The sequence below is a fragment of the Diuraphis noxia genome, unplaced genomic scaffold (genome assembly GCF_037042655.1).
Source record: "Diuraphis noxia isolate RWA-SAM2 unplaced genomic scaffold, SU_Dnox_SAM2 contig0002, whole genome shotgun sequence".
NCBI classification, from domain to species: domain Eukaryota; kingdom Metazoa; phylum Arthropoda; class Insecta; order Hemiptera; family Aphididae; genus Diuraphis; species Diuraphis noxia.
Window position 1 is genome coordinate 59,092,138 of NW_028301712.1, and position 72,089 is coordinate 59,164,226.

General features: G+C 27.3%; 4 protein-coding genes across 9 annotated transcripts; 3 read left to right on the plus strand and 1 right to left on the minus strand.

Annotated features, from left to right (window-relative positions):
• Positions 1 to 11,045: 11,045 nt before the first annotated feature.
• On the minus strand, positions 11,046 to 20,568 carry step (cytohesin steppke). 2 transcript variants are annotated; one of them, XM_015520101.2, is made up of 12 exons: positions 20,382 to 20,568; positions 20,206 to 20,322; positions 18,483 to 18,556; positions 17,257 to 17,321; positions 16,902 to 17,168; positions 16,103 to 16,215; positions 15,899 to 16,047; positions 15,709 to 15,820; positions 15,413 to 15,646; positions 14,581 to 14,650; positions 12,802 to 12,922; positions 11,046 to 11,499 (listed from the first exon to the last, which is right to left on the minus strand). In XM_015520101.2, exons 2-11 carry the CDS (start codon positions 20,243 to 20,245, stop codon positions 12,835 to 12,837), a joined length of 1,212 nt encoding a protein of 403 aa, XP_015375587.1. In that variant the 5' UTR covers positions 20,246 to 20,322; positions 20,382 to 20,568; the 3' UTR covers positions 11,046 to 11,499; positions 12,802 to 12,834. The 2 variants fall into 2 exon arrangements, with proteins under 2 accessions (XP_015375587.1, XP_089074698.1); XM_089218572.1 differs by having other exon boundaries at positions 20,206 to 20,568.
• A 135-nt stretch (positions 20,569 to 20,703) lies between these two features.
• LOC107170084 (uncharacterized) lies at positions 20,704 to 40,506 on the plus strand. Of its 4 annotated transcripts, XM_089218574.1 has the most exons (5): positions 20,704 to 20,878; positions 21,468 to 21,551; positions 34,333 to 34,577; positions 36,057 to 36,318; positions 37,206 to 40,506. In XM_089218574.1, exons 1-4 carry the CDS (start codon positions 20,836 to 20,838, stop codon positions 36,303 to 36,305), a joined length of 621 nt encoding a protein of 206 aa, XP_089074700.1. In that variant the 5' UTR covers positions 20,704 to 20,835; the 3' UTR covers positions 36,306 to 36,318; positions 37,206 to 40,506. The 4 variants fall into 4 exon arrangements, with proteins under 4 accessions (XP_089074700.1, XP_089074699.1, XP_089074701.1 ...); XM_089218573.1 differs by having other exon boundaries at positions 36,057 to 40,506; XM_089218575.1 differs by having other exon boundaries at positions 20,727 to 20,862; positions 36,057 to 40,506.
• On the plus strand, positions 28,330 to 30,842 carry LOC107170083 (uncharacterized). Its single transcript, XM_015520102.2, has 2 exons — positions 28,330 to 28,772; positions 28,864 to 30,842. The coding sequence occupies exon 2, from the start codon at positions 28,865 to 28,867 to the stop codon at positions 29,615 to 29,617; it is 753 nt and encodes a 250-aa protein (XP_015375588.1). The 5' UTR covers positions 28,330 to 28,772; position 28,864; the 3' UTR covers positions 29,618 to 30,842.
• Positions 40,507 to 43,555: 3,049 nt separating the features above from the next.
• LOC107170078 (ribosomal L1 domain-containing protein CG13096) lies at positions 43,556 to 49,300 on the plus strand. 2 transcript variants are annotated; one of them, XM_089220636.1, is made up of 12 exons: positions 43,558 to 44,096; positions 44,173 to 44,318; positions 44,391 to 44,538; positions 44,995 to 45,143; positions 45,226 to 45,337; positions 45,517 to 45,673; positions 45,731 to 45,858; positions 45,922 to 46,038; positions 48,288 to 48,395; positions 48,862 to 48,939; positions 49,009 to 49,113; positions 49,192 to 49,300. In XM_089220636.1, exons 1-12 carry the CDS (start codon positions 43,668 to 43,670, stop codon positions 49,222 to 49,224), a joined length of 1,710 nt encoding a protein of 569 aa, XP_089076762.1. In that variant the 5' UTR covers positions 43,558 to 43,667; the 3' UTR covers positions 49,225 to 49,300. The 2 variants fall into 2 exon arrangements, with proteins under 2 accessions (XP_089076763.1, XP_089076762.1); XM_089220637.1 differs by lacking the exon at positions 48,288 to 48,395 and having other exon boundaries at positions 43,556 to 44,096.
• Positions 49,301 to 72,089: the final 22,789 nt, after the last annotated feature.

Here is a 72,089-nt window from a genome sequence, read left to right on the forward strand (position 1 = left end):
ATAGAACTACTAAGCATCGAGAAGAAATGAGAAACCTTAAAAAAGTTATAACAACGTAGAGGTATCAGATAATGGTAAGCAGAACATAATCATTAAACATATTAAAGGTATTCCGAGAATTATACACACTACAAAAACTGATAAGCACACCACCCACTTGTTTAAATTTGTATTACCAAAATGTCCATCGTTTAAGTAATAAACTGTCATGTTTAAAATCTCAAGCTCCTTGTAATATATGATATATTTATATTCACAGAAACTTGGTTAAAGAAAACGTCATGTCAACTGAATAGGTTTTTATAATCACAATATTTTTAGACATGACAAAACAAATGAATCAAGCTCATTATCTAGAGGTGGTGCCGGTGGTGGTGTACTTATCGCTATTCGTTATTTTCAAAAAATGTCGACTTAAGTTGAACTATTTATAGGCATATGCAATTTTCGATCATTATTAGTTTTTTTTTAAATTAATATCCATAAAAATGTATTTGTTCGTTAGAAAAGCTTGAAAATGTAATACAAGGGTCCTAACATATTGATAGTAGATTTCAATAGCAGTTGAAAAATATTAAAAATACATCTACACGATTTTTTTATATGCTTTTAAAGTTCAAATTTTTACTAAATATGTGAAAATTACGACAATATTCAAATTATCTTAGATAGAAATTCAAAAATTTTTTTATTTTTTAATCTATGATTTGAAAATTTAATTCAAGATTCCTTATAAGTTAGTCTACCTTTATCAAAAAAAAAAAATCCACCGGAAAGTCAAGTATTTTAATAATATAATAAAATAAAATAATAATATATCCTAGACCAGCGGTTCTCAAACTTGTTTTTTCGCGTATATATTATCAATCAGTCGCGTACCACTGATGATTAAAAATAGCGAAAATATCAACGATTACACCTATACGATATCTTATTTATTGACGTATTTTCCGTGAAATCTAACCTTTATTATCTGAATATTAAAAAAAACACATGACAATGTAAAATCATCGCTACGCTAATAATCTAATATTTGATTTTAATATTCCAGCCTATCACCATACGGCCTTCGAAGGCCTTCCGCGTACTACAGTTTGAGAACCGCTGTCCTAGACAGATAAAACGTCTCCGCTTAGAATCGTTTTTCGTATACAATGATATAATATCATTGGATTCAAATTTAATTCAAATTTAATTCCATCCATTACAGTAACCCACTTGTAACCTACTGTACAACAGAGCAACATCCACTTTCCTGCTTTTTTTTGCGATTTATTTTTTACGATTTAAATTTAAATTAATTTTAGTTTAGGTTTTAATTTCGAACGCGGCTACCTTGATAATATCCGACGACACTCCTGGGAGCCGTGACGCACAGGTTGAAAACCACTGTTATTGGATGTTATATTCTAACTCTATATGTAGGTATAGGACATAGGTACAAACAATAGTCAATAACACTTCATAATCATTGTTATCACAACTAGGAAGTTGTTTCATTCTTTCTTAAAAAAGCTGTTTAAAAATTAATTACCTAAGTCAAATTCATTAACTTGCCTATATAGTATATACCTAATAGATTTGACATTCTTAATGGATTTAATAGGCTCTAAAGTCTAAATCGTTTATACGATATACCGACCTACTCTGTACTCATCAACTCATCTCGTCAAACTCATTTCAAGTCTCTAGACCCAGCAATTTGGTCTGGGCGTTGATGAGTGAATCGGGGCGGACTCCTATATGTTTATAGATTAAATTGATATAGTGTTCTTATAACTAGAAAGAAGCGTTAATAGGTACCTAATATATAGGTGATCCCTGGGGGGGGGGGATTTGGGGCATTTCCCCTTGGATTTTCGTGGAAAATTCATTATTATAAAAATCCTATTAAACAAAAATAATAAAATTAAAAATTAAATACATTATATTTTATGTATTATTTGTATAAACAAGCTATTGTCTACTTCCCTAGAAAAATTTATTCGGACTTCTATGGAAAAAAGGCATTGTTACTCAGTTAACTATACTACGCAGATCAAATATCTGAACAATTTAAAATAATTTATTCATTTATGCGAAGATTAGAACAAGATCTAGTGTCACTAAAATTAGCTTTATCTAAAATGTATAAATAATAGTTGTTGTGGTATACATGTTTCAATGAATAATAATTATTAATTTTTAAATGGTAATCACACTATAGACATTTTAAATTAATTGATTCATTATTTATAAAATATTAATTACAATATAATAGTAGTGATAATTAGTTTGTTATGTTTGTGAAATAATAATAGGTATGAAATTTATTAATTTATTGTCCTCTCGAAATACTCAGAAACGCGCTTATATTATTGGCTTCAGCGTTATTCAGTTATCGCCGGAAGTTACATGAATAATTATAATCTAACCAGCGGCACAATTAGTGGAGCACCCAGTATTATGAGATGGGAGGATGTGGGATTATTAGGGGGAAATTACAATTGTGAGGGGGATAAACACTAAACCCCCAAACCCAAAACCCCGCTTGGCTAAGGCACTGGACACGATTATATATACTATATTCTACTCTATCTGTTTTAGGTAATAGGTAGGTCGCATGTTGTAGTTTGTAGGTTTATACTATAATATAGATTATAGAGTAAGTAATAAGTACATATTTAAATATAATAACGATGTAGCTACATGTGACGTGTCTACATAATATATATTGGGACACTAGGTATTGATATGTATTATATCCAGGACCGGGTGGCAGTATTGTGCTAAACATTTCCCACACGTTACTGGTTTTTTGAACGGAAAAAAAAAGGTATTATATCCAGTGATGTTCACATCATTTTTTATGAGACTATACTATGCTGAAGAACGCTTAAATATAGGTATTTATTTTTTATTTTGTTTAATGATAAAAGTGGCAGCGAGAGGTTTAATTGACAATATTGAAAAAAATTACTACTACATTTTTAATATATAAAAATTAGATTAAATTAATTAATTACTTAAATAAATTGACAAAAAATTGTTTTCTTGACTCATCTTCTTGGTCGACGATTTTTTTCTTTTCTTTGCCACGTGGGGCTGAATTTGCTGATCTGTGGTCTCGCATCCAAATTTTCACATATGGTTGTGGATTGAAGTCTACAACTGGGGGGGGGGGGGCATTGATGGTGATAAACATTAAATCTGACACATTTTCAATCGTTAAACGAGTTCTGAGATCAGTTATGGTGAGATTCATATCAGAAAATCCTCGTTCACATTCGGAAGCGGTTGTTGGAAGTATGTTTAGTGTTTTTATAAGATCAGAAGATGCATTTCGTGTACGAAAGCTTACTAAACTTTTAAATTAGATAATCCATTTAAATTAGATAATCCAAATCTGCGTGACACTTGTTTAACTTTTTTCTCCTCTATTGTCATCGGTTTCTATTTTAAATACTTCTTCAATAACCTACGTCCTACAGGATAAAAAAAAAATAAAAATTAAATTTAGATGTTTGTGTACAGTAATTAATATTTAAAAATTATATTATTTATATCATATATTTTTATGATAAATAGGCGACCAGAACTTTTTACTAATAATTATTAATATCTATAAGGATTAATTGACATAATTATTTATCCCATACAATATTATTTAATCTGTTATTATTTTATATGACATATTTTACTACATTTGTTATCTATCTTATTAATCATAATAATAAAATTAAAAACCTTTTCTTCCAATTCTTGCCTCTTGGCTCTAAATTTTTCATTTTAATATCTACTTATTGTACGGCTCACTGCTTTCATATCTCTGCAGGCCACCAACCACCCCTAAAATAATATGTTTTATATAATCTATTTAGTATTTTTGCATTTTTGTATTTACTATTTAGTTATTATCATTTATTACGGAAACAGAAATATTATATATATTATATCGTTTGACATCATCACTATAAAACGCGTCTACGTATCACGTAACGAATATAAAAATAGTTAAAGTATGAATACCTAACCAGTGGTGCAACTAGAAAATAATTTTGAGGGAGAATTTACATTGTTTAAATATACGTTTATATACATATTATACATTACACATAAGAGATAACATACTGGCAGAGTTTATAACCCCCAGCACCGCTTCTGCTGATTGAGGCTCTGTGAATAATTTTAAGTACCTTATCTAAACCTAAATACCTAATACATAACTATTTATCATTTATTCTTGATATCCATTCTCATATTATGATAAAAATGATAAAATAGAGTCAATACCTTAGGCTATATACATGAATCGCGGAAAAAAAGTCCCACATTAGGGAAAAAAATGTCCCGAGTCCCGACGTAAAACCTCCCACCTTTAATAATATAGACTTGATTTTAATCGATACCTTAATTTATTTGTGTACCTAATGATTGGCAGCTGAACACATATACTGATAATCGTATCGATATAATGATAAAATGTTATAATAATTATAATGAAATAACATATATAATAGTTAAATAGTCAATAATACATAAATAAATATAAAATATAAAATACATAAATATAAAATTATTATAATAATACAATAGGTATATACAATATACTAATCGTACCTCTTTCTTATATTGTGATTTACGGCTGTTAAAAAATCTAACACACTGATTTTGTCCGCTTGTATTTGTATTATACATACATTTTTTAGACATGTTTCTATTGTATACCAGTATTTCCTAGTTTTTTAACAGTTCTTGAATCTCTTACAGCATCTAGAGCTAATTTTTCATCATCTGCAGAAATTTGCTTTTTTATTTTTCGAATTAATTTCCATATCGTCGGATGCTTATGTCCAGAGAGTTTTTCAAAACGGTTATTCCATCCTTCAGTCATAACTCATATTATTTGTTCGATGTCCGCTTATTAATGTCGTATTATGTACATTTCACGATGAAGGAGAAAATATATAGGTGGAATTTTATATATATATGTTTTTGATAAAATAATCACCTAAAGAGCACCTTGTAGTGGCGCAAATAGAGAGGAGGCTTAGCCACCCCAAAATCACAATAAACAATATTACTTATAATAGACTATATTACTATATAGACAGTAGTTCTAAATAATTGTATAGTTATAATTTAACTACAAATTATTTTTAATGAAATAAATAGGTTTTCTTCTAAATTTGTAATACTATAATATTAATAGGTACTTAGGTATGTTATTTATGATGTACACGAAATAAAACACGGACACTTCATAGATCTATTTTTCGAACACCTCCAACGAATAAAAGCAGAACGTTCTTTGTGGAAATTAAATAAAAATCCAAAGTAAACTAAACCAAATATAGGATTAAAAGATATGGGTAATGATAGCTTTTATTAGGGCAGAAATTTTAATTACCTAAAAAATCTTAAAAATTCCCTTAGAAAAATGCAAAAATAACTTAAAAATCTCAAAAAATGCATTTAAATTATATTTATTAATTTATTAATATATTTATATTATAAATAAATAAATAAATAATAAATATATATTATATATTAATATATTTATTTTATATATTTATAATTATTTATATATTTATTAAAGTTGGAAAAAAATTACATAATTATTTATTACTAATTCAGTAATTATACTTATCGAGGCCTAGCTACATAATATGTATGTATGTGTGGTATAATAAAATTAATAATACATTATAGCCAATAGGTATATAACGGCGATAATTTGAGGGGAAAGGCCTATCTATGATAAAATGGTTCGACTACTATTATATTTATTATTATTACCTATATCAATTATATCGATACGATTATCAGTATGTGTTGGACTACCAATTATTAGGAACACACAAATAAAAGGTATCAATTAAAATCAAGTCTATATTATTTGGGACGTTTTACGTCGAGACATTTTTTTCCTAGTGTGGGACTTTTTTCCGCGAACCATATACATATATAGTATATTGTCACTAAACATAATATACAAGTTATGGAATATTATTAAAATGTATAATAAAATATAATGTATATGTATTATTTTATTATAAAAATATATAAATGTAACAATATATTAATATGATGGTAGTGGACTACCCGACCGAGGACGTATCGTCTCGTCAGTCGTAAATCGTCACGCGCAGATACTATTATTGGAGGATGTTGATATAATAATATATTAACATCATCGCCAATAGTTAGCGGTGGCGGCGGCCGGGTGGTTGACCACTTTATTGATTTTTCTATTCCGAAAAGGGCGTGTCGTTGTTGATCTGGCTATACTTACACTACACACTCGGTGTTCACAGCTCACACACACACGACACACACACACGCATGAACATCGAAGCGTCAGACCTCACGCACGATATGTGTGTGTTAGACTGTTGGTCATCAAATATGAAATTGAAAAGCGCGATATCTTTGGCAAAAAACATTGTCACCGCTGCGCAATCTACTATTATCGTTAGACGGTGCCAATCGCTAACATATAAGTTATAACTGTTATAAGACTTATCATATTACTAGGTGATCTTTAGTTATGAGTTTCAATTTTAAAATACCAATGCGTTTTCCGTTTGGCAATTATTATGGAGTATAAGGTCTATGACGAAAACACATCATAAACGTTTCAATAGCCACATAGCCCACCATATAAATCCTTTAATCTCTGACCTATCATCTGTTTCTATATCCCAGGTAACCCAACTAAAAGATTAAAAAGACAGTGGTGTCGCGACTTCCTAGCCTAACTGCTTGAATATAATATTTACAATAATAACCTAGTCTAAGAAAATCTTACTCATGTCGTAGTACCTCCACTGGGAGGCCTCTAAAATCTGTCAAATCTGCCATTTTATATATTATTATTATTATTTTTTTTTATCTTAGCTTTTATCATAAATTATTCGTATTGTTCTCCTTTGAAACAGATTGAATAAAACATAATAATAAACACACAAAAAAAAAAACTATAGGTACAAACTAACGAGTTTAACAAATTATATAGTTAGCTAACTTGCTCTTTTGGTTTTTGCACTAGTATATTATATCACTTATTCATATGTAATTACATCTATACATTAAATAGTTAATATCTACTCATTTGTATTGAATTAGTAACAAATAAAAAAGAAATTCGTTGTTTGCAAAATCAATAATATTTTTGGTAAAAATTCTTCAGTCATTTGCATGTCGTTTATTCACGAGTTTTTTTATAATTTAACGCAGTAGTATTATAGTTTTAAGGCCTTGACAAAAGTACATATCGCATATGAATGTGATACAGTCATACACTAATATCACCAATACAATACAAGTATTGAAGTATACTTGTATTATCTTTAGATCATATTATGATCTAAAGTATTGTCTCAGTTTAAAAAACATTTTTATTTAAAATTCAAAAAATGTTGTGAATGGCTAGGTAATTGACGAATCTAGTCAAACTAAAATACCTAATTACATATTATTATTTTTATAATTTTGTAATTTTGTTGTGAATGTATTCAATGCAATTATTGAACAACTAAGGAATCTTTATAGGTATATTGTATATAACCAAACTATTAGATAATCGTACATTTTTTTGTTTATTACAATAGTTTTGTGTATAAACAGCCTACGGCCTTTTCAAAAAAAATTCATTCGTAACAGTAGCTATGATCGATAACGCCCTACGTCAAAAAAACGACCGTGTTATCATTGAACACAAATAATAGTATGTAGGTGTATCTATGTATAGTAAATTTAAGTATAGGCAAGTTCAGTCTTAAGGTGGCAGGTGGTTCGTTCGAGCCACAGCCCACAGGCCATACGCAACTCTGCATGATGTGCTCACGCGTTATTGTTACACAGCACGCGAATAGTTCATGATTTATAAGTGAGTTTTTCGATTTATATTGTTAAAGTCTGTAGACACCGAATGCACGATGGCACATATGGGTTCAAGCTATCAGCGCGCACTTAACTCAAATAACGCGTACCTACCTACTAAATGTACTTAAATCGAAAAATTCGCGTATGTTACATGATACACTATATCTATATGTGTATTTACCGTACACACGACGGTATTATATGGGCCTTGCATTACTTCAGTAGAATATACTGGCAAATGGCAATAGTGCAATATGCATAGGAATAGGCGAATCTACAGGTGTGCCAGGGCACACCCTGCGACTCTTATAAACCTATGTAGGCCCCATAATACTAATTTCAGTTACAATGGGATTGAGTAATGAGTCTAAACATTAAACAATTTGTGTTTTAATTTTAATACATTTTTATGGGTCAATTAATATTGTCAATAAATATTATAGTGATAAGCATAGTTGATAAAAGATCAGGATACTTTCAAGAAAAGAGAAAACATGCCTGTTTATTTATAGCACGGCTATAGTCGTAATTTATAGCTATAATCATAGTTATTTTATGTCATTTAATTTTACCAGTAATTATCATTTTTATAGTTATTGACAAAATGAAAAATACTTTATTTCATATTAAGTATTAACATTTAACATTTAACACAGAAGTATTACGTATAATATCATGTCGCCTAGCTATTACTAGGTACCAGTTATATTATATATTTCACACAATTCTTTGTTATTAATAATAATATTATAAAATGTTATATTAAACTTCCAAGAATCTTAAAAAAAAGAATTGATTAACAATTTAATTGTTGGTTGTAAGTATGTCCAAAAAAAATAATTGAGTGACATATATTGAACTTTGCAATAGTTGTAGTTTATTAAATTGAATAATTTTGTATGTTACAGATGAAAAATAGCATCTAAATTAGGTAATGAAAATTAATCTTAATAATATTATTTAATATTATTAATGTTATTTCAAATGAGAAACATAGTTTAAACGTGTGATAACTGAGAGGTATTTTGAACTACAGAGGGCCTTTTTGAGGTAAAGGTACACCCTGCTATGAATTCCTAGATTCGCCTATGCGCATAGGTAATATTATTCCATTGATATCTGTACCTATTGGCTATTATATATTTACATACATTTTAGCAATTGTAATAGCAGACCGGCCTGTATCAACGGTAATTGGTAGGTATTTACCATGTATAAGTATATAATATAGACACCTCACACCTATGCGTCGCCGGTCGCTTTATGTTCAAATGTTTGCTTTTTCTGAGAAAAAACTTGACATTTTAATACTAGTTATTTATAAATTGCTCTTACCCTAGATATAAAAACCTCCAAAATAATAAATATACATATATATAATATATATATATTTATATATTTATTTATTCATAACTTTTAATTAAATATTAGTTAAATTGTTCTTGTTTTTTTAAATGCTTTCACAATAGTATCTACCTATTGCGCTCCGAGGCCCGAAGTCTTTCACACATACAGTATTTAAGTTTTGTAATTTTGTATACATTTATATATTTTTACTCTCCTTCAATTATTTTAGCATTATTACTTGATTAATTTTTATTATTTCTTAAAATTCATATTTTGTTTTATTGATTATGAGATCATTGAGATCCTATGTTTTTAATTTTTAATTGTGTACAATATATTAATTACTAGGGCTGAGATTTCTATGCACATTGCATTGTTTTCTAAAGCTTATACTGTACGATGCTCGTCTGCTCGCAAATTTGTATTATGTACTTATGAATGAGAATAAGAAAGTTTATTTTATATTTTTTGGGATTTCTTAGTTTTAAGACTTTTTCTTAATTTTTAAGGGCATTTTAGAGTTTTTGGAGCATTTTTCAATTTTTAGAAAACAAGTATGAATTTGAAATTTTATTTCAAGATTTTCACACCAACATGGTTTTTATATAATTATAACAGATTATAAGTAGGTTTAGGTACTCATAATTCGTATTATATTATCGGACAAGGTTTGAGTAACCACTAACCGCATTTCCTGTTAAATAATCTTAAATCGGTAAAATCGACGTCCGATTATATCGTTCGACGTTCAGTACATTAGTTTTTAGGCCATAAATGCATTTTTTGGGTTTTTTTAGGGCATTAAAATCGTAGCCCTAAATATTACAAATATATTCAAGTTTCAAAATTATTTAACCAATATAAGTATTATTTAAGTATACAATTGATAAAAGGAAGTTAATATTTAAAATCACAAAAAGCAAAAGAAGGGAGGTTAATGTAAAATGAGTGGTTTATGATTAATACATTCTTTTTTCAAATCCATAATAGGTACCAACATATTATGTAAATTTATCAACAGTTAAATATTTTTAACATTTATAATTGCTTACGTTTATGATTATTTACTTTGATGTGTGAAATACCTCATATTGTTTATGTGCAATCAATAACTATAATAGTATTAACTAATACTAAAATAGAAAGACTATGAAGATAAATCCTAAAGATGAAGGATGTAAAACTTTATTTTTTGTTGTACTGGAAGCAGAGTAGCGAGTTTTTTAATGAAAGACAGAGATGATAATATAGCATAGTTTTGTAATACATTTTTAAGAGCAAACTACTAAGAATATTAAAAAAAAATCAGGAATCATTATATTTATACATGTTTAGTCAAATTGTGCCTGTAGATGATAAACATTAAGCACGACTAAAAATGTCTTTATATTATGCAGGTGTACCGTATTTTTTGCCCATCAGTCATTCTTTTTAGGCTAATACATATTGGCATACATTATTACTTACACATGTAAAATGTTAGTTGTCTTGTTATGTACATTACTTGCCTTTGTTAATAGTAAAAATATTATTTGTAGGGATTTGAGTACTTGATACTTTTCACTATTACGTATCTATATTAATAACATGGTAGTAGATGTCTATATAGGTATTCAGTAACACATTATTTTCAATACATTAGGGCTACCTACCAGAATTGTTTTCAAACACATTCATTACATAGTGATCTACTTAAAGACAAAATATACATAATACAATAATAAACAAATAATGCTTATGTTATAAAAATAAAATATTTTTTTTGTCCTGTTACTATTCACTTTTTTTTTGTCAGTTACATTTTTAGATAAACTACAATAAAATAAACAAAATTGAATAATTATTTTTAATTTTATGAACAAATATACTTATTTTAAAATTATTTACATAAACTCCACCAAAACAATGCATAAAGTAAGTTTTAAAACAATAATTATGTAAAATGTTGGGACTAGATTGTATATTATAAAAATAGCTATAAAATTCTGGTAATAAACAGAAAATATAATAATAAAATAAATTTGAACTGATTTGTGAAAATGATAACTATTAAAGTTTTATGGTGATGCCAGGAGGTATATTAAAAAATTATATTCATAATAAAATAATGTGCTAATCAATAAAAAATATTGATTATTGTTCAATCAGACTAATTTCATTTTGATACAAATGATATAAAAAACAAATTGGTTAGGTATCATTATTTTATTTGAAAGTTCTGTTTAATTGATCTTCTTTGTTAGATTTCCAGTATCTTGAGTGTCCATATGAATACACCAGTGTACACTAAAAATAAAAATATATTTAAAAAATTAAATAATTTTTTATCATTAATATTTATAATTAAAACCATTAAGTATACAAAACCTACTTTCAAAGTTATTATTAATAGTAAATTATTTTAAAAACTGTTTCAACATTGCAGAAAAAAAAAATATTGAAATTGTGTATTATCTATTATATAATAATTTATAAAATATACATTGTAAATTACTGTTTTAAGATTAATATAATTTTTAATAAAATTAATAGTATTTTGTTCACTTAGGTCAATATATCTTAAATTTTATTTGGCTAGTTTCAAGTTTTTTCTTTCTTATGAATAACTATAAAATAAGTACTGGTAGGCACTGTCACTAAATTTATGACGCAAAAAGCTATTAAATATTCGGCTTACACTTTTTAAATACATAAAATATCAACCATTTTGAATAAGTTTTTGAATATACTAGCAATGTATATTGCACATGGTTGTCTCAACTGTTTGTAAATAGATCAAGGTTTTAGATAGTACACACATAATATTAAATAAATGTAATTTACTTGTTTTTTATAAATAAAATAATAATAATTTATTATTATTGAATTTAATAGAACATTTTAATTTTTTTACTATGATTTATAATATGTATTTCATATTAATATAAGAGTCCACTAAGGTTTTGAACCCAAATGGTAGAATTGGAGTACTCGGATTCTTAACATTAATTTGAATATTGATACCCTTATATAAATGTGTGGTGTTAAGGATTGAAATTTAGGTAATGAGAATTTTAGTGATTAATATTATCTGGTATTAATAAATATTATAATTGAGGCTCTTTACAAATACCTCGCTATACTACAATGTTAAATAATAATTTAATTTTTAGTTATAGAGTCTTTTGTCACAATTTCTGGTGTTTTTATTATATTGACTAATGGACATAACCACATAACCAATAATTTTGGATCAAAGTTCTGTTATGTTTAAATCAGTGTTTGTATATTGGTTGTTATACAATATTAAAATTTATCTATGTTATATAAGCAATTTTAATTAGCAATATTATACAAAATTATAATTTCCTTAAAATTTGAGATAACATACAGAAACAGATAATGTTTATAACTTTAAGTTTATTAATAAGACAATTTATTTTAATATTAACCGATCAACAAAAGATTGACTCTCTTAAACTCTAATTTGTAGTGTTATGTGTGGGCCAAAGGGGAAATAAATAGTGCACTTACATCATCTTAATAATAACAATTTTTTAGTTAAAAAAAATAAAAAATAAATTTAATAATTGAACAATTATAAATTACCAAATACTGTTTTAGACAGTAGAGTAAATGACGCTAGCTTCGACCATGAACATTGTTTTTTTGTGCTTTCTTTTTACGTGCTGCTAACATGTCATAAAAAGGATTATGACTAATACTTTGTCTGAAAATGGTAATAATGAGTTATTAAAAATAATCACATATACATATTGATATAGTGATGGTTTTGGCTATCAATTGATAAATCAAAATTAATTTTTATGCAATAAGCCAATAAGCAATTAAAAAAATGTATCATATTCAGTATACTTGTTGGAGGTGTAAAAATACCAATATTTTGAGTTCAATTCAAAACATTTAAAAGTTCATTAATTTATATTAAATGCACGTCTATAGTGAAAAAAATATTATGCAATTAGAAAATTCATTAAAATTAAGTTATAAAGTGATAACTGGCGTAGGACAATAACGAGGATAAACTAGATCAACCTGAGCCAACCCTGTCTCCACGCCCCTTAGAATACAAATGTAGTAAAGTATTAAAAAGAAACAACAATTAGGAGTTGGGTGATAGCAAAAGTTGGTCATATAGCCTACTAATAATACAATTTTTTTTCGACTCATTGTTGACCCAGTCCCAGTGTTCAAATAAATGTATAAATTGGCCTACCAACAACAGCAGATCGAACTATCCTGAACTAGACTAAAGGCTTTATACTACACTATGTCATAGAGATTTATATATATTCAACTTGTAGGTTCAGTAGAACCTTGTTTATCCAAACTAATAGGGACTGCGACTAATTTGGAAACAAAAGTTCAGATATATGGAATTTTGTTGATAATAACTAATAAGTAATAATATGTACATATATATTTATTTAATACGATTAGTTCATACATATCACAAAAAAACGTTCAATATATTCTATGATATATAAGCATTTATTATTCACATTATTATTATTTGGAATATTAAATTGTTACAGAGTGCCCATGAGAATATACCTATTAGCCGTTGAGGGAGATTCGACGCCCGGATAAAAACCAGTTTTTTACCGTTTTATTTATAAATAAAAAAATTATTAATAATCATGTGACTTTATGAAAATAAAATATTGAAATGTCCAAATTTTCAGCAAAATAAACTCTATAAAATATAGCTATTTTTATTTTTATTAACTTTATTACAAAAAAATAAAAATAAAATACATGTAACTTTATAAAGATATATCTATTAATATAGATATAATTTTTTTTGTTTGCATTAATATTAGAATTAATTAATCGATCAAGCCAAAAAGTAAGAATATTATCTAATGCACCTCATGGACTTTCGTTGAGTTTTTAATTTTAAAATTAATTATGAGCATTTTAAATTTGTAATTTTTTTCTATAGTTCAGAGAGAGAAAACAAACAAATAGTGCGCATATATCTTCTTAAGATTATATCTAAGTACATAGTATAAATTAATTGCCCTGTCGAAGATGTGAGTAATTATTAAGATGATACTGATTATTGTTACTATTGAGAAAGCTATAGGAATACACTATTTAGAAGTCTGAGTATGTATATTTTCTTTAGCGGAATTCATAGATTGCATAGAATTATTTTAGAAACAATTAATGATTTTCAAATGTTGAAAAGTTGTAGGATAAAATAAATGATGATTTACAGATATATTTGTATATACATTTCTATAAAAAATAATGAGTAAATAGTACAATTTAGTATAAACTAATTGTCTCCAGATATAAGATAATGCAAGCCTAACTTGCTTTACCTCAATTGTCACTAAAAATTATTTTCTTACAACTTACTTAAGGCATTTTGTCCATTCATCTTTTTCTTCTGCTGTAGCTGCTGACATTCTATAAACAGTATGCTTACCTACAATATAATCAATCAATTAAATTATATAATTAATTAATATAATTAAAAATATTTTAAAGATTATAAAAATATTTGATTTGTAAAATAATCAATGAAAAGATTGTTACTATTTTAATTAAAATAGCATTATTCATTTAATATTAATTAATTTAAATTTGTTCATCAGAACTAAAAATATCATTCATTAGATGTCATTAATGATCGAACATTTCTTTCAATTGTCTCCCATAGTAATAAATAATGATGTTTCAATACTAGTTAATTATATATTTGTTTGTGCCTTAACTATTTTAATTTTGAGTTTGGTTTACAAATCATATCAAAAACCCAGAGTAGGATTTTATTTAGTTAGAAAACTGAACAGTTATTAAGAGGACGCCACACATGCATGTGTTGTCTCCGTCTTACAAACATACAACTTATCGAAAACCATTTTTGGCAGGACAACTTTACTCCCTTTGTCTGTGTTGAACCGTTTTAATTTTTAAGATAGCCAATAATTTTAAATAATCAATTAAAAACAAACAAATATCTAATTTTCTTAAACTGATAACTTAAATTTTATTTATGTTATCCAAATAATAAAAACGTTACATTACAGATAACATTTTGATAATTCTGTAATAAATACAGAAGGTGTAAAAATGTCCCGCACAAAACAGATTTTGCTAAGTTATATGTCTGTAAAACGGAGACAACACATGCATGTCATCTTAACAGGGCAATAATAATCATTCATTATTTTATCTTTATTCTCACCTTCTACTACTTTTCCTTCACTATCTGTTTTACATGCTTTAATAAAGTCTGTAGTTCCAGGAGCTGCATACAACTCAAAACAATGAGGTTTATGGCGATCAGATACTTCTCGTACTTCAATATTTTCTAGTGGAATTATACCTCGAGGTTCCTTGTCTGTTGTATATTCAAAATAATACAAACAATTGTCATTTAAAATAAACCAACGGCGCTTCCAACTTTTATAACGGCCACCTAAAAATTTTACAATTTAACGAAAGTATAAAATATTACTTAATATAATATAAGTATTATACCTTGTTTCCACAACCATCCTTCTTTGTCTGGGTTGAAGAATGTATGCATTAAATCATTACCATCATCTTCAGGAATTTTAAAAGGTTCTGTTTTTATACTATCATACAAACTCTTTATGAAAACAAAATTTAAGAATTAAAAAAAAAAAATCATATCTTTAAAAAATATCTACTAAATTCTTTAACTAACAATTAAAAGTTCTCTAGGTAAATCTCCACCATTGTTGATACCACGATTCATTTGTATAAATTGTTCAACTGATGGTTTATCTTTGACACTAGGGTTATGAAGACTTGTGTTTAACATTATAATAGCAAATGACAGAACATAACAAGTATCTATAAAAATATTCAATAAAGTAATATTATCAAGAATATTTTTTAAGCATATTACCTGTATTGGTAAAAATATTTGGGTTTAATTGACAATATCTTTCTGCAAAACACTCCATCATTCTATCAATTTTTTGTGCTTCGCCGGGAAGTCGAAAACTCCATAGAAATTGTCTAAAAATGTATAACATTGTTTATTAAATAGTTAGTAGAGTATATTTAAATTATTAAAATTTACAATAGAATTTATGATTTATTAATGGTTAAACTCTTAGTCTTATAATCAACTACAAATGTATTTGATTCTAAACAATATTTGTTACAATTAAATATTATTTAGTGAAGTGTATATCTAAAAGTTAAAGTTAATAGTTAGCAATAAATGTTTTTTATGTTTAACATTAAGTTAATTATTTATATGTTTTAAATTATATCATATATATATATATATATATATTTGGACGGGTAATTAAATCAGCTACCTTTGATATAATTATTAAATTATATTAATATAAAAATAGAAGAAAAGTAATTACAAAAAAGTAACATTGTTATTTTACCAAATAAAAGAAAGAACCACTAGATTATTACATTTAATACAATTTGGAATTACCCTACATTAAGTATATTTTCACGTTATTTCAAATACTTAGTTAACACATTTACAATACAAAACAACATTAATCAGGGCTGTCTTATAATAAACAAATGTAACTCTTTTTATAATCATATAATACCTAACCTAACCTTATAGGAGTGTAAACAAATATTGGTTTGTATAACTCATTTTAATTTCACATAAAAATTAAATACTAGGCCCTTAATTATTGTTGATTTTTAAGTTTCTAATTTAGTTTTACCTTAGAGCTTGAACCAGTATGAGATCAGTAAAATCATGCAGAGAAACAAACTCTCTTAAAACTCTTTCATTAAAATCATTTCGTTCTCCCAAATAATCGCCAATTGCAGTTTTATTTAATCCTTCTCCTTTATATAGAAAAGCAGCAACATCAGCTTCATTGTGATTTAGTAGACCATGTTCAACAAGAAATTCAATTCCTTTCTTTGGGTCCATATTGAATTTTTTTCGACCAATTGATATTTGTTTTGCTTTGGTTTGATTTTTACTAAAAAAAAAATGAAAAATAATATTCATCATAAATTAATTTAATAGTCACAGATTTTAAATAAATGGATATAATAAATAACAACTACCTATCGTCATTGGAATCCATATTTTCCATTTCACTAACAACTTCGGATAACTCATCTTTCAATTGCTAAAAATAAAATATAACATAATAAATAAACAAAATGTTATACAATTTATACTAAACATTTATAACTGTATTAATAAATTCATGCTAAAAATTAATAACAAAAAATATGTAATATTAATAAAATAAAAGAACTTCTTTTGTTTTTAATGTGGATGTAGTATGTCTGAAACCGTCAAAATTAAGTAGGAAATGTTTTTTTTTTTAAAGAATGTTTAATAAATGAATAACTAATAGTGTCGTTGGATATAATACATCAATAAAGTATACACAACATATCAAGTTTAGAATATAATCTAAATGAATAATGTACACTATCAATAACAACATTTTTTACAAATTTATCTATCTGTTTTAAGTACTAATATAATATTAGATAAATACAGGTGATACAATGTGTAATTATTTCATTAATTTAAAGTGTGAGTATATATTAAAGATTACTAGGTACTTATACCTAATTAAATGATAATTATTTAAAATTAAAATTATTATTTAATTTAAAAAAGTACTAAAATTTATCTGAGATATAAGTATTTGTATTTGTGTTTAGTTTTTAATTTTGTAAATTAAGTACTTATAAATTGTTAGAATTTTTCCTTAATAGTATTCATATTAAATAAAATATTTTTTATTTTGAGATAATTCTAAAATGGTTTTCTATTCTATATATAATATATTAAGTAAGTAAATATAGGATACATACAAAATAAATAATTATTCTTTTATTTTTTTAACTAGTTATTTATTAATGAATTTAATAAAAGGAAAGCAAAATAGCAATATTCTTGAAACCTAATTGTTAAATAAAAATGAAAGTAATAGGAATATTGTTTTTATACTAGGTACACTAAGGAAAAAATATAATAAGTGTGCTAGATGATTGATAAACATTAAATTCTATAGGAACTCAATTGACAATCAATGAAATAATAGAATTAAACTAATTAAATATAAATCTTATCAATTAGGAATAGTTGTTTTATTCTAAACAATTTAAATATCTAAATTGATTTCAGTATCATTTTCATAGTTAACTAAATTATACCAACTTAATAGACTGTTTAAGATACATTTATGTTTAATGGATCTTTTACAAGGTTAAACTAATGCATCAAAGTGATATATGGGAAACATGTAGGTAACATACAATTTTTTACTAACCTGTATTTCTAGTAATAATTCTGCCTTGCGACGTCTAATTTCGATTAACAATTTTTGTTGATCTGTTGAAAGTTCTAAAATAAAAATAATAAATGATTATTATTTTTCATTCAAGTATAATGAAAATATTAATTTATAGTTGTTAATGTAATGTAATGACAATGTAAACACATTTTTTCTTAATTTATAATCATATTTTCCTTTAAAGCTTATGTATAAATTGTTGGAGTTTTAACTTTAATACATATTAGTTGTATAACAGTTTCACAGATAATATTCCTTTTTTATAATATTCCATTATTTGACAATTTATAAAAAACTAGGTTTTATTTTAAAATATAACAGAAAAATATCATTGAGTATAATTAAAACTTTATTTTTATTTATTAATTTAATTGTGTAAATACACCAAGTATTTTTACAATGTTTTATATAAGAAAATATATAAATATAAATTACAGAATGCCATGATAAAGGCAATTAAAACTTAAAACAACTTTTGAATAGTAGTTTAAAACAAATGCATTTGAATAGTAGTAAAAATTATTTGACATAAATTAACCTAACCACACTTATACAGTTATATTTAGCACTGTACTAAAAGTTCAGTTATGGTATGAATAATTTTAATTGTATGGAGGTATGGTGTTGTATTTAAAATAGACTAGCACCATATCCTAGATCATATTTGTATGTATATCATGAAGATGTATAAAATCCTTGCATTTCAAATTTCTATTGTTTGACTGATTTAATTATGAATTAACATAAATATGTGTCATGGGTTTCAAATTAATTAAAGTGTATGATTTTAGAAAACTATGGAACTATGACCAACTTATTAATACAATTGAAGTTGGTTAACTCAAACTTCTTTAACTCAAAACCATTGATATCTCAAACTTTTAACCGGTCCCTAGCTCTAATTTTGTATGTTTGGTTTTTGGATTACTCAAATTTTTTTATGGTCCCTTCAACTGCGAGTTACACAAGTTTAACAGTATTATTTTTGGTAGATTTAAAATGTTAATGTTAATTTGTAACCATATTTTTTATATTTTGTCAGGGATAATATCTGTACAATATATGTAAAACATATGTCATATGTTAGCATAATCGTAGTAGATCACATTGGTGGATCTAGCCCTTCAAGATTCATACTGTACTTATTATGTTCATAGAAAATACATTTATAATTGTTCATAAAACATATGAGCTACCTCACATAGATATACATGAAAATATATTCAAAACAGTTAATTCTATTTTTTCGATTATGTATGAGTTATATTTTATTAGTGTATATTTATTTCTACTGTATGATAGACAATGGAACAGCACTTCAAACAGAACAATAGTGTCATGGCACCCTGGGCATCATTAGAATTTGAGGCCTTGGACTCACAATATTATATTATGTTAAAATGTTTGAAAATATTTTATTCACACAATATATTACATTATTGTATATATGTGAGGCACCGGGCGTGTGCCCCATTTGCACAGGGATTTGCTTTGGGATAGCACTGGGCAAACGCTAGTGAAATATTGGATTAGTATGAAACAACATGAATATGATTTAAATTTTAAAAGTATAAGGCATTAATTGGATAGTATTTAATGTTAATAACTAATTATCAGCAAACATTTCGACAACCCAATTACCAGGGTTACAGTGTTATTTCCTGTTATAATGTTTTGCAAGCTTAAAAAGTACACCTACCATTAATGTTAAAAGTGTCATTGATGTATGGAACGTTCATTTTAGATCCTCTCAGTGTACTTCATACTAGCAGCATTGGAAACATGGATTAGATCATGGTCGTTACTTAACTCACGACTGCAATAGGAGAAAATTAAATATTTTGTTGACAAATCTCGTTTAGTTACTGATGATACCGATCGCTATGACACGTTTTCAGGATGAGACCTAAATTGACAAAGTTATTCTCGCACCGCACTTGGTTTATTCGTGAAGAGAAGTTTGAAAAACTGATCGTCGCAGTCGAGCCTTGATTCTAAATTTATTCAGAAAAATATCCTATTCGCGAGCGAAAAAATATATTTCTTAACTTCTTGTAAAATGTACATACGATATTGATATATTGTTATTATAATAATATCAAAACATGATAACGCGTCTTTTGTGAGATTTGAAAAACAAAAGATTTCCTTGGTCTGTGATAACGGCGCATTGGCGTGGATGACTGACGGGTGTACGGGAAGTTTTGATGTTGGGAAGGACGGGACTGGTTGACGTATCTCCGGACCAGCTTGCTGCTGCAGAACAGATAATCCCAGAGCGCGCACACCCACCCAAGAAACACAAGCGAGCGTGAGCAGCCACTTCCGTATGACGTCACACGGGAAAACTGCTACGGTAGTTTTTGTATACGGTAGTTATCGCGTTGAGAATATCATAGATCGATAATTATTTTGATTACCGCATACAAGACAATATTATCGTTGTGATAGTAATAAAATATAATGTTATATAAATAATATAATAATAATAATACAACTATACGACTATTTTGTTCTTAATTGAGACTCGAGACTTCGAGAGCCTGCTTAGGTAGTTAGAATAGCTTACTAGCAGACAGTAATATTCTTCTAAGAAATCTACTAATGCGAGTTTACGATGCATTTATTTCGACTCTCGAGGATTTGCATAGATTTTAGCCTTAGATATCTAGCATAATTGTTGTTGTTAATGTTGTTGAATCGATCGCGTCTGGGGCTTCTTGAGATTATTGTTTGAATATCATGACAACTTTTAAATGGTTTATGGTATCCGGCAGCACGCGTTCCAGCTAATAGAAAGACATTGTAACTTTATCACTTTTACGCCAGATTGAAGGAAACGGTCAGCATTTCTCACGATCACAGTTTTCCATTTCAGGAAAACTACATTAAATTAAAATAATAATAATGATACAAATGTCTTGAGACTATTGACTTACAATGTTTCTTTCTCTGATCTAGCGTGTATGAATACTGTTAAACACAAGCCGGGATTGCAACTTCAGTACCTGTTGCAAGGAGGCTCATACCGAAACACCAAACTACGTAAGTGAAATATTTGAGTAATGCCACTTTGGCTTCTGTAATAAATTTAAGAATTTCAACTATCATCCTGTTAATAGCATTTATTTTGAAGTCTAGATTTTGAAATGTAGTTCCATATATTATGACGTTGGTACGTCTGCACTAGGTAGTGTATTTACTATTTTTTGGGTTTATATAAAGCCCATAGTCCAAACATTAGATTTTGGATTAGGTACCTAGATATTTTTGATTTTTGTATTTTAAATTTTATTACTGCAATTTGCAACTGTATAGTATATAGTATAGTGTTTATCTTTTGGAAACAGTTAAAATTAACTAGGTAGTGAGTAGTGAACGCTCTAGTTAATTTATCAATTATAGTTTTAAAGAAAATGCACTAGGTATTTTATGAACATAGTAATGCAACTAGAGCTGTACAGTGTTTAATAAGTACACATTCCATGATAACTATTATTAAAGATTATTTATGATTGAAAGATATAAAAATAAAAATATAAAATAAAAATTCAATCAAATATAAACCATATACCTGTATAAGCAATATAACCAAATATTTAGGAAGCTAATAATTATTTTTGTAAATGTTTGTATGTTATATTACCTATTATAAAACAACTAGGCACATTTTAATTATTCGTAAATCAAATTGGTATAGCCTAATGAACTACTACTTAATAGGTATTATATTATTATATTATAGGTACTATATTATTATTATACATTAACTAATAGTAAGAAATTGAAATGTTGAATGTTTGCATTAAACATGAATATTTTACTTTAAGTTTTCACATTTTACAAAGGTATATTTTGAGTAATAGCAATATCATATTCATTAAAAATAGTTTTACTAATAATAATTTATATAGGAATTAAAGTATAAAATTTGGGATCTGCTAGAAACAATTTAAACATACCTTGTTCTTCAGCACTATTATTTTCTGTGTTTTAACTTATGCATTTAAAAATTATAGAACCTAATTAGTTTAAAACACTATAAATATGCATTTTTTTTTGTTCTTATCTAGAAATTAGAATTAATTACTTAACTTGCAAAATTAATTTAATTTAGGTATGGAATATATAGTTAGCTTATAGTTTACATTTTTCATGATAGATGTTATCTGTTTTATATGATCTTATTACAAATGTATTACTGATGGTCAATGGTGCTGCAGTGAAACCTATGATTATTATTAATTATGATAAAAGCCAAAAATTTCCTTTATAAAAATGTATTCATTTTTATTTTTTCTGCTAGTTTTGGAATTTAAATTGAATCCTAAAACAAACATAAATTTTTTGTAATTGTCTTTTTTATTATTATCTTTGTTATTGTTATTCAGTCAGTACAATTTGTATATAAAATATGGTTCAATAGTTTTTTATGTATTGTTGCGTGGTCGTATGATCAACTGCGGAAATGCTCTGAGTGTATGTACCTGGCTGGTGTTGCTAGTTCCCAGATAGATGATCATCTTGGTTTTTTGCAACAAATCCACGTAAAAAATTTTTATATTTTTTTTTTTATACATAATAAATGGACAAAATGTTTAAATAAAATAATACCAATGAGTTGATAAGACTCTTAACTATTAAGAAGTTTTTATTAAAAAAAATTTCTGGACCAGTTTAAATGTAATATCCTTACTAGATTTTTTGTAGAGTTCTGTGATTTCGTTTAGTGGGGTTTGTATAAAATCAATTTGCTGTTTTAGGAATTATATTAAGTTTGATGTCAGACTGCAGTGATAAATTTATGATTTATGAGGATGCCATACAAATGTTTGTTTTCTCCATCTTACTAACGTACAACATAAAAAATTTTATGTTCACAATAATTCATTTTACTCTGTAATTTCTAAAATTTAAGTGAATTTGCCTCTCACTTAATTTAAAGGCAAGAATTATCATGAACATTTCGGAGGATTTTGTTGAAATTATTTTTAAGTAATAATTTAAGATCGTTTAAAATAATAATATCAATAGAATCCTCGGAAATTTCCTAGATAATTTTTTTGCCTTTAAATTTAACGTCATTACTGTAACATGGTTAAATTTTTCAGTAACATTATAGAAAATTTAGTAACTAACAAGTAATTTAGTTACCTATTTTATTTTGTAACTTGTAACGTAACTTAGTTACTTTTAAAAAGTAATTTATCCAACACTTATAAAATGTATTATTGTGATGTGATTGTAAAATTTGTCGTGTTGTATGTTTGTAAGACATAGACAACAAATGCCCGTGTGGCTGTGGTGTCCTCTTAACAGCCTTTATGTATGTAACTATAGTAGGCTTGCCATTCATCCCGTTTTTTAATAGCGTGTTCCAGTCAGTCGTTAATTTTATCCCGTTTATGGAAGCCGAGAAAAAATAACTTAAATATTGTAATATTTAAATATAAAACATAGAATAATATTGTACAAAGTATTTGGGTTTGACTTGTATTGAATTTTATTTAAAAATTAAGATGAAAAATATAGCTGTATTGAAAAAAATTAATTCAACGGAAAAGTATCAATATTAGCTTATTACTAATAATTAGGGCTGGGCCGATATACAAACCGATATAGATTATCGGCCGATATTGGCAATATCGGTTTTTTTTTAAAACCGATATGAAAAAAAAAAACAATTTATCATACCTAGATAAAATATTTGATTGTATTAAAAATTAAAAACTTTAATTGTTATAAAAAGACTTAAACAAGGAATGTTTAATAACTGAAAAAGGGAAAATTATTATTTTTTAAATATTATGTGATTTGTTTTTATTATAATTTTTATTTGTTTTATTAAAAAGTTAAAATTATACTTATAGACTATAGTTAAAACTTATAAATGTATAACTTAAATTAATAAGTTATAATTTATTATCAACTAACAAGAAAGAAAAGTATTCATTTTAAATTTTTAACTTTGTTATTTAATATTTAATATTTATTATTTATGTACAACTGTGTTAACTCTATTTGTATTAAATATTAATTGTATAATATAATTAAATAATTAATTATTATTTAATATTTAATATTTATTAATTATTTAATTTAATCATTATATAATATATTAATATATAATAATATTGATTATTACAGTATTACTAGTTATTACTTAGTACTTATCGATAAGTATTATCGGTTATCGGTAAATATTATCGGGTATTTTATAATATCGGTTCATGCTTTTGGATAGAAATTCAAAGTTTTGAATACATCGGTTATCGGATTTAAATCTGCATAACATATCGGTTGAAAGTGATATCGGCCCATCCCTACTAATAATTAATAAATGTAAATGTAGTAAATGTAGTTAATGTAAAAAAATTGTATTGGTTAATACATTTTTCTATAAATAGCGGATATTATTAATTTTCATATAACAATAATAAAAAAAGGTTATTCAATATAATGTCCCGGTTTGATGATTTTAAAATCGAGCAACCATTAACTATAGGCGACTATATGAATAGTCAATAAGAATAATTGTATAACTTTAATGTAAGAAAGCTTTGCTGATTCTTATATGACAATAGCATAGGTCCATAAAAGTTTTATTAGAGTCTTGGGTATGTGAAATTTAATATTTAATGACACATTTAAGTAAAAGAGAGATGTAGGATGCAAAGTTATTTCTATAATTTTCTAATCCTGCTGACACCTTACAAACACATTTAGGGTAACTGAATTACAGATTAAAGAAAAAAGAGCAAAGTGATGTGAAATGTAGATAACTGACTCATTAGTCATTGTTTCCCAATTTATCGTTAAACAAATTTGAAAGTTAGTTTAGAAGTTTTATGTGTTTTTGGACATGATGTATGCCTAAAGTAACTAATTCTACATTTTTTCCAAGGTAGTATTAGCTATTAGGGTTAGGTTTTATAATAATAATTTATAATATGTAGTTATTTACTTGTATAAGTACTTTTTAATATGTTAGATATTGTAACGTATACTATACTATTGCTAACTTTGTACTACCAAAGTACCAAATAATAAATACAACTTAATAGTTCTTAGTACATTTATTATATCGAGAGCTCTCCACAGCACGAACTGCGATAAACAACTGAACATTAGATAATACATATTATTAAATAACCTTACAATATTTACTTATTATATTTTTATAAGTTATAGCATATATAGTAGGGGCCGCTAAACAGTCAATTACTTGTAATTTGAAAGTGTATGACGTTAAAAGTGTTTTATATCTCTTTTAGGTTAAAAAAATGTAGGTATTATCATAGGCCTTGCATACAGCAAACAATGTGCAGTTTTTGCACTTGCATACTCTGTGAGCTGGGGCCTGTGGTCATACTAACAAAATGCCAAAATAACACTATTTAAATAAAATAGCATATTTTCTATACTCTGTTCAAGTTAATAAACACAATCAATTGCGAGTGCCGAGTGGCGAACAGTTTTCTTCGGGCCGCTGTCAAGCCGCAACACCATTGATAATATATATTATATATTATGTATTAATGACATTATGCCATTATAGTGTCTTTATTACTCATCATACACCCATTTGTCACCCCACCCAGTGAAATATCACTTATCAGTATACCTGTCGTGTATTATCGTGGCGCCCCTGCGCGGAAGTTGACATCCGAGGCGCCGAATACGTTTCTCAACTTGAACTGACTGAGTATTACGATCAATGTTTACGACTTAATAATTATGTGACAATTATTTAGTTTTATAATCCTTTTCATCAATTTACAGTAAACATGTCTTTATAGAAATATGTTTTTACTTATAAACCTATTACTTTTTAATAGATGTAGAAGTAAGATAGACTGTACAACACAATATATTCCGGGCAGGGACGGCACGAGGGGGGGGGGCAATCGGGACAGTTGCCCCAGACCCCGCGATTTTAAAATTATAATCAAGGCCCCGCAGTTCTTAATGATATTTCATACCGTTCAGAGATTAGTTATAGTTTGGATAAATATGTAATGTGACTGTTATTTATTTTGCCCGGGGCCTCGCAATTCCTAGCGCCGTCCCTGATTCCGGGGCTGTCGCAGGGGGGAGTTTGTAATCTGTAATAGAATATTGGTAATGGCATTCGTAAGCGATATAGGTACACGTAGTGTTGTAATGTACTTCAATGAATAGTTATTGATTTAAGCAATCTCCAAAAACACACGTATACTTGATTCATTCAAATGTCTAAAGTGAACTTTATGTCTTTAAAAACCATGATGTTGTATAAAATATAATTATTAAAAAGAAAACGACATTAAACGAACAAATCAAATTTTAAATAAGTTTGGAAAGCTCATTTTACGACTTGCGTATGTGTTAAATTCCAGGTTTCGAAACGTATTAAAATTAACGCAATGAATTACATTTCCATACGCAATATATAATATAAACAAATATATTTTAAAAACAAATAATATAATAATAACAATCGTAATTCATAACTATGCACTGTTAACTAACCGGCGACACAATGGGGTCATGGGGATAGAAATGTTCGTATCCGAATATTAAATTTTTTTATTGATTCGGATATAAGTAGAACGGGTATGCTCAACATTTTTTTTTAAACAGAATGGGGTTCTTCGTCTGCCTGCGATCATTAACCATTCGATTTCAAGCACTGAAATTTAAGGTGTTCTAAATTCATATTTATAAATCTAACACGTATTAAAAAAAATAGTTATATAAAACCATTATTAGTTATTAGCATTACTATGTTAATTACAACTTTAAATTGTAAGCTGCAACGTATGAATACGACTGTCTATAAAAAAACCAAAATTCTTCTAATAAAGGTATCATACAAAATATGCTTTTGATGTTTTTATTCAACTATTTTTTGGCATTATTACCAAAAATAATATCTATTTCTAGAATTTACTATACTTTTCACGGTTTTTATTATTAAAGTTAAAAATTACGTCTATAAGATGAATTATTATTTTTAACAATACTAATTAATTATATTATGTTTTGTTATGTTTTTATTCGGAGTAAAATAATTGGAGGAATCTTGGGTAAACAAACGAATTGTATGAAATTCGTGTACTTCTGACTTCGATAAAATGTTACTGTGTTTATCTTATGTAATATATAATATACATAATATATTTATTTATAAACTTGCTTGGTATTAAATTTATAAGGTTGATTTGCGTACAAATATTAATAAATGGCATTTATCGAGCCCCTCTATATAAAACTTGTATTTTTTATTTTAACTTGTAAGTCATACTTAGGAAATCTTTTTCGTTTGCATTAGGATTTTGTCAAACATTGTATTTCAACTACAAAAGTCAATAATTTAAATACAAATAATATGTAGTTATGTGTATTAATATTGTATATAAATATATAATAACAAAGTATGTTTATACATTATATGGATCTTAAACAGTTATAAAATCGGTGATTCGATACACAGATTAACAACTAATTGGTTAGTGGAGCTTGGGAACTTTTTTTTTTGAATAAAATGAGAAGCTAGGTTAGATTTATAAATTATCTGTTTGATTTTTCTCTCTTTCTCACATCATCTAAAAGAGTATTGCGTTATAATTATAAAATCAATATTTCAATATTTCATTCGCTGTATTAATATTGAATTCCGATAAGGGCTATCCATATTATATATTTATAGAGTTCATATTCTGTTCGTTAACTATCATTATTCTTTATTACTATCTATAAAATGAATAACTAATGCATTAATTGTTTGAATATAGACAACCTTAATGCTGTCTTTATCGTAATAGATATTTTTTTTCCAAATTCGTACCATTTCGCGAGACAATAATGTATTTGATTATAGAAAAATATATAAAATTTGCTATTGGTATAATATGGAATAAATCGCGAGCCTTACGCGGCTACTCTCGCAGTTGCTATAGTAACTTACGGTTTTTACCGTCACTACTGTAGATCAATACTATATTCTCCACTCTACCTACCTACCCTTGATTATTCCATGCAGGTCTTTCGTTGTTTACTATATTTACGCACTATCTCGATGTCTGTTGAACACATTGGTTCGATACTACCTATATTATTGCGTTTTGTTTTTTTCGCGAATTGTGTGTTCAGTGTTAAACGGTACGTCTTTTATAACATAAACGAATAGATGTTACTAAATATCGTGTTACACGTAATATTTACAAACTTAAAATCCAGTTTTTTAAATTTTAATTAAGCTCGAAAGTCGCGTTCATAGATCAGGTAAGAAAATTTGTAATCTCAAAATTTAATTTAATTCTCGTCAATTTCCAATAATTAATTAATTCGTTTGTGTTATATATTTATTTTTTAGAATGCATAGTTTTGGTTTACAGTCAGCTTTGGCGATTCGTCGTCAACGTAAGAGACGAGCTGAACTTAAACGTCATATGGAAAGACGTCGCTCAAGTTCTCAATCGATCGAAAGTGGTATTCATGGTTCTAAATCTACTGTGACAAGCCCAACAGAATACCATGGATCAGTGGGTAGTTTATCACAAAGGCCAAGGAGGAGAAAGAGACAACCTAAAATGCTCGATACTAAGGTTGCTTCTACCATTGGCATGTTTCATGTTGGTGTGGTGTTTCTAGTTTTGGGCCTTTTTTTAATTGGGTCTGGCATTATACCTGATGATTATGTTTCGTGGGGTTCAAAAAATTGGGTTAATGAACTGGTAATAACTGGTATAACTTCAAGTATAATTGGCCTCTTTTTGATTGTGTTGAATCATTTCATTACTCGCAAAGCAGAATCAGATTTAGCTGCATACGTGGAACGTCAATTGACCAGAACAAGATCAGGTAAAAGACTGGTATCAGATGCAGAAACTGGTGCTTTGCATACAAAACAACAGCAAAAAGTACGACAACAGAGTCAAAGTCAACAGCAAAATTCTCCTGGTTCAGATCTTGATCAAATAGCTGAAGAAGAAGCATGTAGTTCGGAGTATAGACCTGTTGATCAATATAATAATCCTGAAATTGAGAGGCAGAATCTAGGCAGAACATATAATGCGTATAATAGGGAATTATTGGTAACACGGTGTTATGACACAACTGAAACATAGTAAGTTATAGCAAATTAATTAAATAAGTTTAAAAAAAAAAAAATGCTGTTATTAAAATATATTACTTTTAAGAAATGTAATTTATATTTAAAAATAATTTAATTTTAACTTACATTTATTTCATTTGCCTTTTTATGAATGAATATATACATTGACTTCCTTATATTTAAATATTTAATTAATCTAACCTATATTTTATACTTGTAATTTGATATTTTTATACTATTTAGTTGACTTTAGTGGTTTTGTGTTTAAATATTGTTAATTAACTATAAATGCACAATACATTTAGTAAACTATCAAATTTTTATTGATTATAAAAATTATTATACGTATCGTTTCGCTTATATTATTAATATTTTTTTAATAATATCAATGATAATTCAATTATCAATTTAAAAATACCCTAAATTGTGAAATCACTAGTCTATAAAGTTATATGATTTTAATTTTTGTAAGGGAAAATGATAAGCAATTAATATATTATAATTAGTTATTGTTTTTGTTTTTGTTATGTTGTTAGACAAATTTGTTATGTAATTAAAATCATTGAATCAATTATCGTATCATAATACTACTATGGAGCTAATTTTACAATTATTATATAGAATAAATATAATGTATATTAAATAGTTCATGAAGAATTTCTTTTGGAAGACTGAAAATATTAATTTATGTTTCATCTTTAGTTCAAACAAATATTTTTTGCAATCATTGTACTTTTAATCCTTGCTCAACACAATTCTTGATTTTAAATTATTCAAAATTATACACCGGGGATCAATGAAGTATTAATTGTTTTAAGTTATGCTATTTATTATACAGTTATGATTAACACCACATTAAAGATTAAAACAAATTGTTTCTATGGTTTTAATTCCTATATTAATTGATTCGGTTAATATTTAGTGAACTTACCTCTGTGTTCATAACTATTGTTTGGTTTGAACCATGTTCTTGACTTGAATGAAATAACTTGCACTGTGATTTTTGTGTTTATATATCTAACTTATGATAATTTTAAGGCATATGTAATAATGCATTGAATAATACATTTTTATAAGTAACTTATTATATCATTCTGCTAATAATTCAGTACAATTAATTTATTTAAAATTACTATATTGTATATTATTATAATCGCTTAACATATTTAAATAAAAACAACTATTACTGAGATTTTAATATTCAAAATAATAAAATAAAGTTTTTTAATCATATTATACTTATTAGTTTTCTTATTTATTTCTGTTACAATTGATTTTAATACAAATTGTTGATATGATAATACAAGAAACCAACATTTGATTTTGGACAACTTGTCCTGTATATTATGCTTATGTTATAACTTATGACTTGAGGTGAAAGAGAATAGAATCTCAATTGGTGGTTGTTCAAGTTCATGTGTGTGTTTATGTGGTTATAGTTTGTTTGTATTGAATTATTATCTATTTCATTTAGGTATGCATAATATTTTATGAAGTTAAACATTTTATCCTTTTTGGTACTTGTTTTTATTTATTTAAAACTGTGAAAAATCTTGTTTGTTTCTTTTTAAAGTACTTAGTAATAAAATACATATATTTTTATGTAAATCTAATCACCAAATTGGTATAGCTTATTTGAAATTGATGAAAGTTAATATCAGTGATATTGTAAAATTTTCTCGAACTGAAATTTATGGTGTTCTAACTTCTAAATATTAGGTATAATTGATTTATATAAATATATAATTTCTTTATTTGAGGATCTATGGAAAATATGTATCATCTAGAACGTTTAATATTCAGAATTTGTTATAGATTTAATATAATCCAATTTTCCAACATACTTATTAAAAATGATTTCTGACAATTAATGTTATCTGTAGATATTATATTTATTGAGGTTCTAATAATAATTGATAATTTTTTTGTTGGGTTCGTGGCATTTCAAATTTTACATTATAAACAAAGAAGATAATAAATAATAATTAATGTAATGATTGCAATTCCCAAACCCTATAACTTTTATAACTCACATTTCAAAAAATGTATGTCATACAAAAACTGCTTTTGGCAGTTTGCAAAATTATAATGTTTTACACATTTAGGTATATTACTAATAGTGTATAGTGATATAACTTGTTCGTCAGGCACCTACATATACATATACTACATAATAATTATATCATCAATCAATATCATTACTTATGACATAGTCATATAATAGAGGTAATAATTTGTAATTTTTCTGCAACAAATTTTTTTTAAAATTTATTAATAATAGTTTTAGTGAAACAAAAGTTCAACTATCTATTCATTAATACGTATTATATACAGGGTGATTCTTTTAAGTGGGTACTCTATTATCTCAAAAAGTATTTACTTTTTTCAAAATATTTTTTTCATGGTTTCAAGTTGTTAAAAAACCAACTTTTTATTAAAAAATTATATTTTTAAATATTTTTTATCCTTATCATTTTTCAAGTTTTATACTTTTTTGAATGACAAAATAGAGTTTTAATTTCATGTGGGGTAACCCCGTACCACTCCACTCTGCCAATCTAAACTTTAAATACTTATAACTCAAAAACTACTAGCCCTAAATTCGATTTTTATGAATCAAAATACTTAGAAAAATATTCTGCTTTGGAATATGAAATTAAAACTCTATGTTGCAGTGGCGTAGCCAGGGGGGGGGCTAAGAGGGCTATAGCCCCCCCCCCATTGACTATGTTTATTTTAGTTATTGTAGGCTATAGCCAAGAAGGATGCAGTCAAAAGATTGGAGCCTGTAGGCATAATAAATAAATAAAAATGTTTATACATGTATACAATTAAAAAAAAAAACGTAAATAAAAGAATTATGTTATTTGTATTTTTTGAATTTTTTTGTGAGACTTAGCCCCCCCCCCCCCCATACAGAATTCCTGGCTACGCCACTGCTATGTTGTCATTCCAAAAAGTAAAAACTTAAAAAATGATAAGGATACAAAATATTTAAAAATATAATTTTTTAATAAAACCGTTGGTTTTTTAACAACTTGAAACCATTTGAAAAAATATTTTGAAAAAAGTAAATACTTTTCGAGATAATTAGTGTACCCACTTAAAAGAAACACTCTGTATACCTATAATGGCATACCATGATTTTTCAATTGCTTGAAAATTAATATTATCAATTTAAATTTTAAATTTATAAAAATTTTAAGTTTTTCAATTTAAACTTCAAATTTTTTGGTAAACAAAAATGCTCTGAACCTCAACTTTGATAAAGGTTGTTGGTAGAAAATTGGATTTAGTTAGTATTTTGGGAGATCGAAAATAAAAGTTCTCATTACTTTTAAAAATAATTGAAAAATAAATTGAAATTGATTGGTAATCTTGGTTAAACAGTCGTTGTTGGTATTTTATTAGATTAATTCAGATTATTTTTTTCTAAAACTGACGATAAAATATTAGTCTTCAGTAAAAATGCTTAAAAACGTATAACATATGGTTTCTTAAAAATTTCAAATTTCTTTTAAGGCTATTTAAAAATATTAGCGACACACCAGAACAATTATTTTTGATTAACATTTAAAATTTAAATTTCAAATTTTGACAAAACTACAATTAATTTGTAATCCAAAAATGTATAGAATGTTCAATTTTTATAGGGAATTCTTGAACATTTAATGCAAGGTCCCTCATATAATAAGTAATTCATACTGTAATCCAAAAATCACTTATTATTCTAGGAAAAAATTTTCCAAATACAAAGTTTTTTTCAATTGAACCTACCTTTATTACCTATTATTAATAAAACTAATAAAATATATTATAAATATAATAACTATTAAAATATAATTATTAAGATAAAATAAAATATCCTAGTTTTATACGCAGTTTTCACTAAGATTTGTTTTTTAAATACAATGAAATATAGGTATCATAAAATTCAAATTTAACTCATCCATCTTAGTAACCCACCACCCACCTGATACCTACTGAACACAGCCAACAGAGTGGTTCATACTTTTTTATTATAGGCTTATCTAATCCTTAACGGATTAGATAAGCTTATATGAAATTACATCCTTGTATACTAGTTAACTAAATAGATGAAACATGATAAATATTTAAAAAAATAAATAAATAAATAAAAATATAATAATACAGACACTGAGGGGGTTTCAGCTCTTTAACCCCCCTCCTGCGAACGCCACTATAGATATATGATAGATATATGACTATTAAACAAATTGGAAAAGAATATTTGTGTGTATTTATGTGTAGATGTTAATAATATTTAGCCCGTTGAGTCAACTTCTTGAAGAAAGCATAACCATTAATAACTGTATAATTAATAATGTTTTTTTTAATCAAAAAGTTTAGTACTTATTAATAATTAGACTATACTATACACTACTACCGTTAAAATTAAACTTAATATATTCGAATGAATAATGATTATAAACGAACTGCAGAGTGTCGACTGGATTTCGTTTTATTCAAACTCGAATTCTAATGTTCGTATGTCAGAATCCCCTTGCTTTACTATACAGGTGTAGAGTTGTTTTGGACTCTGTCATTATTTATGTTCTGTACTGCCCATCGTTAGGAGAATATGGATCATTGATATTATATAATATGATAATAATACTCTTTGAACATAATATAGAGGTTTTTTCAACATTATTGTGTATTTTTTTTTCGTTTTAATTTTATTTACTCGGTTTATACAAAATACAGACGAAATAACCATGATTGGAGCAATGCCTGCTGTGGCCGTCCGCCACGAGCGGCGGAGGCAGGAGAAAAAAGTGGTATGCGCGAATAATCTGAACGCTGGTGACCGGGAAGGCACATCAAACACCACTGGAAACCGGAGACCGAGTCTTTTAACACTGCAGTCACCGCATTCTCAGACAGGCACACCGATCACGTCTCCGCCGTACATCCAAAACACACTGCCAGATATCTATGTCTGCTCAAAAGTAAGCCCACCACCTCTCGCACATACCCCCACCCACCCGAAAAGGTCAACAATATGTAGTGCATTTGGGTGTTATTATTCAGGCGAATATTCTGGTCAATATTGTGTATCATCCAGGCGGCCAGATACTATTAAATTAATTTAGTACTACTTTGTCCTAAAACTATGTTTTTATAAATTCTTAATCCACAGAGCCACAGAGGCTCTGAATTTTTCTCATAACCATTTAAATTTCTTAAAAAGCAGTAAAATGTTTGTACCCTGTAATCTGCATTATAATTTATTTACTATAGTATGTATAGTTATATACTGTAAAAATGCATATAATATGGACTTTAGTGTCCTATTGGTGTAGTATATATAGTGGAACCTCGATAACTCGGTCCTCTATAAGTCGAATTTTCAATAACTCGAATTTTTTTCGCCCCCTGCCGATTCGAGTTATCGAGGGTCCACTGTATTATATAATACCATGTCTACGCGAAGGCATGCTTAGTGATTTCGGATAGAGTGAGTCGATCGAAAATCCCGTTCGATTATTATTACCTATATTATTCAATCATGTCGTAATATTCTATGCGTGTAAATCGATCATATTTTTATTCTAGTAAAAACAGAACAGGCGAAACATAATAATATAGGTACAGTATGTACACAATAGAAAAACATACAAATACAATAAATTAATTAGTTAATATAATATAGTTAAATAATTAGTTAAATGCGCAATAAATTTTCATTTTAAATAAAAAAAAAAAAAAAATATTTACAATAATAACATTATGTATAAAAAAGTGTCCATAATATTAGTTAGAATAAAAGTTATTACATACTGTACCATCGCAAAGGATATTTTGTTATCCTGCGGTCTGCAGTTAAAATTTCTGTACCTATAGTATTATTATTATCAATGTTATTATCTATAATAGCTTATAAGATTTTAATATATTATTATACCTACCTAATTGAAATAATATTTAAAACATCATTAGACGTACGTAAGTATATTATGGTGTATCATATACGCATGCGAATGAACGTATATATAAGATGATAAAAAGTATTACTTTTTGTCCTTTTATCTTCTTTCATGTTATATTTTTTTTAAATCTTTTATTGCTATTTGGTTTCGAACAAATTACGTGAATCGAATAATAATAAAAAAAAATTATTCGGTCTTCGTTGCATCACTTTTTTATATGTTGTAATATTATTAGTCATTAATTCATTATTTTTATTTTTGCTTTATTTATTTGTTTTTGCATTTATTATTTTGTTTTATGTTCTATTTATGTTCACCAGGGTATATATAAAAAAAATACTGCATGAAATAGAGCCATTTCGGTCGATCCGAGCGGGACAACAAAGGTACTCGTTTACAATAATATGATACTTGCGAATTCTACACGAGAAATTGTTTATTCGTCTGGCCGATTCGTAAACGTGTGTCTCAAATGCCGTACGGATATGTTTGCCACAGGTGTCCGTGCTGCACATAGCCGTGGTGACCATACTGATCGGGGCCATACTTCTGATCGTCGGGCTCGTTCAGCTGAAGCCGGGCGCGGACGCGTCTCAGTACAAGTTCGTATTGATCTTCTACGGTCTGATCACCACGATGGTCGGCATCCTCACGGCCATGGTCCGGTGCTGCCTGCTGCCGTGGGTCACCAAACGTCGGCAGAGAAGGTCCACCCCGTCAACGCCGGGCATGCTGTTGACCGCGTAGTGATTGTGAAGACGTAAGACGATCGAGATTTCTGCTTATCCGCCTAACACACACACACACACAGGCCCTTCACATCATCATCATTTTGGCCCTGGTACAGAACTAAATCCGAGCCCCGAACATGTTATAAATATATAATATATTGAAGTAATTTTGAAGTAATTATTTGCATGAACGGCGGGCCCCTAGAAAGTCCGGGCCCAAGTACCATGGGTCTTTCTAACCCCCCCCCCCCCCCCTCTCACACTGACTAATAGTGGTCCTGCACACCCATGCATACACACACGTTTGTTGGTGACACAAGTCACGTATTATGTACAGACAAAAATTTGTTATTTAATTTTTACTCTTTGACGCTGGTATCGATACATTCGGTGAATACATTAGACATATAAATTTAATAGAAGATAATATTTATTATGTGTGTAAGAAACGCCGAAAATTTATACAGGTCTTATAGTGTACTCGATACCATAAATCAGTTAAATTGTGATTGGTTCTAGTGTGTGGTAAATTAGTTGCATTTTTTGCTGTCTCTATATACTATTAATTATATATTATACACACAGTATAATATACAGCACACAAACACACACTATACAATGGTCTGTGATTTTAACTCTCACCGATATCGTTTGACGACCGGTCTGAGTAGTGAGTTTATTAAGATATCATACCTAGTAGGGAAATTCAAATATGAATGGTTTTGTCTTTTCATTTTAAAATTGTAAACTGTGAACTCTTTAGTTTTTGTTCTGTTGTTTATGATTTTCAATCTCATATTTTAGTATCCACAATAAATAATCCAAAATAGTGCTTGTAATCAATTATTAATTACTAAATAGGTGTGTTATTCATTTTGATATTGTTTATACCTATTATTTTACATATATTTTTAAGGTGTTTTGGGACCAATATTGTGAAACATAAAACAAACATTTCTGGATAAGTCAGTCCGATTAACATGCTACATATCTCTAAATAATTTTTACCACAAATAAGCAATGTATACACTATAGTTTTAATTTTTTGAAATCTGGGTTTTAATTTTAATTTTATAATCGTTATACCTGCAGTTTAAGTTCTATATTAAATTATAAAAACTTCATTTAGTTAATGTTAAATTAATTAATAAATTATGTTTAATTCCACGTTAATGTAGAGGCACCAATAATTGTGACTTTGTTAGTTTTTGGATTTATGCCGTAACTTTTGAAGTCTTCCATTATAATTTATTATCCTATGTGTTATGCATATATTATTTTAATTGACTGACCTTTAACAAAACTGACCAAAGTATAATTTAACCATTTAATCAAAAAAACTGTAATGTCCTAAATCAAAATATAGCACCACTTTTATAATTCGCTCAAATTTAAATTAAATAACTTATTCTATGTTATTGGCCAACTTAATTTGTATAAAAAACTTAAGAAAGAATTATTATTAAAGTTCACAACATATTTAGTAATTTTGTTAGTATAATTTTGACGTACACAATCTCACAATCTGACTTGCAAAACAAAATTAAAATAATCTTGAATCTTATATCAAAGGTATTTTCTATAAATACAAAAAAATATACTGAAAATATTTAAGTGTTGGATACTTAATTTTATAAAAATGTATTAGTATTTTATAACTGTTAAATTTTTTTTATATATAGGTATATACTTGTAGAATCATTAGCTATCTCTAATTTTTTGAGTTACACAAACAGAGTGATTATTAAAAAGGTTTAAGAATACACATTCACTATTTAAAAATGGGGCAATAATTGTTTAGTTCATATGCTTAACCCAATTTGTGAAATAGCCCAATTATGCAATGAGAAACAATAAATACTGCTCATTTCATGAATTAAGAAGCAAGCAAATATTTACTATAGATCCTACATTAATATTTTACTTAATAAAGTTTTCTAGAACTAATATTATAATATGTATATAAATACTCTCATGTTATAATATTTCAAAGATGTATACAAGAAATTTAGTAGGTTTAAATACTTATAATTTACGTGTTAAAAATTAATTTTGGATTGCAAAGATAAATGATACACTTTTTTTTTAAATTTTAACCTGTAACTTTTATTTATTTTTCACTATATTATTGTTGTTAAGAGGATGTTACACGGGCAGTTGTTGTCTTCATATTACAAGTGTGTAACATACCAAATTTAACGCTCAGCAAATCACGTTAAGCTCTGTTAAAAAATTATAGTGAATTGACCTTTTATAAAATTTTAATGTAAGATTGTCTAGATTTTAGGGCCTAGAATTTTCATTATATTTTTTATTTAAAACGCAAGTATTTTAAAATTGTAAATCTTAAAATACTCATAAATTATATTTAAATGAATATATAATAAAAAGCCCACGTGTTGCCCTAAATAATCATCTTAGCTTTAAATTTTATAAAAGATCAAATCATTCTAATTTTTAAATTAGCTAAACACTATTTGCTGGGCGTTAAATTTGTTATTTGTTATATTATACACTTAGAAGAAGAAAATAACAAATCACAAATGTCTGTGTAATGTCCTCCTAATACATAATACATAATATTTACCATATTTAAATTATATATATATATATATATTTGTATTGTATTATTGAATTGAATTTTTAAATTAATGATACTTAATAATCTTAATACAAAATGAAAATATATTAAAAATTTACCAAGATCTATATTACTTTGAGTTTATGAAATTGGGAATTTCACAAATGAGGTTTACATAATCATAAAATATGTGTTATGTAAAAAGTAATTTATGTTATTGTTTTATAGAAAGAAATTTTCAATTTAAATGTTGTAATTATTTTATTTGACATTAAGTGCAGTGCATATAATATAATGCTCATAAAGCTTTGTGGCATGAAGAATTTGTGACCTTGACTATTTTTTTATTTTCATAAGACTGTTAAATGTTTTTGTGCCAAAAAAAATTCACCATTTTATATTGTAATATTGAATTTTCTACATCTTAAAAATGTCACAAATATAATAATTGTGTTATTATGCTAAAAGTTAAATGAATTAGTAAAAAGAAATGGTTAATTCTTGGACTTTTTTGATAATCACTCATAGTTTAAAAAACTTATTTTATTTAAATGAGTTATTTTATAATAGATATAATAGTGAAGAATAGTATCATCAATTTTGTTTTTTTATAATTTGTCTAACATTAAAAAATATTTATTTTTTATTTTTTACGCATGAATATAATTATAATAACTATATAATCAATCACTTATGTTTATTGACATTTTTTTAAATCAAATATGTTGAACATTTTTGTTCTATTGATCTGTTAATTCTTATGATATTTTATTTTTAACGTTATTACAAATTAAGGAAAATAAATATAAGTTACCTTCCAGGAATTTTTTACCAAGAAAAATTGTGATAATGTTAGAAATTTTTAATAGTAAAACATATTTGAATATAAAATTGAAAATATATGTTTGATATGAATGTAAGTAGTACTTATTGCAATCACACTTATAATCCGCCCATTCTAATCTCTTAATAATTTGGTTTTGTATATTTTGTTTTATTGTTTATTTAAATTGTTAATTAATGTGCTATGTATAAGGCACATTTATATGTATATAATAATAATTAATAATAGATAAAAAAAAAAATAATAATAATTACCCAGTACCTATCATAGTCTTTAGTACCTTATTATTGGTAATATAGTTATTTTTAAGCTACCACAAGCAAAATATAAATAATATTTATACATCAATCAATGCTTTGCAATGCTTGTCAGAAAAAAATCACCTAAATAAATAATTTATATCTTATTTTCATATATTAAGCTATTTTTGTAATAAAAATAAAAATAATTTTTTCTGTTATTTACCTATGATTCTGTATTGTTAACAAGAAGTATTCAGTTTACATAATAGCATGGTAAAATATATTATTATTACCAAATATATTATTGGTATTTTTGTTATTATAATTATTGTTGTTATTGTATTTGTGTATTTTCTATTGTATTATACAACCTGCCATGCACATTTGAATAATTTATAATGTTGAATTTTCAATACTTGCATAAAGATTTTGTTTTTTTGTTTTTATGTAACATAATTTTGTTTAAAGTAACATTTGAGACTTCAGTGATAACATATGTTTATATAAATAAATATATATATAATATGTAATATAATATATATCCAATTTATTTAGCTGTGTATCTTTGTTATTAATAAACTTCATAATCAATTTTTCTTATACATTAATGAAATGTTTACTTAAATGTGTTTAATAAATAAAAATGACCTTTATTTGGATTTATATTTTTCTATTCTGATTTGGTTTGATAGTTGCATCAGACATTGGTTATCTATATGTTACATTTTAAACTTGCTTGAAGAGACGAGACTAGATTGATCATTTTATAATATGTTCATTTATTAATATTTAAAAATATTTAATAATACGTGTATGATAACAAGGTTAGATTAAATATAAATTATAATGAGTAACAATATAAAACAAGTGGTAAACTGTGAAGAAATAATAATATTATAACAATTCGGTAAAATAAAAGCCTAAACGTTATATTTTTGATTAGTAGATTTATTAAAAACAAATTATTATTATTTAAGTGTTCCAATATCATTAATATAAAATTATTAGTAACTTATAATTTATAAATGTATTTATTTGCTTTAAAACTATGATTCTTTTATCAAGGTCATAAGCCCATACAATTCTTGCATAGGCGTAACTTGGACTCTTTACACGCGGGGTCAAAAATTAATTTTTCAAATCTCACTATATTACTATACTTTTAAATTTAGCTGTATATGTGTAGCAAAAATATGAACATAATATTAGTTATGACTGTACGAGTGTGCTATGCGCTTCACTACCTCAGAACAGCCTGCAATTAACTAATAGTATAGTTCAGTTGGTGGAGGCAATGCCTCTCTAATCTTTGGTTGGTTAGGTAACCTAACCTACCCCTATGCCAACATGTTGTATACCCACTATCCCAAACTACCCAACATATAGCACTTTTATAATTTGCTCAAATTTAAATTAAATAATTTATTCTATATTATTGGCCAACTTAATTTGTATATGAAACTTAAGAAAGAATTATTATTAAACTTCACAACATGTCAACATATTTAGTAATTTTGTTAGTATGATTTTGACCTAAATTATAATCTATTCTCACAATCTGACTTTCAAAACAAAGTTAAAATAATTTGTATTTTGTTTTTTATAAAAATAATCTTAAAATCTTAAATAATTTATGTTGAATATATTATGTATTATGTATATTATTATACAAAACAGGTACTATAAAGTATAAAGTATAATGTATAGAAAGTAATCAGACATTTGTACAGGGTCCGTCAGAACAAATGCATGTTTTTCAAAATAATGCTACGCTCAAAGTAATTTCAGTAAAAAATGTTTTATCATATAAAAAAATGCAGATGTATATGCAGTTTTTTATATGTAACAAAATTTAGGTTTTGAAAATAATGTCATACATATGGCTCATTTCGCGTTTTGGGGACATTCCATGGCCTCCTTGCTCCCTTGACTTGAGAATATGCAATTTTTTTTTGGCGGGGTCACATAAAATCAAAAGTCTACCAATGCAAACCACGGTTGATGATACAAACAATTGATGAATTGAAAGACGAGATCACTCAAGTGGTGAGAAAAATTTCAAGACAGATGCTGATTGACACGATAGGATCGTTTTGCAAGTACCAACACCACTACTTAGTAGTTCAAGGGCGCCATACGCCTGATATTATTTTCAAAACCTAAATTTTGTTACATAAGAAAACACTGCATATGCGTATGCATTTTTTGATATAATAAAACATTTTTACTGAAATTACTTTGAGCATAGCATCAGTGGCGCCCACAGGTTTTCCACGAACCAGTGCAGTTATAACTATAGGGCCCCCAAATTTATTTGTTTGCATATTTGGCACTACCAACTCTTTACGCTTTATTCAACGATCTAAATATTCAGATGGACCAGATGTTATGTATTTATAGTGTCTAATCAAGAGACCTGCAGAGTGGGGCCCCCGAATGTATGTAGGCCCCGCGGGACCTACGAGAAACCAGTGCAATTGCACCACTTGGTACCCTACGTGTGCCACTGCATAGCATCATTTTGAAAAACATGCGTTTGTTCTGGCAGACCCTGTATTATAAGAGATGACAGATGAGGGGATTTCACATTGGTTATATTAGATCCTCGCTAAATTAAATATCTATTCTTGGAAAAAATTAATGATCAAGACCATAGAAGCAATTTCAATAGAAAAAACTAATGGTGCTAAGGTATGCATTTTACAATTTTAGTTTTTTTTTTTTTTTTGTAAGGAAAAGTTTTTAATACATAAACATTATTTGAGAGTAATAATACCCCCTAAGCCTACCCTATTTGTTTCTATGATCAAGAACATATAAAAAAAATTGAATAATGTATTATTTATTAATATTTGGTTGGTAACTTGAAAATTAATCGATTTGACTTGAGGTGATTCGCTTGTTGGACACTCAAACTTGAATTTCGAATTTTCATTTTTTACATACGAAAAAATACCAGATATACGACGGGGGACTGTATAATTCAATTGACGATTTCATGGGCAATGTGAGATTTCTAGACACTAAATTTGATTCTCAAAGTTTCAAACAGTACTGTATTCCAAATAAGACCGCTAAGCCTTATCAGAAACGCTTATCAACTCTTCAAATTTTTGTTTTTTTAACCATCCATCGATCTATCACAATAGGAGTGACTTTTATATGTAATTTCAAATTTCAATGACATTGATTGTATCAAACCAACTTACAGCATTAAGTTGAAACGGATTGCTAGAAGAATAGAAGCTGAAACTTTCAAACATTGCCACCAAATCTCCAAGTCTTATCACTAATTATTATCACAAGCCCTAATCTTAACACCTCCACAAACTTTCCACTTTTATAATTCCAATGAGCCAGCATTATCCCTAAAATCAAAATTCATTTTTAGCGAGTTAAACGGGCCTCTAAGTTTTGCTTAGAGCTAGTATATTAATAATATACCAAATAATAATATTATGTTCTATGAAAACTCATGTAATCGTGTTCCAGATAAAAGTAATTTAGTTTCTATTAAAACGACACACTGGCGTGCTTAAATTGATAAGGAGTTTACGACACGGTTTGTTTTGTTTGTATATAGATATTAGATACTGCATAGTACATTTGCGATTAGCACGTGTTCTTTCTTTCTACATAGTTACGCTGAAGTGAGAAGTTGTCAGTTTATTGTCAACTGTTTTATGAAATTTGACTTATTAATTATTTAAAATGAAAGTAAAAACGGTTCTATCAAAAAAAATGCCCTCAAAAAAACTTTTGACTGGTGCTATTCAGAAGAAAAAGTTTTCAAAACCTACAGGTGGTGTTTTAAAAAACATAGTGAAAATTACTGATGCGTTTGAAGAGTTGAAATCTGGCAACGACCTAACAGGGATATCTTGTTCAAAAGAGCCTAAGCAAGTTAAGAAAAGTGCAGCCAAGAATAAAGTTAAAGCTGACGGTAAGGTACCTAAAAATACTGTTGATATTAAGAAAAAAGGTGACAAGAAGACCGTTGTGGAACCTAAACAAAAAAAAGCTAAGAAAGATATAGCTGAATCTTCATCAAAACTTTCAATGAAATCGAAACTGCTGGAATCCAAATATACGACGGAAGTGAATACTAATGAGAGTGATCCTATACTTGATATAAATAAAGTAAATAAATATCAATTTTTTTTTTGACAAAGATATTTTTAATAATACTAAATTGTGTATTATATCAAATATACAGGTTGAGGCAGCTGTCAGTGGACTTTTTACGCTGATAAAAAATAGTTCAACTTTACCCAAAAATGAACTATGGGATGAAGCTACACCAATACATTTAGTAGTTACTGCAGTTAAAATGGGAGTTGGTCCAAAACGAGTTGTTCGAATGTATGTTTAAAAGTGTTTTTATTTTGCATCTCAAAATGTATTTTTATGATTAATAAACATTGTATTTTCTAGAGCATTACCAAATTCGCTTATTACTGATACAACAGATATATGCCTTATAGTACCAGATCTTGTACGTGGTCGCAACGTGGACCATGAGAAAACTTATCATCATTATAAAGATTTATTGGCTAAACATGGTATTAAAAATATAAAAACTGTAAGTTATTTTGAGGTCAGTAATTATATAACTTATGTAAATATTATAACTTTCATGGATTTAAATAACTTATAGGTATATACCTAATATAAATTTATTTAATGTTATACTTAAGACGTTTTACTATAGATAGCAAATAACAATTTATAAGGGTATAAAAACTTAAAAATACTTAAATTAAAAAATGAATAGGTAACAAAATATGATGTGGGTTAGGGTAGACAGATTAAATTTTAAGAAATATAGACACAAAAATTGAATTGTTCTTATAAAAAATAGATAATTATGTATTTATATTTATGCTAACATTTTTTGATATCAACCAATAGCTATCATTTTGTAGGTATATGAACGATTTTTGAGTAAGTTACTAGGTAACACCACATAGTACTCATAGTAAATTCAATTAAAATATGTATAGAGTTACAAGTGTGATATTATGTTTTTTTTTTAAAGATTTTGCCAGCAAGACAAATTCGAGTGGAGTTTAATGAATATGAGGCTAGAAGAAATTTGTGCAATTCACATGATGTATTTTTAATTGATCAGAAGATAAGTGGATTTTTGGTTAAGAAATTAGGAAAAGAATTTTATATTAAACGAAAGTAAGTTGATAGTGCATTTTGTCACATGACATTGAAAATATCAAGAAAAATCTTTTATTGAATGATAATTTATATATTTCAGACTACCAATTACTGTTAAATTGGCAAAAAAACACTTAAAAGCTGAAATAGAATCAAAGTTACACAAGACTTCTTTTTTTCTTGATTACAGAGGCACTACTAAAACTCTTCAAGTATGTTATTTAATCAAGTTTACATTGTTTATTTATAATATTAAATTTTTTAGTCATAGCCTATTATACCTAATATGTAAAATATTTTATGTTATTAATGTATAATATCTAACGAATGCTGGTTCTCACAAACCTTTGATGAAAGTAAATATATTAATGAGAAGTTGTAATTATTCTAGGTTGGTCATATGCAACAAACTCCTAAGCAAGTTGCTGAAAATATCATAGCTACCTTTAATAATTTAGCACATAGTTATCCAGGGGGTCTAAAAAATATCAGGTGTCTGTTGATTAAAAGTCCAACTTCTGAATCTTTGCCTGTATATTATTCAATGAGTAAGTATCAATGTGAGAGGCAAAAAAATGTATTTTCATTAACAAATCATAATTTAGTATCTAGGAATGAAGTTCAAGGACCATACACTAAATCTAAACTGTATTCTAAAGATAAAGAAGTTGAAGGTGAATTGTTTGGAAAACGTGTAATAGTAAAACCTAATGGAGATGTCACAGTGTTGTCGGTGAGCTCACGAGACTTAATAAAGTTAAAATATTTTTTAGTGTTAATTATGGTTTTTTTTTAGGGATCTGAAGAAGAATCAGATTTTGATGATGAAAATGATGTTTATGTATCTAATAAAAAAAATAAACAAAACAATAGTGATGAATCTGCTATTGAGGAAGATAATGAAGGAGATGAAGTAAGTTGTAATCATATTTAAATAATGAGATTAAAGATTTGTATCTATTAAATACCTAAATATGCAAAATATAGGCATTAAAAATATAAAATTCAATAGTGCAAACTATCAGTATCATTATGAAACATGTATAAAATACAACATGTTCAACCCCCCTCCCCATAGAGAAAAAATGTTACTCAATTTTAAATTGATGTTTTTTTACGGGTTTTCTGATAATTAGACTTTTAGCTCCCCCTTTCATCCCACCTTGAAATTATTGAAAATACGCCACTGAATATACAAATGTAGATATTTTGTACTTGGCATACAGTGTCCCACGAGGATTTACCCATTGCGATATCTCCCAAAACAATGGAGATAATCAAAATTTTGGTTTTTTTAATAAGACTCACAGAGATGAGAACTTCAATTATTTCATATTTTAATGTTTTAACGAGTTTTAATGTTTTGGTAAAAATATATTTTTTTATTTAATTATTTCAAAAAAAATTGAATAGCTATTATTTAGAAAATATTGATGTTTCAAAATTTATTTATTTTTTTGGTTTCAAAAAAAATTACAAATTATTAATAACTCTAGTGTTATCAAACATTTGACCTGTCACACCTTGCACTTTCTCGCACAGCCAGCCGAACACTTTTAGTGTCCCTAGTTATAATCATATTTTATTTCTTGAAAACTAGAAAAAAATATTAAAAATCAGGAAATTAATTAAAATACAATTTTGAAACGTCAATATTTTTAGAAAGATAAAACTTTATAAATTGGCTATCTTTAAATTTTTTGGAAATAATCAAATAAAAATTATATTTTTAAAATTTCTAACCAAAACGTTATAATAAATTAAAAATTAAATTAATGTAGTTCTTATCTCTGTGAGTCTTCTTACTAAACCAGAATTTTGATATCTCCATAATTTCGTGAGATATCGCAATGGGTAAATCTTTGCAGGACACTCCTTTTATTACACTCAATCAGATAAAATATTTGCATAACATATTTAGTAATTTTTTTAGTACAATTTAGACATAAATTATGATCTATTCTCACAATCTGACTTTTAAAACTCAGTTAAAATAATCTTGAATCTTATATCAAAGGTATTTTCTATAAATACAAAAAAATATACTGAAAATATTTAAGTGTTGGATACTTAATTTTATAAAAATGTATTAGTATTTTATAATTGTTAAATTTTTTTTATATATATATACTTGTAGAATCATTAGCTATCTCTAATTTTTTGAGTTACACAAACAGAGTGATTATTAAAAAGGTTTAAGAATACACATTCACTATTTAAAAATGGGGCAATAATTGTTTAGTTCATATGCTTAACTCAATTTGTGAAATAGCCCAATTATGCAATGAGAAACAATAAATACTGCTCATTTCATGAATTAAGAAGCAAGCAAATATTTACTATAGATCCTACATTAATATTTTACTTAATAAAGTTTTCTAGAACTAATATTATAATATGTATATAAATACTCTCATGTTATAATATTTCAAAGATGTATACAAGAAATTTAGTAGGTTTAAATACTTATAATTTACGTGTTAAAAATTAATTTTGGATTGCAAAGATAAATGATACAAATTTTCTAAAAATGATTTGTGCATGTGCAAACAATGAATATTTTTTAACATTTTAACCTTGTAATTTTTATTTCTTTTTCACCATATTATTGTTGTAAACGTAAGATTATTATCTAGATTCTAGGGTATAGAATGTTCATTATATTTTTAATTTTAAAGCAAGTGTTTTAAAATTGTAAATTGTACATAAAATACTCATAACTTGTATTTAAATGAAAATATAATAAAAAGTCCACATGTTGCCCTAGATAATAATCTTAGCTTAAAATTGCATAAAAGATCAATTCATTCTAATTTTTAAACTAACAACTAAACACTATTTGCTGGGCGTTAAATTTGTTATGTTATATACTTAGAAGAAGGAATCAACATATCACAAATGTCTATGTAGTGTTCTTCTAACTGTCATACATAATATTTACAATACATAAGTTATATATATTTGTTTTGTATTATTGAATTGAATTTAAATGTGAATGATACTTAATAATCTTAACACAAATTTAAAATATATTTTAAAAGTTAATTGTTTGGAAAACGTGTATTAGTAAAACCTTATGAAGATGTCACAGTATTGTCTGTGAGCTCATGACACTTAAAAAAATTAAAATATTTTTCAGTGTTAATTATGGTTTTTTTTTAGGGTTCTGAAGAAGAATCAGATTATGATGATGAAAATGATGTTAACGTATCTAATAAAAAAAATAAACAAAACAAATCTGCTATTGAGGAAGATAATGAAGAAGATGAAGTTAGTTGTTGTAATCATACTCAAATAATAAGATTAGGGATTTGTATGCGTTAAATACCTAAATATGCAAAATATAGGCATTAAAAATATAAAATGCAATAGTGCAAACTTGATTTTCAGCATCATGATGAAATATGGATAAATATACACTGTGCCGTATTTACAGAGTGGTTACTGTTTTCAAACTCCCCCCCCCCCCCCCAAGAGAAAAAAAATGTTACTCAATTTTAAATCAATATTTTTTTTACGGGTTTTCTGTTAATTAGACCTTTAGCCCCCCCCCCCCCCCCAAGAAATTATTTAAAATACACCACTGAATATATAAATGTAGATATTTTGTACTTAGTATATATTACACTCAATAAAAAAATTATTTTTATAAATATAAAACTCCTGTATTAATAAACTACAATATTTTTGTTATATTTACAAATATTAACATTAAATCTATACTTTTAAATCATAGAAATCTGACGAAGGTGATGAAGGTGATGACGCTGAAGAAGAATATTTAATGGAATTTGAAGAAACAAAAAAATTACAGGTATCTTGTTATATAAAAATATTAGGTTGTATTTTATCTATACAATAATAATTATATGTAATAAATTAGTCAAAAAAGAAGAAGAAGAAAGAAGCACAAGAAACTGTTGTAACAAATAAAGAAAAGGATATTCCACTTAAGAAAAATAAAAGTAAATTCTCTAAAGCTAATAATGTAAGTATGGATTCATATTAATATTTATTCACATTTTTTTATTTTTTTATTATTTAAATTGTTATATTTAATTTACAGAACAAAAGGACTAAAGCCACCAAAAAGAATTAATTAATATAAAGATTTATTTTGTATTATAACATTTTCATCTTTTGAATTTCAAATATAGAAATAGATTATATGTTTATACCTATTAATTAACTTATTAGTTATCCTTTAAATTTTTGATTTAAGTGCCGCGATCAATATTTTGGATTTTCAATGTTTTTTTTTTTTTAAATATTTTTTTTTGTCTTAGTACACAGATACACAATAAGTAGTATATATAGTAGTATATAGTGCTTTGATTTTCGATTTCAATATCATTTCTGGTAGGAAAGTGAATCTAGTTGCATGCGAGAGGTCAAAACATAAACTTCTCAATAGTTTTCAAGTGTCTGAAAAAAAAGGAATTTTTATGCTATATTGATTTTCAACAAAATAGATTTTTGTTATAGGTGTAATATTTAAGAAAATTACCATCGATTCATGACATTTTCACCAAATATTAGCATTTTCTATAGTCTATAAAACTGTCAAAATATTTTGAAACTCATTTTGAATTATTTGTGGGCGTATAATTATTTTGGATTTTAACATTGAAATGGAAATTAAAATAAATGTTGAGCGTAAGTTAAAAAATATTAAAAATACATCTAAAAAATTATTTTTATAAGCATTGAAAAATTAAATTTCAAAAACATTTATAAAATTAAAAATTGACTAGTTATTTTGTAGTTAAAAATAGGTACATAAAAAATATTCAACTGTTATAGTTGAGGATTGCAAATTTAAAACAAGGTTGCATGTTAGTAATCTTAACAAAAATATTATAATTTCTTAACATATAGAACTTAACTTTACGTTCTCTTAAAAATCGATTTTGAAATAAAAATATTAAACATCAGTAAGTAATTGATAAATTCAACAAAACATGAATTTATTTTTGGTTAAATATACACCTTAAACATAAGCATGAATATAATATATCAAATATACAATTAAAATGTATCTGTATTGTATATGCTTAATGCTTATAATAAAATAAAATAAAATAAACACGAGATTGTGTGAGCCCACCATTACACTCTGGCGAATCATAACTTATTTGATAAGTATTGGGGCCTGTGAAGTTAAAAGTGAATTATAAATATATATACAAGGTGATTCTTTTAAATGTGTACTCTAATTATCTCGATAAGTATTTACTTTTTTCAAAATATTTTTTTACATAGTTTCAAGTTGTTAAAAAACAAACGTTTTTTTAGAAGATTATATTTTTTATCCTTATCATTTTTCAAGTTTTTTACTTTTTTGAATTACAACATAGAGTTTTAATTTCATATTCCAAAGCAGAATATTTTTCTAAGTATTTTTATTCATAAAAATTGAATTTAGGACGAGTAGTTTATGAGTTATATGTATTTAAAGTTAAGACAAGCGAGTAGTGGACAAACATTTTGCTGGGTAACCTCGTACCACTCCACTCTGCCAATCTAAATTTTAAATACTTATAACTCAAAACTACTAGCCCTAAATTCGATTTTTATGAATCAAAATACTTAGAAAAATATTCTGCTTTGGAATATGAAATTAAAACTATGTTGTCATTCCAAAAAGTAAAAACTTAAAAAATGATAAGGATAAAAAATATTTAAAAATATAATTTTTTAATAAAAACGTTGGTTTATTAACAACTTAAAACCATGTAAAAAAATATTTTGAAAAAGTAAATACTTTTCGAGATAATTAGTGTACCTACTTAAAAGAATCACCCTGTATACAGCTGACCCGACAATCATTGTTTTGCCTTTTAAATTATTTCTAATGAATATATTGGTAATCAAATAAAAAATAACTAAATTATTATAGTTGTGTCTTGTGTGTTTATGTATTTTACTGGTAAATGATTGAAAGAGGAATGGCTCCACTGGGAACAAAAAACCGCCAAGATATTCATTTTTTTGAATTCATTGTACTTTTTCCATGTGGCTGGCAAAAGGTAAATCAAGGTATCTACAACGTGCATCCTCGATATTGGCAAGTGCGCTTTCGAAATCCTCACCGCAGGATATATGAAATATATTTATTTCTTTCATATATTCTGTATGTCTTTACCGTCCATAAAGTAAATCTGTCATAGGTTATATAAATGGTAATTTATTGTTTGCAGGTGAATTAGCAGATACTTCTTTACTTTTGATATAAATATGTAGGTAAAAAACGAATAAATTAATAACAATTTTCCTATTTTTAAATTTCTCTTATGATAGGTTTGTTATTTATTCCCAGGAGTAAGAGTGCTTTGAATATTATCACGGGAATGACCTTCACCCCTCGTCCCTCCATTGATCAACTCTTATTCCATATACCAGGCGCAGTTTTTTTTATCCCCTATTCAATGCTTTTTCTCTCGCATGCAATAGTGTAATATAATTCAATTGTTTAGTCTAAGATTGAAAATGTCACCTAAATGTGCGGATTAACGAATAGCTAACTGAAGTCTTGTTTAAAGACTTAAAGTGGTACAAAATATGCAAACATCTATACATCGGTATATACCTAGTACCTACCTACCTTATACAGTTGTACCTACTTGGAAGTTAGGTACGGAGTTATGACTTATTATATCGCATTAGAGAATAAGTCCACACGAGTGACAATTTTTTTGTCATTATAATACCTACCAAGGTGTAGCCTTCTGGTTACTATTATAATATTATTGTTCCCCAGCCACATGGGACTCGGTTCCGGCATTGTCGATCGCATTGGGATTTCGTAGCCACATTACAATATTATTGTCGTGTCTCGTGTTTTCGATCTCTTTCTATATTCCGTGCAACGGTAGAGTTGTATTACACCGTTGCGGGAAAATGCCCACTCGGGCTTGGAATCCGTCCAGATACGTTGGCGCTATTGTTCGTGGAATAAAACGCGTGCCGAGTGGCTTTTGAGTGGACATAAATACCCGCAGGTACGTATTAATATATATATATATATAATATACCTATATCATGTATACATAATATATTGCGTAGTTCCACTATACATACGACGTATTATATCGATATGTTTATTTGGCTGCCGATTGTACACGAATAGGCGGTATATGTAGGTTTATCTCTCGGAAATTCGCCTTTTCTGAACATCCGTGCATGTCCTAAAATATATAATATTAAAGTTCGTACACTCTTGTGTGGATCGGAGTCCGTATATTGCAATTTATGTACATTTTTACATTAAAAAAAAAAAAAAAAAACTAATAACAATGAAGTTTTAACAATGATTGATTATTAAAATGTTACATGGGTTTGACCTGAAAAATATGTAAATACATTGACATAAGTATAATATTATTAGGTATATGAAAATAATATACCGAGGGGAAAAAGGGCGCGTAAAAAGTGCATATAAATTAAATGGCAGTCTACACGACAATTATGTTGTAATAGAAACAAACATAGGCGTGCGCAGGAATACTTCACAGGGTGTGCAGAATTATTTTAATGGTGGACAGTGGTTACTACTTACTTGATGTACTGAAATTCAATTCGGTAAGATAAATCTTTCATCCCGTGGAAGAATTTAGAGTCTAAAACCTGATGGTGGTAGGGACTAGGGTGGGTGGTCAAATTGTATAGTTTGCCTCAGGTCTGAAAAATGTTCTGCACGCCACTGATTTAGACCCAAAAGTAATGTGAACAACTTCCGTGGCTATACTAAAAAATTGACACTGAGTGACAGTCCTACTCCAGTTATTGTCTGGTGCTAAAGAAATATTGTCTCATATACTCGTATAATATTATAATAATTAAAAATAAGTTGATAATTTAAATGTTTAGAAACGGTCTCATCGATTATGATAATAAAGAATATTATATGTATCTTGAATGTTATTATTTCAAATAAAAATAATTATTAATTTACATGCAACTAATTTTACATTAGGTACCTATATAAACATTATAATATATAATATATTATACACATTTATAATTATAGGTAGGTTGGTAGGTACCTACCTAATCTTCTTTGTATCGACGTCAGTGTTTTAAGTTCATCAATAAATTATTTTCTTCACATCTAATGTGTCAGCTCAATAACTTGTTTGTTAGTTAGGTACTAAGGTACTTAACCATTCTTGAGCCATTCGCTATTGTATTGTTCAAATCACTCTTAAACAATAGTGTAGTTGTAAATATTGTTTTGTGTGTTCAATTGGGAAATATATGATATATATTATATAAGAAGCAAGGAGCTTTCAGGCTTTCCCCCACGGCCTACATCATGGTTTAATAATTAATATTAATAATGTTTCATTATCATTATTCAGTTAACGAAAATGCGGAAAATTGAACTAGTTATGACCCGATTTCGATTAATACAAATTGAATTTTGATTATTGGTCTAAAAGATTGTTTTGAAAACCTTAATTTTTTTGAGCAATATTTGCTTCTGAATCTGAAATATGTTCTCCGTCCTTTAACGTCCTTAGTTCTAAATGATTCCAACAATCTAATACCTATAGTCATTTTAATAAATTGATCGGCTTGTTCCTCTCGGAGTGATAAGAATAAAAATAAAATCAGAAATTTTCAAATTATTTATGTTACGGTCATCATCCGTTATGACCTACGTATTTGTTTTATTATTTTTCTATACATGCCTATTTGAGAATTGTAGCGTATTGAGTTGATATATACACCGTATATTCATCATTATGTTACTGTTACTGCTCTTAACTATAAACTTAGGTATTAGTTGTATGGACTGCGGAATTGTGTGACTCCTATACTAAAGATTGCCAAGTGGCAAGTGCCAACATTGTTAGAAAGTTCGTGGCGTTTTTAATCTGTAAAAACATCAAAATAGACAAAAACATACGTCATTTGTATACTAATACATCCATGATTCATAGCTTCGGTTAAAATATGAAATATTTTAAAATTTTAAACGCTTTCAAATTCAGTAAGGACCTTATTAAATCACAGGTTAAAAAAAATTAAATGAGAATGAGTTAGATATTACAAAATAATTATCGATGTCTTTGAGGCAACATGCTGTGAACAAACCGATGATGTATTACATGTTTCTAAATCATTTAACTTAAATCGGTGAATTTAAAGATATTCTCAGCATCACTCCGTAAACCATGATAACTTTCAATTTCAGTTAAATATTTGTACCGAAACATTTTAACTGAATCCCAATGGTTCTATGTTCTATTACAGTATAGCACAGTATTGCAATAATTGTGTGAATTCGTCTCTGCATAATATCCATAGTTATTTTTTTTTCATTTTTTCATTCCCGTCAGCACATACATATAGTTAGCTGATATAATATAGTTAGTAATCGACCGGGCACTTTATTTATAGCTAGTATAACTCGTAACATCTTAATTATTGTAGAAGTCAAGTGCACGCCTACCTGGCTACATGGACATAATATATTGTAATTAGAAGAGAAAAAACGCTGGTGATTTAATTTAATTTATTTATTCGTTTTGTTTGAATTTTTTCTTTTGTATACCTACAGGGTAATGAATGGTGGAACATACAATTATTATCGTTTACCTACATAAATATCAATTTAAACTTATTTTTAAAAACTGTAATTAACTTTTAAAACGCGTTACGCCACAGTAGAATGTGATTTTTTTAATCTCTACCCTAGTATAAAAATATATATCATCGAAGTTCAAAAGAACCCTCTCCGCACAATAAAACAAAAGAGTAAAATATATAGGTACATTATAAGTTACTCTGCAGAAGGTAGTGCTTTAGTGCTTACCTTAATTCTTTAATACAAAATTAAATTGTATGTTTTCCATTAGTGTATTATCGTCGAGTATTATATTGTCTTTGTGGTCGGCATTGATATTGTTATTAAGAAATGAACGTTAACGTAAACTATACATAGTATGTGTATAGTAAAATATTCCTTTCGATTAAAAAGAAAAATGTTAAAAGTATGTTTAAAAGAAAAATTTGAAAACACTCTTATTGCAATATACATATACTTGAATAGTTTATAGTTTATCACGGCGTATAGTTTATAGTAGATATAGGGTGTAACAAATTTAAAATTTAAATTTAAACTTAAATAGATGGTTATAAATTTCAACAACTTTGGTAGGTTATATTTATATACATTATACATTGTTTAACTTGTGCGGTGTGAACGGCCATACTCTAAATAGGCTATATTGTGGCGACAGGAGAGTTATGTTATATACTTATACTGATAATAAAATAAAATATATACCTACACGCATTTTTATAATCGGACAATGCTTTATTGCTTAAAAAAAATAGGCACCCTTTTTGAGGGACAAAAAGAGGAAAAACGTTTGGGGTCGTCGAACTTCGCTGCTGCAGAAGTCGCGACGCGAATAAGCCAAAAGCGTGTGTTCTCGTACTTACAGTATATATATACAATAATATAATAACATAATCTATTAGGTATACGACATTATAAATGGTTGTGAAAATGTCTTGCGCAAGTTTCCTACGGGTTTTTGTACCGTTATATATATTTATTTTTTTTAAATTCGCTTTGACTGCGACGACCGCCAGTGCGGCGTGGTAGTCGCGCGTGCTCTGGGCACATATACTTACAGCGAGGGGGTATTATAGGTGTGCGTCGTTTCGAAATTGGCGAGGGTCCGCTGCCGCCGGTCGGGGCCCAATAATAATACTGCGCGTGCGAGTTTTCGCGTTTTACCTCTATCGATGTAATCGCGTCAAAACCTTTCGACGGTCAAAACGTCCCAATGGAGCCCGTCCCACCCGTCCCCCCCCCCAGCCATCCAGTGTAACGTGATCTAGACATGTATATTATAAAGTTGTCGATTGCGGCGGCGGCGGCGAGGTATAGGTTTATTTCAAATCCACAAGGTAATATTATTGGCGATTCCAATATAATATAGTTCCTAAACGAGACATATACATGATCAATTTTTGAAATATTTTGTTTTTACTCATGTATTTTGTAGTTATACAATATGTAGATTTTCCTTCTTAGATCTGCATTTTAAATACAAGGTAATAGCTAAGAAATATTTTATATAATATATCGAATTAAAGTTTGAAAAACGATTATTTTTCAGAAATGTTTTATCGATGTTTTTGTTAACATTTCTATTTTAAAATCGAATTCGTATCTTATTTGTTTATACTACGTATTTATAGTCATATAATATACTATCTATTATTAAAGCTATTAATACTTGGCATTTTATTACAGTAAAACAATGGTAGTAGCAGTATATTATACTCATTATAATATTAAATATATCTCTTAAGTTGTTAATCATTAGTTATATTTACGCTGGCCCCTCTCCTAATAAACTTAAAAAAAAAAAAAACTATATCATTTTAGATTCTGAGCAGAGCGAGGAATGTATTGGTTTTACAATGATGTTTATTTATTTTTATTTTTTATTCTGTAAACACTTTTTCTCCCTCTAAACTTGCTCAAAAGTATCGAGTGTGGCATCTTTTCTAAAAGGTAATGTTTTTGAGCTGGTATTTTAGATAGGTCATTTTTCGATTTTCGAGATACTCAAAATAAAAACGATTAAAGGAGAAAAAACGTAGGATTTTACGATTTTATTATATTGAAAATTACGGACGAAGTTTTTTTTTTTAATTATAACAATATAATTAATATATAGTATAACATATTCTAGACTGATAAACCGTTTCCACTCAGAATCGTTTTTCGTATACAATGGTCAATGACAGTGGCGTACGCAAGGGGGGGGGGCTAACGGGCTGAACCCCCCCCCCCCACCCTCCCCCATTGCCCGTATTATTGTATTATTATTATTTTTATTTTTAAATCTACCGACGATTTAATATAGTACATATCTAAGTGTGTATTTCCCCATTTATTACAACCATCACGGACTAAGATACCATATATTAGTATATTGTATATTATTACTATAATCAATATCTTTAATTGTGATGACGACCACAATCCATAGATAATATGTAGATATCTATAATCTATGATTACAACCGAACGTACTATGTGTCTATGTTACCAACAATCCGAACAACGTCAATCTATAAAAATAGCCAACATTCCGATTTTCGATAATTTTTCGACTTTCGTTATTATACTAATCAGTTATCTATGCAATTTTGGAAGTTCTACAATAATTTTCAAAAACGTCATCTAAGCGATTACAGTTATTAGATTGGACTAAATAAAAATGTTTAAACAACAAAATGGGCAATAACATACATTTAGTCCAGTCTAATAAGTTTAAAATATATTTACACTATTTACAGTCATTGTAGTTTTTATTAAATCATAACCTTATACCGGAGATTAATAATTTCTAATATTAGATGTATTACCAAATTCATAATTCTAAGAATACCTACTTATTTATACTTATATTTTTGTAAATCTTCATTATTAATTTTTAAGGAGGTATTAGAGTTGTTCTGTACACCATATTTATGTCCACAACATATATGATCAAATAAGTCAGAGGTAAAAAAAATATTTACATATCTAAAAGGGTGTTTCTAATTCAAGGATATCAATAGGTAAATCCATTTTCAAGCCCCCCCCCCCTCCAATGTAAAATCCTGCGTACGCCACTGGTCAATGATATTACATCATTGATTTAAAATTTAATATACCATCTATTACAGCAACCCACTTATAACCTATTGTACTGCAGAGCGACATCCACTTACTTACCCACTTTTTTAACATTTTGTTTTTACCAAGTATTAGTTCGCAATTAGCATGAATTTACACGACTGTCGCCGATGTCGAAATTTCCTGACTTTCTCGGTATGTTTAACGTAATTTTAAATTGTATTTGATTAATTTTTATCAATACCATAGTCCATAGTTCGTGGTAAGTTTTAATTTTTACACATATTATAATTTATAGTTAATCGGTATTTAATTTTGTTTATTTTACCTTAGATAGCATTGTAAGTAAAACATAATAATGTACTTTTCATATAAATCGACTTTTAATAAATTGTTATGACTATTTTTTTTTTTAAATTTATTACCCTTTTTGTACAAAAATGACAAGATTAACATTAACATGCATATTTTAAGTGGTACACTGTAAGCAAATACTCACATTTTATTCTTAACTAATTGGTAGTTTAGTAGTTATATTTTATCAAATAAATTGTTATCGTTTTGTATGTTCCAACAAATATGAAAATCTTCGAGTTACCAAAATAAAAATCATCAATCAAAATAAAATATTTATCACATACAGATACGGATATAATATTAAGGGAGTACATGCGTCAATGTTAGAATAAACGAGTTTTCCCGGAAGTCAGGAAAATTCAACATCGGCGACAGTCGTGGAAATTCAAGCTAATTGCGTGCTAATACTTGGTAAAAAAAATACTAAAAAAGTGATTATTTCATTTGGTGGGAGGGGGGGCTGGGGTGACGTTACGCCAGCGCCCTCCCATGTTTTTTTTATAAATAACTCGTAAAAAAGGTTTGTGCAAATTCTAAAAATAGTCGTGCAAATTCATGCTAATTGCGTGCTAAAAAAAATCGGTTAAGTCGTGGATGTCGCTCTGCTGTACAGTAGGTAAGTGGGTTACTGTAATGGATGTAATTAAATTTGAATCCAATGATATTAGGTATATCATTGTATACGAAAAACGATTCTGAGCGGAGACGGTTTATCTGTATAGGATATATTATAGATTATTAAAAATTTTCAAATCTTAGATTTAAAAAAAAAAAATTCATTCGAATGTTTTGAAAATTTTACCATGTCTAGGTAAGGATAATATAAGTTAACAACTCAAATTTCAAGTTTTTACGAATGTTTTTAACCGAATTACATTAAAAAACTCCCAAAGATAAAATGTCTATAAATAGCTCAAAAATGGCTAAAATTTTCTGAACTTTAAACCATAAGGAACAAAATCCAAAATACAACATAAAAAATTTCTTGTTATTTTTCATTTGAAGTAATATTTCTGGTAGAAAACGTCGTCCGTAATTATTTAATATTATAAAACTGTGCAATCACTGCAATCGTATTTTTTTTCTCTTTTAACCGCTTTTATTTCGGGCACCATTTCGAAAATCGAAAAATGACCTGATTAAAGTGCCAGCTCAAGAACATTACCTCTCAGAAAATATGCTACGCTTGATACTTTTGAGCAAGTTAAGAGGGAGAAAAAGTGTTTACAGAATAAAAAAAAAAATAAACATCATTGTAAAACCAATACATTTCCTCGTTCCGCTCAGAATCTAAAATGGTATGGTTTTTATTAAAGTTCAATGAGGGAGGGGGGCAGCGTAATTTTATTTTATGACTAACAACGCTTTTTCAAATACTGAAATGCCTATACAGTATACTACTTATTTATATTACCTACTATAGAAAAGCGAGCGCAGCTGTTAATAGTTTTTCAAATGTTATGATTTATCAATGACTTCTAATTTATAATAACAAATAAGTATATTTATTATTTTGATGATAATTATCCTACTTCTAATAATGAAAAGATTCTTTAGCACCTGCAGATTTCTATCATTTAGGTTTTTTAAAAATATAAATAGGTATGTAATATCTATAGGAAGATCTGAAGGATAAGCATATTATAAAAAATGAAGAAAGAAAGTTTTAAAAATTTAATAAATAAAAAGATTCACCTGTTATTTCTATTATTTATACATTTTACTGATCGTTTGACTTTTTATGATTTTATTATGAAATGGTAATGAATTTAAAACGTTAAAATTATTTATGATTTTTTCCTATTCCTTTGGTCTTGTTTTTTGCAGTGTGAGCGAATTCAATTAATAATGTATAGGTAAACAAACTGAATCCTGCAGTGTATTATTCAGATATCTACGTACAATTGTTATGTGTACCTTTTGCCATTTATTGGTTTGAGGCATAAACGTTTTTATGTAGGTACCAGCCAATATACTTTAAAATGCTATATTGCTATCACTCAATATTAAAATATGAGATTTTGTTTAACCTCCATCATGCCGTATGTAGTCGATGAATGCCTATCGGACATCATCAAATATTCATGTTTATAATACATCTATATAGTTTTCCACACACACTAATTTCTATTAATATAATAGACTGTAAAACGTAAGTGAAAACTTGAGAAATGATTCTAAAACTTATTTTCGATTAAGTAGCTTAAAGTTGAATATTTGGAATCCAAGTAAATAATTTAATAGTTTAATATTTTAGGGAGATTATCTTAAAATATGACCAATTCACTTTTATGTTTTTCGATCTTTTCGTGTTTAGGTAGTTCGAGCGTTCGATGTTTGATTATAATATTATAATATTATATAATATTGTGTGCATTGAATACGAAGTACAAAAAAGTAAATGATATTTTGAAATACAATTTTTGTATTAGGTATTATCTATATACTTACACAAAATCGTTGATGGAGGAACTTAGTTGACTACCTCACTACCTGTAGATATTGATACGAAGTGAAAATTATAATAGACGAAAAAAAATAGTTTAGATAATTTAAAATAAATATTTAAAAAAATGATCAATATTTACCATAATACTATTAAGTTATCACTGATGGATTTTCAAAATTAATTTCACTATTAAAAAAAAAAAAAAAAAAAAAAAAAATGAATATTCATTCGAAAGTAATCATTGTTATTCATTGTTTGCAGATTAAATTAATCACAATAATATATATCGTCATCAACTACGAGAAATACTACATAATATTATGTGTCATGTTGGTAAGGTTATATATTATGCATAATGTGGGTATATATGGATGAATTGTACATATTATGCATGCATAATTTACTCTGCAGTCTGCATACACAAAGTATTAATATTACAACCCGGGATTTAATCCCGATTGATGTATTTTAAACAGCGCATAATATATTAATACCTATAAATTGTATTTTTACTTTAATCAAAATACGTTTTATAGACCCATTGCAGGTTTTAAACTTTTACTGTACGATGAGTTAGATTCATCGTTCATGCCTATTATAATATTATTATTATTTATTATTATTTTTTTTTTTTATTAAAGAAATAATAACCCTCAGAAGGCCATTGGGATAAGATAATTTTTTTTTTTTGAAAGGTGCTACTATATTATTATTATATTATTACGTGAAACATGATGTCACGAAATTAATTTACATTTTTTTTTTTTGTTTGTTAGATGCATTTAATCGTATCAAATTTGAATACAAACAATCAGCAAGCGACTAATACTCAAAAAATTATTTGTTTACTTTAAAACGTGAATATTTATTAATTATTATGATTAATGGACTTACAAGTTATTACCGATTTTATTGAACATCGTTATAGCGGCCAATCGTTTAATAAATCACTGTCAAGTTTTTTAGTTGAAACAATTTTATGATACGAATTGTATTGAGTATTGGTATATAGCAGTTAGTAATTAGTCTATACTAAATTGCATGATGTATTGATGTCTAACGATTTCAATGCAAATTTTTGTTGGTGAAATTGATCAACTTAAATACGATAAAAAGTAGATATATATATGTATGGTATATAAGCTGTATGTAAAAACTTATACCTACGTCTTATCCAGCTTTTAATAACATGTTACATGTATGTGCTATTTAAAATCTAAATACTTATATAATTTACTATCAATTATAAATATACAGTTCTAGAATAATCCTATAGTCCCTATATGGTTAAACATGTTTATTGTAATCCGTATTTGAAATTTATTAATTATTTTCACGAACAGACGAGTTTTTAAGTTTGACATTTATTCAGAGAATTCAACATCTTTTACAAGTCTTAAGTTAAGGATACAAATATTGACACAATTACGAATTAACTTTAGCTATTCCAATAATATTAAAGTGAAAAAAACATTTTTTTTTTTTTTTTTTTTTAAATTTAGGTAAGCCAAAATATTTTTTGTAATAAAATATTTGATCCTTTAAAACAAACATAATATACGCACAGTAATAAATAATAATAAATAAATATTATTAATTGGAAAAGAGTAATAATGCGAAGAAAACACGGCAGAGATACATAAGTCAAGTGTACGTTATTTACAAATGCTCTTGAATACATAATATATATTATGTTTTTCCTGTTTTTTGAATATTTTGGTTGGCTGATAATATAATTTATTGTTTTTATAATTATATAGGTACCAAATATTTATTATATATGTTATATGTATACATTGTATATATATAAATTATTTATACTTATATCTCAGTTATATATATATATGCTAAGTTTAGATATTTTTCGCGAACAGATCATCATCTCACATCGTGTATCGTTGAATGGCTGTCATTTGTATTGATTTTTACTATTAATAATCAATGTCGTTGAGGTGTAGCTAATCAATTTCGTAACTAGCAACGTAATTTGACGCTAGTCATGTAAATATAATACATGTATATAAAGTTCCACTCACTCGCACTCTCTCCCTTTCTTTCTCTCTAACAGTATATATAAAATTATGTACATTGCTAGATATATAGAGTATTAGAGTTTATATACATTATATTTGTACTCTGTATATGAGGCTTCAGCCGTGACCTTGGTTCCGGTTTTTCTTTCTATGCTATACCCTATACCACAATGAAATATAGGTCCACAATCTCCTTCCGCAACACCTAAGTTGGAAGGAAAGTCACGTTGAATTTTTCACTTCATTAGATTTCCGTCAGTATATGTTATATAATCATCTTTCTCCTGTTGCGCTATTTTATATACCTATTATACAGGAGGGTGGCAAGTTGTTTATTTTTTTTTTTTTTCAAAAGATTGTTGCCGATGGCTTAAGTCCAAGACAATTCAATAGGAATAAAAAACTATCACGACAGCTTGTATACCTATATGTTGGGTTTGCGTTAAAATTTATGATATACCTACATGTTACGCCTATCGAAAACGCGCAGTATTCCTCAACTGACCTATAAACGTAAACTATGGCTAAGCCCCCTTAGCCCCCAAAGTCATCGTTAGCCCCTCCTCCAATTGATTAGTGTCCCACAAACCATTAAAAACTCTGCAATGTATAAATAGTCAGAGCTTAAGCCCCCCCCCCCCCCACAACAAAGTGAACTGACCTGAGTAAAAGTCACTTTTATTTTCAACCGAGTGGCTTGGTCCCGACCCCTCCTTCTATCCTAAATAATTTCCGTTCAGCGTTAAGTGAGTTTGTCAATTGACAAAAAAGCACGTCTGCTGCACCGTTGGTGGCGAGAAAGCGTCTTTCAAAAACATATAGGTACTTACGTGTGCGATCGCCTGCAGCGGTGTGTATATTCACCGTTGGGGGTCGGCGTCATTTTTTTTCCAGTAAGGCGATGACAATTAAATTACATGGGTTTCCATATTACTCTATACATATAATGCAATCGTCACCATTATTTTTTCCGTGTTCGTGGTCCTATCCCTTTTCGTTTTTAATGTATACTATAAATATATATAAGTATCGAAATCCCTCTAAAAATATAATGGTCTTAATCACGAGAATTTTTGGAAAAGAGTGGGGAAGGGTTGTTATTTGTTCTTCACACTCGTTCACCCTCTTCACACATCATATTTCCACCACTGGGTGAAGTATATACCTACGTTTTAAATTATGTATTATGTTATGAAGTCGTTATTCTATATCAATACAATATTAATATAGTACCTACCTACGTCTACAATTACTTAAGAATTTAATTTTTTCATATGAAAACACATTGCAGTATATATAGACGTAAATCATTGTTTATCTAAATAAAATGGGTTGTTATACCCTATTAATTTAAAAAATATTATGGCTATGAAATAACTTTTCGTTTACCTGCACATATTTAGGTAAAATATAGTAAAAAAATTTAATTTATGTATAATACATATTTTTAAGGTATTTGTAAGGTAAGGGTTTTTTTAATTATCCAATGGAGTAATGTTTTTTATTTCTTAGCATACTATATAATATGAAATTATGATATATAATATATATAAATGTAAAATCTTAAGTCATTATTCCATACATTTTTGTTTATTATTTTAATTTTTATAAACTATTATGGATTAAACTGTCAAAAGTTCACGTAATGTTAAAAATTCAACATAACTAAGTTCGGTATAAATTTATAAATAATAATATGGCAGCTACCTATAAATAATTATGTTGATTTTCTATTTTAACAAAATTAATTTTGCAACTGATGAGATGGATATCCTGTAGGTAGGTAGCTCATCTTTATTTTCTGCTCAACTTGGGAAACAAATAATAGAGGTACTCGGCACTCGGTACTCGAATAGTCGGATCATAAAAAATAATTGTATACATTGGCACGTCATTACTACATTTGCAACCAATGGCTCTTAGCAGGAAAATTTTTTTGAAGAATCCATGACGTCATTGGCATAGCCGATGAAACTATGATAAAGTGATCTATATGATAACAGCTCATTATGTTCAAAATTATTTTGATCGATGTCTGGATTAATTGTTCTATTACAGAGTATATACATAATGTAAATATTGAGTCGAAACTACTACATTTTGATAATATAGAAAGTAAACTTAATCTATTATTACGTTGTTAGTGCTGTATGTATGTGCTCTGGGTCAGCGAATACCATTATTGCTGTTAAATATCGTTCCTGTAAATTTTAGTTTCTGAGCGGAGTGATTTTTACTTTTAATTCAAATATCTATAACTAGATTTGATGAACAAATGCAAATTGTTATTTTTGGTTAGTCACATATTACACATTTTTATAAGCATTTAAAGTTCAAATTTTGACAAAATTTTCAAATGTAATTTTTTTATGAAAAATTAATTTAAGCAACTGATTTTAATAAGATGTGTTATTTGTGTGAAAAATGTGTAGAATAGTAAAAATTATCATAATTACCTAATATTATCGGAAAAAATAATGAAATAAACTTAAAAGAAAATCTAAATTTAAATTTCCCGTTGAAAAACTAAACATTGATAATATTTTCGTTATCACTGTAATCATAGTTTCAAGAGCTATGAAGTCATGGATTCTACAAAAAATGTTTCCTGCTAAGAGCCATTCGTCATTAGCACGCCTCGCATACAGATTCCACACTTACATAATACGATACTGTTCGTAAAATTTGTACGGGAAACCGCGTAGCACTCTGTATGATGATGTTGTTCTGAGCCACCGAGTCGAGCGAAGTGGATTGCAAACCGCGCATGACGTGTGTAAACACCGCAATCACCGCCGCCACAGCGCTTTTAGCACCAGCACCAACACCACCACCAACACCACCACCAGCACCACCACCAGCACCACCACTGATGAGTCTAACAGCAGGCAGGTGTACATAAAACCCCGGCATAGGAGAACACATATGTGTGCCATATGATGCAGTTTGCAGTGTAATATAAAATATACATAATATATTATATTCACCGTATAGTACCGCGTACGTCATAATAACGCGCGCTAAATTATTCATTGTTCGTTAATCCTTAAAACGTTTACCTGATATATTATATATTATACATGCAAAACGCTTGGACGTAGAATATAGCAATAATAATAATACATGTAGCTATTCACAAAATAGATAGGTATCAATCATAAATGTGTCATCATAGTTTTTAGCATATTTGTCATAGTTCTCTGCTATTCCTGTATAAGCTGGCATTACTGTATTATTGCTATTATAAAATATATTATTAATAAAGTGAAAAAATTGAAACAATTGACCGATCAAAAACGTTAAACTACCTTACTGGCTTGGTGTTGGAGAGATGTGCATATTGTGATCATACGGAGTCATCAAAGATGATACTTATTTAATTTTTATTTATGATAGAAAAAATAAAACTATTATAGCTATTAGCTGATCCACGGGTTGGTTGTGGGCAGAAAAGTTCCGGGGTTGGCACTCGTCGTTAAATTGGGGAGTCGCAAATTGGTGTGAAAAAAAGAGCTCATCAGAATATTATTTCTAATAATCTAAATACTTATTATTATTTACTCAACGAAATCGTTAATATCGGAAACAGTTTATTTTATTTTTACTTTTTATTTTCATTTTATACTTACATTTTCCATTGTAACTCTTATTTGCCCCCCCTACAAGCAATTATTATTGGGGCCAAAATTAATCAATAAGTAGTTAATTTTGATTTGATAAATAAATAAAAGTTAATATTTATTATAGATTTAGCAATTTCGGGTGTTTTGATTAATTCCTAGAATTCTTGTAACATGATAAATCGATAATACTTAATATATATCATATAAAGCAAGACATATTTAGTTGTAGAACTATCGTCGTACAATTTATGCTACACGTCAGATGTCCAAAATTTCAATGGTAGTTCATTATTATTTTATCTTGAAAGTTATAAGCATTACCATATTGTGTAGTGTGTTAAATCATTAATTTTCAAAATAATCTGAGGAAACTTAAAAATGTATCTCGATACATAATGAAATAGTTGATAGTTCACGAATCATGATTAACGTGGTAATTTATTTAATTGAACTGCTTTTATATAATATTTTTACTGTACAGTTAATATGTATTATATAAATTAGTAGTAAAGGCAGAACAATTTATTATATTATTGAATGTTATTACAAAATAATAAATATATTTACAAACATTGTATTACTCGAAACAATTAAATATAGTCAATGTTTTATTATTTTTTAAATATTTTACCAGTTTTACAGATACATTATACGGCAGATATATATATGTATATTATAAGCAGATATAACATTCATCGCCGTTTATATTATAGTCTACAAACATTTATGAGATATTTTGTTTGGTTCAAAAATACGTAATCTAGTTTGACAGCGGCTCTTCCTTCTTGCACTAAACCACAAAATACAGATGTTTATAATATAATTAATACTCGTATATAAGTTATATATACGCCATATATTATGTGATACGTATATAAAATAAAATATATACGTATTGATGAGATATTCGGAGATGATAAATGCACGTCGTATAAATCATTTAATCACCAAGGATTGAGAAATGTTCGCGACGTAAAACGTCGAGTTTTTAATGACTCTATATTATTGTGGGCATAGGTATATATAATATATACAGGCGCTGGCGTATTATAGGTGATGCTGCTGTTAATGTTAGGTAAACCTTTCAGGCTACTCCTCCGCGATAATTATAATTCGAAGCAATTAAATTTCAAAAAGGTCAAAAACATAATAGAAACGCATTTATCACCGTCGCCAATCGTTTAATTATTATACGAAAAACAAAAACGATGGCTCCCTTGCGCATTAGATTGTCGTAATGGAATATTAGGTAATTTTATATTCAACAGATTTTACACGTTAAACTGTAGTTCATACACACACGTCACACACAAAATATAAAACAATATATAATAACATCATTATAAACTATGTATCTTCCTATATACATAATAATGTAAACATTTCATTACAAAAGTTATTATTCTGTTGTATGAAGACAAAACTTTATAACTATACGTACATGTACCTACCTAAAATAAAATAGATTCCAAGTGTTCCAACTGTAAATAAGGTTTTACTATTCTAGAGATTTATATCCTATTTATGTAATAGTAAGTTGTTGGATAAATTGATAACGATTGAATTTCAAATAAAATTAAGTTTTTTGTAAAAGGTAACTAATAATGATGTTTTTTTGACGATGAAATGTCACTAGTATAAAACAAGTAAAAAAACTCACTTTGTGAGCGTGCTAAATTTTCGGTTTTCAAATATATTTTAATTCAATACAACAAACTATAATTCGAAATATAATTTATTTTAAATTTAGTAACCTTAATATTTTGGTAGTATTTTAATTTTTTGGATAATATAAAAATTCTAATTGCATACTAGAATAATAAGTAGGTATATCATGAGATGTCAGCGCAGTATTAATTGTTTTCTTTCTCAGACTAATGCAACATAGATTATTATTTGAAATAGTAATTTTCAGTGATTATAGAACTTTTAATTTGTATTTAAAATAATAATAATTTAATAAAGTAATACAAATGATTCTGGCAACTATAGGCACTTAGTTAAATGTGGTAGTTTTCATTTCTGATCATCTACCCTCTATTACAGCTTTTTTCATTCAGTTTTGAAACTGGTTCACTGAGTTCCCGTTTGGCTGCACTAGGTTTAGATGTCATTGCATTCGGTTCCGGTAATGTAGAACTTGTAGGTTCTGGTGTCTGTTCACCGAGTTCTGGAGACCCAGACCTTCGTTCTTGTTCCTGTTCCTCTATATTAGTTTCCGACGTAGGGACAAATGGTTCTATTGCTTCTGCGTTTTGATCTGATCCTGTAATTGTTGTATTCGGTTCCTGGTCGAGTCTTCTCGACGTCGGCGCAATGATATTATTGGTATACGGTTCCAAAAAACGAGCCTAAACAAAATTGTTATTATTCACTGATAAAATTATTATACAACTTTGCTATACCATATAGAAAGCCCATTAATAATAATCATTATTTGTGTATGAAGAATAAAACAGGGAATTATTTTTAAATTTTAGATTTAGGTACGTGAATATATTACTACAAATAAAACACAGACAGATTACAATAAAATATATTAAACAGTGGTAAATTAACTAAGTAATGTATATAAAGCTTATAACGGTTGTTTACATAGGAGCTAGAAGTATAGGGAGATACATGACAGTGGATATGTTTTTTTTTTAATTATAAAGAGACATAGAAATTAATATTAGAGAAACGGTTGAGAGCCTCTAATGAGCAATTTAATAAAGATACAATATCATTGTGGTCAGTATCCGAATGGTTAAAGGATGAATGAGTGTGTATTTTTATTTTTTAGTGTACTACCTACGTAAAAAGGAGTAGTCGTGATGAGGTTGTTCGATTTTTGTAACACGTCCAACGTAGCTGAGAATTTATTTTTGATGCGTTCAATTCATAGATCGTCTTTGAACAGGTAAGAGTTCCAAACAAAAATCCTTTATTTTAGAATAGAAAGAACCAAAGGAAATTAAGTATATGAAAGCTGCAGTTGATCGAACCATAGATAAGTATAATATAGGATAGAACTAAACAATTTAGAATTATGTGCTTTATGAAACTTACATACATTGAGAGCCTTGCTTTGTAATATAACCTGATGGTCGAAGCTCGTGGAAAAGAATAACATAATAAGATCGATAGCAGCGAAAGATTTTTTTTAAATCAGTATAAATAATATCAACATGCCCACCATGTTTAGTAATTAGAGATACATGGGTTGTTTATAAAACACACAAAAAAAAGTATAATGATTGATGTATTGATTTATTAGGTCTAACCCCGTTTTGTTACCTATAACTGTATACTTTTAAGCTTTTTTATATTATACAAGAGTAAACACTTCGAAAAATAACTTCATCGAAGAAACGTTTGAAATATGATAATATTATGTAAGATGTGATATTAGATTTAGCCAAAGAGTAATAATAAGCTCTCTATAGCGTCTTATATTGTTTTCTTAAACAAATGTCAATTTAATTTATCATATCTTATGATTTAAAAACCCGGTTTAAAAATAAAATGTAATGGCTTTATTTTGCCCTACATAATTTATTAGCATATTGCAATAGATGGTGATGGTACAATAATTTTACTTATACAAACATCGTCAAAACTAATCTACCTTAATGGCAAAATACAATGGTTTGTGTTCTGCATTCCTTGCTTTTAGGTATTGCTCCGACATCAACGATATTGGGTGTCGTTTTTCTATTATCAACATATTATATAGATAATTTGGATCTAAAATCTCTCCAAGTTCATTGTAATTGATTTTCACTGGTGTTATTTGGTCTTTGACTTTACATTTTTCTAACCTGAGATGACGCTCGTTAATGGCGTACTGATTTCTTTCCAAGCAACTCTGGTGACTTATTATGGAACAACCGGTACATTTATAGACCAATTTTAGCACACTTATTTTGTTGCAATGTATACATCTATTCAAATGGGAGAAGTAGGATTTTTTAAAACTGTGTTCCGTATGCATTTTTATGTTGATAGATATTATGTTCAATAAATTTGTTTTAAGAATTATTAAAAATATTTATTTAATAACTGAATGTGATTATTGTATTTGAATAAACAATATTCGTTGCTATAAGCACTTACTAAGTACTAAGTAGCGAAAATGTACACAAAGAATCAATATAGTTCAATAATTTAAAAGTTTTTTTCTTTGAATTTCCACTAAATAAGTTTATTTTATTTATTTAATATAATACAATCAATGGAAAACATGATTTGCAAATATAATTTATTATTATTATTTTTATATTATTATTATTATTATATTATTATTATTTTTATATTATTATTATTATTATTATTATATTATTATTATTTTTATATTATTATTATTATTATATTATTATTATTTTTATTATTTATTATTTATTATCGTTTAAAAATAATCTTAATGTTTATCTTCGTATAACGCTCAACGGAACTTGTAGCATGGTTACTAAGCTATATATATATTGCTGTTGCAGTTTGGGTGGGTTTGATACAACTGACTTGAAATAATTGTGCCAAGCAAGATCATTTTCTAAAAGTTGCAAACATGACGACAACTGCAGTCAAGTAATATGTCTGATGCACAATTCTTTCAGCCGTCCTCATCAGACTCTTAAATACTGTGTGACTATATTCACTGTAGATTAGTTGAAACAAACGTAAAGGCAAACGATTCCGAACCACTGCCGCAAAGTTTTACGTTTACGATGTATACCTATAGTAATTATATTCATGGCTGATTTTAAGTAAACACTGTAAGTACTAAGTGTTATTTTTAAAAAGTAATAAAGTTTGGACGCCACCTATGTGAAATTTAAGTACAGTATAAATAGTCGATTATTTGCATTTTAATTTATCGTTTCACGTGAAAAATATGTTATGCCAATTTTATCCATTAAATAAAACTACCTTATTTTAGGGACAAAGCTTATGCAACTTTTATTAACGCAAAAATCAATTTGCCAAAGTTGTTATCTAAAATTAATTTTAAAGCACTTTCTCACTTCTCGCGTCATTTTGTCACATTCTACATGGCACATTCTAATGTTGCATTCTTATTATAACAAAAACCAACCACAGTGGCACGTTACAACCTAATTTAGACTATTCATTTTTTTTTTTTACTAAAAATATTAAATTATTTTCCATATAATTAATAATTAATTATATATGTTATTTAAAAATATAATTGTAAAAGTAGAAGAAAATAATAAGGAATACAGAGTTGTTAAAAATTAATTATGAACTATGTACCTCGGTTACCTGATCTTACGACTTACACCATGTAACAACTTCCTTCTGGGACATACCACTCATCATCTACCACTTAGCGGCTAGAAATTAACGGCGTCAATAACAATGGTCAACGAATATGCAATGAATGAATTTGAATTACGACTAGACGTTGCAATTTGTGTGCCCAAGAGAATCCATGTATAGAACATTTAAAGGTACCATTAAATTTAATTGAAATTTTTTTTTTTTTAATGTATCCACCATCATAATATGCATATATGTTACTTTAAACCTAAAAACTAAAAACATAAAAGCATTTTAAATTGGATGAATCATTTTGAATATCCCTGCATAATTAAATTCTAATAGATTCACAAAAATGTTGTTACGATGGGAATTCAATTTGTAAGCTTAACTAATAATGATATTACAAATGATTGTCAATTTTCTATACCTAATTAATGAAAAAAAAAAATATTGTTTCCACCAATAATAACGACGGAAATAATTTTGTTAAATACTTAATCGTTACGTTTAAATTTTACTAATTTTAGAAATATACAAAGTAAACAATAAACTGAAGTTATACCCATTGATATTTAATTAATAATA

Excerpts from the sequence above, each read along its gene's own strand:
- LOC107170084 (XM_089218573.1), top strand. The coding sequence starts at position 20,836 with ATGACGTCACACGGGAAAACTGCTACGGTAGTTTTTGTATACG. Across the intron at positions 20,879-21,467 it reads TACGGTAGTTTTTGTATACG|CGTGTATGAATACTGTTAAA; the intron begins GTAGTTATCGCG and ends TCTCTGATCTAG. Across the intron at positions 21,552-34,332 it reads ATACCGAAACACCAAACTAC|ACGAAATAACCATGATTGGA; the intron begins GTAAGTGAAATA and ends TACAAAATACAG.
- LOC107170083 (XM_015520102.2), top strand. The coding sequence starts at position 28,865 with ATGCATAGTTTTGGTTTACAGTCAGCTTTGGCGATTCGTCGTCAACGT.
- LOC107170078 (XM_089220636.1), top strand. The coding sequence starts at position 43,668 with ATGAAAGTAAAAACGGTTCTATCAAAAAAAATGCCCTCAAAAAAACTT. Across the intron at positions 44,539-44,994 it reads GTATTAAAAATATAAAAACT|ATTTTGCCAGCAAGACAAAT; the intron begins GTAAGTTATTTT and ends TTTTTTTTAAAG. Across the intron at positions 45,338-45,516 it reads GCACTACTAAAACTCTTCAA|GTTGGTCATATGCAACAAAC; the intron begins GTATGTTATTTA and ends TAATTATTCTAG.
- step (XM_015520101.2), bottom strand. The coding sequence starts at position 20,245 with ATGAACGTTCCATACATCAATGACACTTTTAACATTAATG. Across the intron at positions 16,048-16,102 it reads AAATATTTTTACCAATACAG|ATACTTGTTATGTTCTGTCA; the intron begins GTAATATGCTTA and ends ATATTTTTATAG. Across the intron at positions 12,923-14,580 it reads GAATGGACAAAATGCCTTAA|ACAAAGTATTAGTCATAATC; the intron begins GTAAGTTGTAAG and ends TACCATTTTCAG.